Source organism: Muntiacus reevesi, chromosome 3 (assembly GCF_963930625.1).
Source record: "Muntiacus reevesi chromosome 3, mMunRee1.1, whole genome shotgun sequence".
NCBI lineage: Eukaryota > Metazoa > Chordata > Mammalia > Artiodactyla > Cervidae > Muntiacus > Muntiacus reevesi.
Window position 1 is genome coordinate 203,984,241 of NC_089251.1, and position 72,089 is coordinate 204,056,329.

The following is a 72,089-nucleotide window of genomic DNA, read 5'->3' on the forward strand; positions in this document are numbered from 1 at the left end:
CTTGTGCTTCCTCCAGTCCAGCGTTTCTCATGATGTACTCTGTATACAAGTTAAATAAGCAGGGTGACAATATACAGCCTTGATGTACTCTTCCTATTTGGAACCAGTCTGTTGTTCCATATCCAGTTCTAACTGTTGCTTCCTGACCTGCATACAGGTTTCTCAAGAGGCAGGTCAGGTGGTCTGGTATGCTCATCTCTTTCAGAATTTTCCACCATTTATTGTGATCTACACAGTCAAAGGCTTTGGCATAGTCAATAAAGCAGAAATAAATGTTTTCTGGAACTTTCTGCGTTTTCGATGATCCAGCGGATGTTGGCAATTTGATCTCTGGCTCCTCTGCCTTTTCTAAAACCAGCTTGAACATCTGGAAGTTCACGGTTCATGTATTGCTGAAGCCTGGCTTGGAGAATTTTAAGCATTACTTACTAGCGTGTAGGGCTTCCCTGGTAGCTCAGATGGTAAAGTGTCTGCCTACAATGAGGGTGACCCGGGTTCGATCCCTGGGTTGGGAAGATCTCCTGGAGAAGTAAATGGCAATCCACTCCAGTATTCATGCCTGGAAAATCCCATGGACTGAGGAGCCTGGCGGGCTACAGTCCATGGGGTCACAAAGAGTCGGACGTGACTGAGGCCTTCACTTCACTTTTCTAGCATGTGAAATGAGTGCAATTGTGTGGTCGTTTGAGCATTCTTTGGCATTGCCTTTCTTTGGGATTGGAATGAAAACTGAGCTTGTGGCCCCTGCTGAGTTTTCCAAATTTGTTGACATATTGAGTGCAGCACTTTCACAGTTTCATCTTTCAGGATTTGAAATAGCTCAACTGGAATTCCATCACCTCCATTAGCTTTGCTCATAGTGATGCTTCCTAAGGCCCACTTGACTTCACATTCCAGGATGCCTGGCTCTAGGCGAGTGATCACACCATCTTGATCATCTGGGTTGTGAAGATCTTTTTTGTACAGTTCTTTGTGTTCTTGCCACCTCTTTTTAATATGTTTTCCTTCTGTTAGGTCCATACATTTTCTGTCCCTTATTGAGCCTATCTTTGCGTGAAATATTCCCTTGATATCTCTAATTTTCTTGAAGAGATCTCTAGTCTTTCCCATTCTGTTGTTTTCCTCTATTTCTTTGCATTGATCACAGAAAAAAGCTTTCTTATCTCTCCTGGCTATTCTTTGGAACTCTGCATTCAAATGGGTCTGTCTTTCCTTTTCTCTTTTGCTTTTTGCTTCCCTTCTTGTCACAGCTATTTGTAAGGCCTCCTTAGACAGCCATTTTGCTTTTCTGCATTTCTTTTTTTGGGGATTGTCTTGATTCCTGTCTCTTGTACAATGTCATGAACCTCCATCCATAGTTCATCAGGCACTCTGTCTTTCAGATCTAGTCCCTTAAATCTATTTCTCACTTTCACTATATAGTCATTAGGGTTCAGTTTCAGAGTTGTCTCTAAAATATAGGTTTATCACTGTTCATGCATAGGGCTGCTTTGCTGCCTTCCATTAGTCTGATTGCCCTCTCCCAAGACCCATAACCATCTGTCAGTTCCACAGACCCACTCAAATGTAGACTTGAAATGAAGGGCTTTTCTGAAACACACCTGCTGTGTGGTAAGGCTACGTCTTCACTTATTGCAGGCTGTTCCTCCTAACAGACTCTAAAGGACAGAGTTGCTTATATATCCAGCTACTTTTTCTCCCTTAGCCTCTGCAGATACTTCACTATATTTGGAAGTATTTTACAAGATATTGCAACCTGAGCTAGGCAAGAAGTCCATCCCCAGAATGGTTCTATCATTAGACAGTTGTGTACCGGATCCTAAGAATGGAGACAATTCTTAACTTCCCTCCTTTCACCTCCTGTAAATCCACACTTGGTTCACCTCAGAGAGGCATAAAAAGCTGTATTCTCTGATTTCTCTCACTTTTCTCACATCTTCTTGGTTTTCTAATCCCGTAACTTCCTCACAATGTCTGCTTCTTCTTCCTGTTACGCTCTAAGCTGACTAAAGTTAGATGGTTACACATAGCTTTTTGCTTTTTGTTTTTCAGAGAAGGTAGTTTTGTTGAGAGGGATGGTGGATAAGATCAGGTTTTACCCCTGGTCTGAGGGGTTGAAGAAATTTTCCCTTTCAGACTCAGCTTTATGGTTAAATGTTAAAAAGTTGAACTGGTGGAGTTGACCAGCACTTGACAGAATTTCTGTGTATTTTTATGTGCACAGAGTCCTGTCACTTTCCTCATTTTGCTTTGTTTTCCTAATCATACCTATTCTAGATTGATAGAGGCAGAATCCAGTCAGAGAGGTGGTATTCATCCCAACCAGAAAAAGTAAGGTGGGTATAAAAACTTTCATGCCACATTACTATTACTCAGAAATAGTAGCACTTCATTTAACTTCATAGAAATACAGAGTTTTCTAAATATTTCAGTTTTAAAATTTAAAACAAATACACATGTCTTCCAGCCACTTTTGATGTATGCAATTTCATACTCAAGCAGAATGTTCAAAATATGTCAGAGTTTCTTGCCAAATGCAATGATTAAACTGTACCATAATGGTGCAGGAGTTATTACTAAACTTGGCTCCTGCACTGACTGTCCACAATTACTATGAGCTTATCATGATGACATCTTCATTTAGACTTGTCTTCTTCTGATGTGTGAAACAATCAACTGTCAGTGAGATTGATTTAATATATGGAAGCCCTAGTGCATGTTGATAATCCATCAGTATTCGTTCACTTCATTCATGATATTATTAATAGTGTGCTTTTTCTTATTCTCTTTTCTATCATCTTATTTTCTGCTTCTAATTTCTCTGAATTGGTAAAATAGATAATTCCCAATCAATTGACAATTAGTACATAACCTACCTTCTTTCAAATAGGATCCCCAAAAGCAAGTAAAAAGATCAATAAATTCAACTGCATTGAAACTTAAAATCTCTGTATTGCAATAATGAAAGTATACAAAGTTAAAAATCAAGTGCTAAATCTGTGAAAAATATTTGTAATATATGAAACAAAGGTTATTAAGCAAAACAGTTGAAGTATCACACACCAGTAAGAAAAAGAGAAACAAAAAAGTAGAAATTGGCAAAAGATATGAACAGAAAAGTCACAGAACAGGAAATATGAATCACAAAAAAAAACATGAAAAAAATTTCAAACTCTAATAGAAATGTGCAAATCACAATAAAAATGAAATACTATTTATCCTCCATAAGGTTAGAAACAGTATTAGAATATGATATGAAAATGCTGATAAGTACATTAGGAACTAACTATATACTATTAGTGATAGTATAAATTGCTATACTTCTCTGGGAAGAGATTTTGCATCATCTCTTCAAATTAAAAACATGCATCTCTTATAAAATCCAGCTATATAACTGCTCAGTTTCTACCCTGGAGAAACACTTGCACACATGCCTATAGAGATATCATTTATTGACAAATTTCTTCCACCCTTTTAAGTGCTTTGCATACTTAAATGCCTTTAATGCTCATTAGTTCCCATTATTATCCCCATTTTACAAATTTAAAATTTGAACCCAGGTAGTCCAGTTCCATAAACTGTCTTTTCCCATTATGCCATATTATCAATATTACTCAAGAAGATTGTTCTCTTATAAACAAGATATTCATTGCAACCTTGTAATAGGAAAACTTTGCTAATTAATTTGGAATGTAAGGAAGTATGACAAAGGAACCAATTTATATATTTATATTTATGTTATATAGACCAATTACATATTGGTTCTTAACTTGGAGAAATTTTCTTCCTAGGGAATATTTGGCAGTGTATGGAGGTAGTTTTGACTGTCACAGTTGCAAGAGGATGTGGAGAAATACTGATGTTATCTGGTCGGTAGAGAGGCCAGGGATGCTGCTAAACATTGTGTAATAAACAGGGAAGCCTCTCACCACACAGAACTATCTGGCCCAAAATTTCAATAAAGGGACCAGTTTGAGAAACTGATTTACACCTCTTACATGAATTGTTCTCTAAGAGATATTGGCCATTTCACAAGGCTTATAGATTATATCATTTATTAGCACATACACATACACACACATAAAGGGCAGGATATATCCTAAGTGTGTGTACTTAGCTGTTTGCAAATGCAAGTTTGGGGAAAGGTCTAAAGCAATGCATACAAATCCTTAAGTGGTGTTCCTCCTGAAGTGTACTAATTCCCACTTTTCAACTTGACATAAATGAATGGATGCCGATGGGCCATGATGGCAGGATGGAATGAAAGACTGCTCTGATGTACAAAGCCATGTCTTTTGGGAACTATTTCCTATGAAACGTGATTTCAGGAGACCTGTGGTGTGCTCCAAAAAACCCTGGAACCGTTTACTACGTACATCTGTGTATCAAAGTAGAAAAGTCTTGAAGGAAGCATTTCAGTTGAAAGGAGTCTAGGGAGAGAAGTGGGATTCAGAACCAAAGGAAATGTCTGTTTACTAGCTTTAGATAAAGATATTAATAGTTTAAAAATAGCATTCTGTGTCACTAAAGTAACTGGGAAAAAATAAGTTAAAAATGCACACAGACACAAATATGAAGTATGTTATTCACTGTGATATTACTTAAACTCATAAAACAAACAAAAATGAAACAACGTAAATGTCCAAGAACCAGAGGTAGAACCTATGAATTAGCCTTTACTCATTTAAACAAATATCCTATACTAATTATGAGTAGCATTTGTAAGTATGGCTGAGTGCTAAGTTGCTTTAGTTGTGTCTGACTCTTTGTGACCCTATGGACTGAGCTTGCCAGGCTCCTAAGGCCATGGGATTCTTCAGGCAAGAATACTGGAGTGCATTTCCATGTCCTCTTTCAGGGGATCTTCCTGATCCAGGGATCGAACCTGGGTCTCTGATGTCTCCTGAACTGGCAGGTGTGTTCTTTACCACTAGCACCACCTGTGAAGCCCTGTAAATATAGCTAGATTATTAATTTATCAGTAAATGAAGAAAGGTAATTACAAAGCATATACATGGAATCCTATTTCATTATTTCAAGAAAGAAGGTAAGCAAATTTTAGCAGAGAAAGCCTGGAAAGAGAGTCACTAAGATTTTAAGAATTATCTCTGAGAGTTGGAAGTAGAACTTTTGTGTTTTCCCATTTATGACTTGCCCTGCATTGCAATTTTTTGTACTTGAATTATTTAATAAAGGAGCTTAAAGAATAAGAAAAACAGAACTGTGTTTTAGATAGCATAAAGAGTCCATGCAGTAATACAGTAATAAGTAATACAGTAATAAGGATATATTTAAAGTAACTAAGAAAAACAATAGAAAAGGGAACTAAGAGTAAGAAAACAAAATGAAATCAGAAGTAAAAGACCAAATAAATCATAGTTAACTTGGGTCTTAATTTGGCTCTGTCATTTAAGAGTTGAGTGGCTGTGAGTAATTTTCTGAAATTATTTGAACTTCAGGTTCCCATCTATAAATGCAGTAACTGTAGCTATTTCTTAACTCTGTTTGAGGGTTAAACAAGAAATCATATTAACATGCACTGAAGTATTATTTAGTGGTTTACTGAAACCCTCAAAAGTTCAACTGAGATGAATAATATTTACTGAGGATTTTCCAAAGTATACATAATTTATTCATTTGTCTAGATCCTCAAAAATGGTTGAGTAGCCATGTGTTAGAAATTACTCTCTGATAAGGACACAGACCACAGTCTTTCACCTTGCTTCTCAGTGCGGTCAAAGAGTCAGCAGTGTTTCTAAGAGATTGCTAGAAAGACTGAATCTTGACCCACCCCAGACCTGTGAAATCAGAATATGCATGGGAATCCTCCTAGGAGATTCAGATGACATTGAGCTATTATACCAGTTAAGAATAAAAATATGTGCTTTAATAGTTAGGTAGACTAGTTTTAGGCTGTAAATCACTTGTGAAAATTGAGGCATCTAATAAGGGCATGTGACTAGTGACAAAGTCATCCCATCTCTAGTCAGAAGGACCAGTATTACCCGCTTTGATCTCAAGGTTAACTGCAAACTAAGTGATGAGACAGAGTTCAACATAACCACACAATACAGTCACACACGGCCACTGCACCTACACTTTGAGTAAATATCACTAAAGGTGAAGCTGAAGGTGAAGTTGCTCAGTCGTGTCCGACTTTTTGCGACCTCGTGGACTGTGGCCTACCAGGCTCTTCCATCCATGGGATTTTCCAGGCAAGTGTACTGGACTGGGTTGCTCCAATATTACTAAACCTGTGAGCTATTTCAGAAGCTGGATCAAACCAAAGTGCATTCCCATGTGTTCTCATGAAGTGAAATTTGATCAATAATCAAGACACATAAGATATGTCCAAAGATAAAGAGGCTCACTTCGGCTGATCAATAACTAGTCAAAAGCTCTGGTCTCTGGTTAGCTAGTACTGGGTCAGAGTTTCTGTCCTCTCGGCTTCTACCTGATTGGGGGGTTGTTCAGTTTCTCGGTCATGTCTGACTCTTTGGGACCTTATGGACTGCAGCACGCCAGGCCTCCCTGTCCTTCACTATCTCTGAGTTTGCTCAAACTCATGTCCATTGAGTCAATGATGCCATCCAACCATCTCACCCTCTGTCGTCCCTTTTATCTCCTGCCTCGATCTTTCCCAGCATCAGGCTCTTTTCCAGTGAGGTTGCTCTTTGCAACCTCATGGTGACCAAAGTATTGGAGATTAGGAGGGGGGGGGGCGGTTACTGTATTTAGTGTACCTGTTGCAGACTGCTAATGTCCTAGGTCATTTTATTTTTCAGAAATGGTCCATGTGCCTTTGTAAGGCTGTGACCAAATCAGTAGAGATATTCTTTTAGTAAACTGAGATGAATATAGAGCTCTCCAAAAAATGCACAAATCATGGTTTGATACCTGCCTGCCCTGACCATGAACATGGCAAAACCATTTAGACTGTAGAGGAAACTGGAAACCCATCAAACATTTTTAGAAGTTTTTGTTGGGATTTTCAATTTTTCGTTTGTTCTTACAGGAATCTGCATTTTTGAGTTTTGTCTTAGGGTGTCTGCTATTCATTTTGAAGAAGTGAATAAGGGAATGCAGTGTAAGTCATAATCAGGTGACTGAGAAGGCAGACTAAAACATCATGATACTGAGTCTTTTCTGCAGGAAAGAGGTGAAGGAACAGATGGAAAACTTGGTGGCAGTAACTCTACCTCTCTGCCTGAGTACACACCTCTGTCACTTCTGCTTATCCAAAAGCAGTGTTGTATTGAGCAAGGAGTGCAGGTTTTGAAGTCAGAAATAATACTAAATTTGTGTCTGCTTTTTGACCCTTCCTGGCTGGGTATGCCTCAGTTCATTACCTCTTTCAGTTCCTTTTCTTAGCTGTACCTTGAGATTCACAGTATGTAATGCATGGAGTTGTTATATTTACTTTGTTAAATTAAATTGCCTAATTTAAAACCTGGCACATTTGGGGTGCTCCATAAACAGTAGCTATTTGTTGATTTATTGTTGCTGTTGTTTAGTCACTCAGTAGTGTCCAACTCTTTAGCAACCCCATGGATTGTAGCACTCAGGCGCCTCTGTCCATGGGATTTCCCAGGCAAGAGTGAGTACTGGAGTGGGTTGCCATTTCCTTCTCCAGGAGATCTTCTCAACTCAGGGATTGAACCTGCATCTCCTGCGTTGGCAGGTAGATTCTTTACCCCTGAGCCACTGAGGAAGCCTTTGTTGGTTACCTTTATCTCAAAGAGCAGCTGGTGACTCTCCCCAGGTCTTCCTGGACAGCTCTTACCAACAAATCCAGGTATCCTCATAACCTTTTGGGAGGTTGCCCTGGTTATTGCACATTATTTTATAATGATCTCTCTCTCTCTCTCTTTTTAAAAAAGATTTAGTTATTTATTTAATTTTGGCTGTGCTGGGTCTTTGTTGCTATGCATGAGCTTTCTCTAGCTGTGTGGCCAGTGGAGGTTTCTCCCTGTTGTGTTACACAGACTTCCCACTGCAGTGGCTTCTCTTATTGCAGGGCATGGGCTCTAGGTGCACCAGCTTCAGTAGTTGTGGTACATGGGCTTAGTTGCCACATGGCATGTGGGACATTCCTGAAGCAGGGATCAAACTTGTGTCCCTTGTGTTGGCAAGCAGATTCTTAACCACTGAATTGACAGAGAAGCCCATAATGGTGTACGTAATGTCTATCTTCTGCCCCTCCTATGAACTCCTTAAATTTAGTGACTGTCGTATTTATCTTTGCAACCTCTGTATGGGGCTTGTATAAAAAATTCACCTACAGAGCTTGTGCAAAAGATTCCCCAACACACGCTGGTGGGCTCGGTGTATCAGTGGGTTTTAAAGATGGTGACAGAGGTGCAGGATGACTTTCCAGTACGATTGAAGACACATTAGGATGGAAACAACTTCAAACTAATGAAGCACCCAGGACATCGCTGGCGAGACCCCTAGAGTGCTATGGGACAGATACAGGCCAGTTCCTGAAAGGTGAGGATTAAAAAAGCCACAGACATACAGTATTATTCAGCCACATAAAAGAATGAAATAATGCCATTTTGAACAACATGGATGGACCTAGAAATGATCATACCAAGTGAAGTAGGTCAGAGAAACACAAGGAACAAAGTGAAAGTGAAAGTCGCTCAGTCATGTCTGACTCTTTGTGAACCTATAGACTATACCGTCCATAGAATTCTCCAGGCCAGAATACTGGAGTGGGTAGCCTTTCCCTTTTCCAGTGGATCTTCCCAACCCAGGAACTGGAATTGCAACTCCTGGAATGCAGGCAGATTCTTTACCAAGTAAGCTATCAGTAACATATGATAATACTTATATGTGGAATCTAAAATATGATATAAAGGAACATATTTGTAAAATGGAAATAAACTCACAAAGAAAACAAACATGGTTGCCACAGGGAATAGCAGAGAGAGAGAAGGGAAGAGAGGTAATTAGGAGTTTGAGATTAACATACACACACTGCTATATATAAAATAAACAGCAAGATCTTACTGTATAGAACAAGAAACTATATTCAGTATCTTGTAATAATCTGTAATTGAAAATAATCTGAAAAAATATATAACTGAATCACTTTGCTATTACATGAAACTAATACACATTGTGCATCAACTGCAATTTTTTTTAAAAAGGCCATAAATAGTGAGGCAAGTTTCCTTGCCATATATGATCAGAGAGACAAAATTTAATATTCTCTCCAGATGGTGCTGAAACAAATTCAAATCTGGTTGAGGACAAAAAGACTGTTTTTACCCCCCACAAATTATTTTGCAGGTTTTTCAACTTGATACATAACTGCATTCCCTCAAAATCACCCCCCAAAATTCAAGGTAAAAGTTGTTTTCCTGTCTGGAGTCTTCTGAGGCCTTACCCTTCACTAGAATGTCATCTGAGTGCTTTTATTTAACAAAACCCCAGAATTGTTACGCCTAGAGCAGTCCCAGAGCTCCAGGATGCCTCATTCTCAGATAACAAAAGCAGCTGTTGCATACCCACCAGCCTAACACGGATCAAAAATCTGGCAGGGTTCCCTCACGCCCTATCTAAGCCAAACAAAGACCCTTAGCATCCCCAAACTTTCCACCACTTCACCCACCCGTATTGAGTTGGCCCTGGGCCACAGCGGTGGCTGCTCCAGCCAATCAGAGGAAATGCTGCCCCGTGTGTTGACAGGTTGGATGATCCTCATCACCAATATGCTTACCTGATTCCCTTTCAAATGCAGAGCACTTTCCTTTTTCCCATCAGGCTTGGGCTTTTGTGTACTTTTTCATTATTGGAACTGGCAACATGAAGCTATTTAAACACAGCTCCATCTGTCAGCGTTGGGTCCTGCAGGTAGAGTGTCGTGTTTGATTTCAGATTATCATTTGTTGTGTTGTCAAGAAGGGCTTGGGGAAGTGAGAAAAAAGCACTGGCGTGCAAACTGTTCTTTGATTAAAATGCACAAAGAACTTATTTGCACCTTTGATGGTGACTCTGATCCGGGTGCCTCACATTTCGCTGCAATTATAGCAAGAGCTTCTATGACACTCATAGATGGTCCCCAAAGACTGACTCACAGTGTAAAGAAGCCCTTAACCCTGAGCTTGGAGCCCACTTTGGGTCATTTTTCATCCACAAAGCAACCCCAAAGAGTAGAGCTTGTCTTTAGTGGGCAGAGTAGGAGCATAAACAGAACCAGTCGACTATTGTTTAACCTCCTGATATGCAGAGTACTTACAGGAAGTACTATCAGAAATTCTGCCACTGGGTATCTGTGCCAAGGAGATGATCTAAATACAGAATCTACCTTAAGCACCATTTTTTGCAACATATTCATAATTGCAAAATATGGAAAACAAGGTAAACATTTGACATTAGTAACAGATCAGCAGGATATTGAACATTTTTGAAGCTGAAGGATGGACACATGGTGATACATATGCTCTTTTCTGTTAAAAGTTATAATTATCAAGATTATGTTCATCCAAAAACCACACACAAATTGAATATATGGTGTGACTCGTGTGTATTAAAAATACAAAGTGATGAAAGTTACGGGCAGCACATATGACCCAAATGGCATGTGGCTTCATGTTTAGATCTATAGCGTGGCCACGCTGTTGAGAACGCAATTGTGCCTCATAGAAAACAGGCACTGTGGGCAAATGTTGCATTTAACTTGTTTCCTTGACAATTCGGTGGTATCAAAGTGACAGTCTTGAAAGACAGACTTCAGGAGCTGAGGGTATAGCAGTGTGGACAGGTAAAGTTGGCCATAGCGTGGAAAGCGGTGTCACAGCAGCTGCAGAGGGAAACTGGAGAAGGCTGGGCCGAAAGGTGGAGGTGCTGGGCTGCCAGAAATGTGGGGAGAATGGGAAACTGACCTTCATGGGATCTGGAGTGGGAAAAGGGTCTCCTGTCTCAGTCAGACACAGATTTGAGAAAAGAGTTTTGACTTTAGAAGCAAGTTTTCTGCCTCCCAACCCTGTAGTCGCCTGGACCCATGCACCATAAGCTGGCACCAAATGAAAACAGGTCTGAGCTCTCTTTCTGGTGACAGTGGGGTAAACAGTCCTGATCGATTTCTCTTCCATACCCCATTTTGTTTTTGGATCATGATGCTCAAGCTCTCATTTTCAGACCACATAGCCGTGCAAACAAGACCGGGTGTGCGAACAAGACCGGGTGTGCGATCTCCTGTTGCGGTTCTCTTCCTCCGGGACTTAGGTTCTCTCTGTGTTGTGAGCCTAGCTGTTCAGTAGTGTATGACTCTTTGTGACTCCATGGAGTAGCCCGCCAGGCTTCACTGCCATGGTGATTCTCCAGGCAAGAATACTGGAGTGGGTTGCCATTCCCTTCTCCAGGGGATCTTCCCAACCCAGGGATCGAAGCCAAGTCTCCTCCATTGCAGGCAGATTCTTTACCATCTGAGCCACCAGGGAAGCCCAAGAATACTGGAGTGGGTAGCTTATCCCTTTTCCAGAGGATCTTACCAACTCAGGAATTGATCTGGGGTCTCCTGCGGTGCAAGCAGATTCCTTACCAGCTGAGCTACCAGGAAAGCCCTTACCTTACGACATCTTGGGGCAAAACACCTTCTTACTTAGGCTCACTCCTCAGTACAGCATCATGGCTACTCAAATAGCTCCAATACGACAAACAAAAATCATCCAGGCAGAGAAAGGAGTTGAGTGATCTGAATTTATTCAGGGCACTAGACAATCCTCCTAGCCTGCTCTTAATCCCATGATGAGAGTTTGGGGACAGTGTTTCAGAGAAACCCCAGATGTCTGTCTATGTCATTTCTTTATTTCCATCAGAATATTTGATGGAATCATTAATACTGTCAAACAGAGCAACTGAGTTCAAGGAAAAAAGGTAGAATCTGCCAGGAAAAAATGAGTGCTTTTTTGTCACTGAAATTGAATTTTGATTGACAAAGTTTCAGAATTGTGGCAGAGTACCTGCTGCATCAGGAAATGAGTGGTGTCATAAGAAAATGATCTCAAAGACCAGTCTGTAGGGAATTCACTTGAAGATGCATACCATTCTTTGAATTCAAAAAATATTGCCACTAGCTTTGAAAATTACTTTTGATATATATGTTCAACTAGTTTTGAGTTACTCGTACTCATTGAAGGGAACAAAATCCTAAAATTCAGATAATAATGAGTAATTCAAAACACTGTATTTCAGTAGCTTTTGGCAAAGCTGTGTCATTCTGCTCACCACCTCACCCCAGTGTTTAGATTGTCACTGCAGGGACTTCCCTGGGGGTCCAGTGGTTGAAAATCCACCTTGCAATGCAAAGGACATGGGTTCAATCCCTTTGAACTGGGGAACTTCGAGCTGGGGAACTAAGATCCTACATACTGCAGAACAGCTAAGCCCTCACACCCCAGCTAGAGGGTCCATGTGCCACAACGTGCAATGAAGATTCTTTGTACTGCAGTGAAGACCTACATAGCTAAATAAAAGAATATTTTTTAAAAAAAGAAAGAAAAAAAATCTGCTTAAAAAAAAAAAAAAAGATTGTAACTGCAGGTTGCTTTTGGCACTTTTGTGCTTGGATTATTGACATGGGATTTAGCCAAAACCACATAACAAAGAATTTCATTTTCACAGGTTTCAACTGTCATTTAAATTTTACCCTGAAAAGTACTCAGGATTGCAAATATGATTATACATCTTCTGGCCTCTGCCATATCCAGATTTATTTTTCCCTTGAAAGTCCTTTTGTTTAGTTTGGGGTACAAGTGTGATAGGGATGCGAAGCAGGCAACATAATTTGTCAAAAACGTCTAGAATTAAGTAGGAGTGAGAAAACTCAAGTTCTCATCTTTGTTTGCCAATTGTGTCATGTTCATATGCCTGTTCCCATGTCTACTAAAGTATATCTGAGAATATGACAGCTACTTTAAGTTTAATGCTTGCAATGTACCATGAACTATTCCAAGGTCACAATGTTATTAACTTATTTATTCCTTACAAAAACCCCATGTGGTAAATACTATTATTGTCTCTATTTTACAGACAAGGAAACTGAGACAAATCATCTGAAAATCAGAGAGCTGGTAAAATGACCAGGGATTCGAATGGTGTCCTGAACTCTTCCCCTGGGACCCTCTGCTTCATGGGCCTTCTGTGTGGGGCTGTGTGGCAGGCATGACGAACTCTCACAGGAGCCCCGTCTACTCCCAGAGAACACACCACTAGATTGTTCATGAAAATTGGCAAACGCCACATCAAGGCTATTTTAAAATTTAATTTAATTTTAGAGCTGATTTACTAGCATAAACCTGGCTGTGTGTGTGCCAAATCACTTCAGTCCTGTCCAACTCTTTGTGACCTTATGAACTGTAGCCCACCAGGCTCCTCTGTCCATGGGATTCTCCACTCCAAGAATACTGGAGTGGGTTACCATGCCCTTCTCCTGGGGATCTTCCCAACCTAGGGATCAAACTCGCATCACTATATGTCTCCTGGATTGGCAGGCAGGTTCTTTACCACTGTGCCACCTGGGAAGTCCTGGGTATGAGGTTTTAGTGAAATAATTCATATAAATGTGTGAGAAAGATGAGTATCTAGTAAATGCTCAATAAATAATTATTGTCAATAGATAAATTAAAATGGAGATTAATTCATTAATTCTTCATATGCAAAGAAAAACCATTAATATCTTATGTTCTTTCCTCAAATCACACAGATCTTCTTTGTAGAAAACAAATGATGAGGATGCCATATTCTCTTTCACTCATCCTGTGTATAATGAGCAAGTGATTCCCATAGCAAGTGAGTCCCATGCCAAACTTTTACTTCCTTTGTAATTTTCAAAACTGATTAACAACTTATTAAACAGTCATTTTTCTTTTCTCATAATTAAGATTTAAAAATACGTAGTAGAAGGAATTTTATACCAAAATGATCTTTAAATATCGACAAGCAGAGAGAAAAAAATTTTTCCCCAGATTTTTGAACTTTTTTCGCTTAAGTATTTTCAAGTCTTGAAGAGCTTTCAATGAAATTCAGTGAAACTTTCAATGAAGTTTTAGGTACAATTGCCTTAGCCTATCAAGTTGTAGGAAGTCTTAGAATTTCTAGAGTCAAATTAATTCTAAAATCGTTAAGCTACTAATAAAAGTAGACCTTGAAATTTGTGATCACTGATCTATAAGATCTTGTTCTATAACATCAAGATCTTTGAACATGTCCAAGGATGTGATCCATTCACTTTCTGCTAAAACAGATGAATGGGATTGTACATTACTAATCAACTGTGGCACTCCTGCTCATCTTGGAGAGTGCATTAGCATCTTCTTCAACAAGGCATTCCAGGCAGTTACCATTAGAGGTGAAAATTCTTACACAATTCACTATAACCCAACCTCCCACTATTACAGGAACCCAAAGACCGAAGTCTTAATCAAGTGTCTAGTTTCCACAGCAAGGTTCCTGATACCAGCTGAGACCTCCTGACCCCAAACACTTCCCCGAACTGCTGGTTGACCCTAACATTTTGATTTCCACATTCTTTAACATGGTCTAAGCCCCAGACTACATTCCATCCTCAACCTGCACCACTCTTTCCCTTGTGCTGGTTATTCATTCGACCCTCTAGATGCATTCTCCATCTGTATCTACATAGTACTGTGCTCTGAGATACTGTCCTCCACAGACTATTTCACTTGGATTCTGTTAGGTGTTGAGTGGTTGTGTTCCCCTACTTGCAATAATAGCTCCATCAAGTAAGGCTTCTCCCACATCAAGTAAGGTGTCTCCCTGGGTTACAGGAGCAGCCTCTGTCTTGGCCTGCAGACTCCCTCCGCTGCTGTGTGCTTGCCTCTTATTGTTTAGCCTGCCTGAGCATGCGTGCTTACTGTTGCTCGGTCTGTCTGACTCTTTGTGACCCCATGGATGGCAGCCTGCAAGGCTCCTCTGTCCGTGAAAGAATACTGGGGTGGTTTGCCATTTCCTCTTCCAGGGGATCTTCCTGACCCAGGGATCAAACCTGCATCTCCTGCATTGCAGGCAGATTCCTTACCGCTGAGTTACTGGGAAAGCCTGTTCAGCCTGCCCACACCGCTGTAAATATTTTCTTCAATAAACTGTCTTTGATTCAATATTTTGCATATCCTGTATCCTTCCATCCATGACTTTGTAGGATACACCCCCTTGACTTCAACACACACACGCGCGCACACACACACACATGCCTTGTCAACCTCTCTCACTTGATAGCTTAGATGTCATATGTTCAGGGAAATTATCTCTGATCCTTTTTGTCTAGATCACTTAAAATATCTTTTCTTCATTGTCTTCACTTTAGTTTATAAGTATTCATTCATTTTATAATTATGTCATTAATGTTTGTCTCCTTCTACTAGTGTATTTCATCCTTGAAAGCAGATGAATATGGCTAACCATGATATCCCTAGTGTTAAAGAAAAAAACAGATCAGGACAGAAGATAAAGCAGTAAAAAGATACTTTACTCAGGAACTAATGCAATAGAAAAAAGACACCTCATTGTGTCTAAAACTGGATTCAATTTGGAATATGGTTTGGGAAAATGGGGTTTGTAGCCAAGGATCAGGGTGGAAGTCAGGAGACAGGAAATTATTGAGAGAAAGAATTAGGGGTCAGGGAGAATTCTGGCTAAATCAACTTGATAGGATTCTTGCTGAAGAGAGGCTGAGGTGATCATATATTCCTTGGGGAGTTGTGGGGATGAAAATTTGGTGAGCTATTAAGCATCATCAGATATTCAGGGTGGGGATTGCTGCCAAACTGACTTAGCAGAATTTTTGCTGAAATCACGTGGTGCAAAGACAAATAGACACAGAAGTCCAAAGATCGAGCCCTAATTGAGAAGAGAGTTTAGAGGAACCTGATAAAGTTTGGTCACCAGCATCTGTTATGATGTCATAGCTAGACCTGGGAAATAATGACTGACCAAACTCCTCCTAATGCCAGGACCTTGGATCTCACTTCAGCAGCTTATACGTTCCCTGAGACCTGTCTGGTTTCTGGTATCAGTCAATGACATTTAATCTGATCGTATCCTCAATCAAGTTCCCAACACAACAATCCTCCCATGGATCCCCCCAGCAATGAAAAACTCTCTCTCATAAGCCATATAATGGTAGGATGGCTTCACTGCAAAAAATATTTTCCTTCTATTGAAATGTGATATGTTTTCCATTAGAGACATTGTCTTGTTCTCCAAAGCAACACAGACAACACATGTGTCTAAAGACAGACATCAAGCGCATGTTTTGATTTTTCCTTTATTTAAGGAAAGTGATCTTTCCCCACAGCCATTCTCCTCCTTTTCCAGTACTGTTCAGATCTTAAGTTTAGTATTTACCCTGCTGGAATACTTATTCTTCCTTCCAACTCTCAGATGCATTTCCTAGCCTTTCTGCCCTGCTCCTTGCCCCAGGAGGCTGATTTTATGAACTTCATCACCCAAGCTCCATTATCTGCCTTAGAAATGACAAGTCCTTGTAACATGACTGTGCTCACTTGTTGTTGGGGGACCTGCCCAGACAGTATATGGCTTCAGTTCGGAAGCCTAGACAGATCCTGAAGACATCTCAGAGGGAATCTATCAGCGAGACATGTTCCTCCAGGCAAGCTCAGTTCTGAATCAGGATCTGAGTAGTTCCTCATCCTGGCTGCCACACAGTGATAATCATTGAGGTGTAAACAGGAAACCCAGCAATTTTGGTTGAAAGGCAAATGTAATCTTCAGATCAGAGTATCAACATCATTTGTTTGATATGCAAACTCTCAGACCCCACACAAACTACTGGATCAGAATGAGTATATAGCAAGGCCTCCAGGGTGATTCATAGGTATATTACAGCTAGTGAAGCACTGATACACAGGATTCTCCGTTAACTCCTGAAGACATGAAGACTTTTTCCTGGAGACTGTACCCATCCACCTGCAGGGTTTTTCTCCTCTCATTCTCTTACGTGCCTTGTCCATCTTTTGTGGATCCCTCTGTAGCTGTAGCTATAGTTATTTGGGCTTGGGGTAGGTCCTCGATCAGAGGTAGAACAATCAAGTTCTCCAATTTCAGTATTTAGAAATCCTAACTCTGGCCCTAATTTCTTTTTTTTTTTGAAATGTGGATGAGAGATTTTAGTTTTTCATATACTGAGCTTGAATTGAAATGATGCAACCTTAGGCATTAGGGAGACACCACATTCAACTATGAAGCTTCTCCAATGTCTCGAGTGTAAAAGAATTGACCTGCAATGCAGGAGACGTGAGAGATGTGAATTCAATTCCTGAGTCAGGAAGAACCTCTGGAGGAGGAAATGGCAACCCATTCCAGTATTCTTGCCTGGAAATCCCATGGACAGAGGAGCCTGGCTGTTTATAGACCATAGGGTCCCAAAGAGTTGGAGACAACTGAGTGTGCAAATATGTTAGCACATATTCTACCATATGTGCCTAGAAGTAGAGAAAGCCAGTTATATGACCTTACTTTTCCTCACTTGTTTCTTTTAATTATTTGACCAACTCAGTTTTTATTATTTGTAACCAAAGAGTCTAAGAGGGCTTAGATAGCTGATAGCTCCCTGATAGCTCAGTTGGTAAAGAATCTGCCTGCAATGCAAGAGACCCCGGCCCAATTCCTGAGTTAGGAAGATCCCCTGGAGAAGGGAAAGGCAACCCACTTCAGTATTATGGCCTGGAGAATTCCGTGGACTTTAGTCCACGGGGTCGCAAAGAGTTGGACACAACTGAGCGACTTTTGTAAAGTGTCTAAGACAGATAGATGGCATATAGTTTTGGGATAATATGAATAAGGCTGGGGTGTCATGGTGAAATATTAGTAAAAATTGGCAGATATTTTATGTTAAGTTTGTGTAGCATTTTTACCCCATTGAGTTGTTTAGTTTCAGGGTTTGCCAGCATATTGTACACAAAATAAAACTTTTTTTTTTAGTTCTTTGAGTATGGTGGGTCAAGGAATTGAGCTAAACTTCAACTGATCATAATCATGAGATACTGATTGACCAATAAGAACACTATACATTTCTATAGAAAAATATAATTGACAAGCAGACTTTCATTAAGCCAGGAAAATCATGGAAAATAGTACTTTATATTTGAACACAGCTGACATTTGCACAACAGCCATTGTCATATTTTGCATATAAGGTGCTCTGTTCCTGACCTATTGGAAAAAGTCTCATCTGAGGAGTGCAGGTAAATTTGTACTCCTTGATCACATTTCTTCTAGGATCTGTGAGATGAGCTCTATGTTACTCCCTCTTTCTATGTGTCATTATGTGCTTGCTTCCAATTCAAGTTAATTTTTCTTTTATTTTATTGAAGTATAGTCAATTTACCATGTTTTGTTAATTTCTGCTATACAGCAAAGATAACACAATATGATAAATTGACTATACTTCAATAAAAATATATAGGATAAAGTATACATTATATAGTAACTTATAATACTATACTTATTATATGATTATAAAAATATTTAGTAATATATAATAAAAGTATATAGTATAAAATATATATTTCAATATAAGTGTATAGTATAAAATATATAATATATACTTTCATTTTCATATTCTTTTCCATTATGGTTTATTACAGGATATTGAGTATGGTTCCCTGGCTATATACAGGTCCTCAGGCTATATACAAATTAAGTATTAAATTCCTGTTATCCCAATGGATTTTATGGGAAACTGTATTCATTTAAAGGTCATGGCATAGGATTAGTTACCATGGAGAAATTTCTCACCTATTGAATGTAAATTATTATAATTTTCATTATTATTACTCAAATAGAAAGATAATTACCAAGCTAACCTTCAATTTTGGGAACATGCTCTGAGTCCTATAGTGCCTCCCTTGAAAATACATTCTTAAATTTTGGTATTAGGTTCAGGTAATTTGGTTACATTCCATGAAGTGATAACAAAAATAAGACACACAATTAGAGGAGACCCTTTATCTGCTATTCTCTGCAGAAGTCTTCCCCTCGATGTGATTCCCCCCAGTGGGTTAGTAGGACACCATTTTCCTGAATGTGGCATTCCTTTTGGCCTCAGATTTCTATTTTCCTTCTGCTTCAATGATGAGAATGATACTTTCCACACCGTTGAAGGGTTGTGACTTCCAGATGAAAAGAACTCTTTCTGCCCATCCTGAAATTACACTCTCCTTATGGCGGCTCATTCTATCATCTTTTTCCATGTGACAGAATGATAGATGCCATTTGAGAAGTGAGCAGTCTGATTTCATCTATACCATACATTGGCCTTACTCCAAAGGCTCCAACACACTTATTTATGATTTCTTTGACCGTTTTCTACTAGGAATGTGACATTTGGTTGTGTTTAACCTTATACCCTCAATTTGAGATTCCCCCTTGGACACTGTATTTATTGATCATGTTATGCTCTCCTATTGATTTCTAGTTATGTGATCTCATTTCCTCCTTTTGTACATTCATTGCCTTTTAACCTCAGGGCCCATTGGAGAGTTACCTGTGCACACACATTAATTTTTGATCAACTGTTGGAATCATTCCTCATTTGAACTAAATAAGAGACCGATTCAAATGTGAAAACCCTGGGATATTGCTTATTCTTCTCAAAGATAATAGATTATAAGTATTTAGATAGAGAGGCACAGCCCATACCATTCCATTTATATAAGACTGTCTCACTGAAATAACCCATTGATTACTATATGTCTCTAGTATCACCCCCTCCCCATAATTATCTTTTATTTTTCTTAACTACTGAGAAATTTAAGATGAGGTTCAAAAGTCCACATGGGTTAAACTTGCAAAGCCAGATCTAAAATCCAGTTCTTTGATGTCCACTTTATTCCGCAGCCCTTCCACTCAGAGAGGGTTCAGTTATCTGTTTCAGGTCTCAAACAATTTGTCTTATTTTTCCAATCAAGAAAGCACTCTGTCAAGTGGCTCACTATGCCAGACAGATTTCAGATCCCTCAAGAGAGAGAATCTGGAGACTAAACTGACAAGATATCTTCCTATTGATTCAGAACAGGACCAAGGTCCTCAGCTTTATCTTCAAAAGTCACTTTCCTCTGTTTTCCTACTCACATACTGCTCTTCTCTCAAGAGCCTCTATTTTTTCATAAACTCCATACATTCTGCTGTTTTCCCCCAGCCATCCAGGTGTGTATTATTGACTTCCCAAGTCAATATGCTAACCCTTTACAGAGTGGCTCCTCAAATCACTGTCTTCCAGGATTAGGTAGGGATTCCTCCTACCAATTCCCTGTCTACCTGTCTTCTCTACATTTCCTTTTCAGTGTAGGGAAGCAGAACTTTTCACCCCAAAATGTCTCTGCTATGTAGATTGCTTTGAGCTGAAAACAATCATGGCCCGAAGTTTCAGGAAGACACTTTGACCTTTCCCCTTATTGCCTAAAATAATTTATCAATAGATAGAAAGCCTATTCTTAGAATCAACCAGAGATATCTGGAAAAAATGTTGATTTTTGACAGAAAGCAACAAAATTCCATAAAGCAACTATCTTTCAATTAAAAAATAGACTAAATTTTTAAAAAATGAGCTAGGCATGGTGGAGGAAACTCTTAGAGATCAGAATCTACCTATTCTGTGTTCCACTGTCTCTGAGCGGCCCAGCAACATTTATTTACTAAACATTTGCTTTTCAATCTTCATGTCAATCACCTTCCCATTTTGAATTCCCAACTCCCTACCCCTCAACATTCTTTTTGCTTAGCTGAAGATAGTGTTTAAGGTGAAGTTTTTGGCCATTTTGGTGAGTTATTTGATATTCTTGGGTCTCTCCCATATGTACATGTTATGAAACTTTTGTTTGATTTTCTTCTGTTAATCTGTCTACTGTCAATTTATTTCTTAAAACGGTCAGAAGAGCCTAGAAGGATAGAGGAAATTTCTTCCTCCCCAACACCAGTTACTTAGCCAAAACACTTTTTTAAAACTGAGCAGTAATAGGAAGTAAGGCCATGCATTTTATCTATTTAATTGGGGTTTAGCAATGCATTTCTATGGCAACTGCATTAGGTTTAAAAGCCTTCCTAGATATTCAAGGTCAGTTTGTATATACCCAATTGATAATCCATTTTACTTTCTGGACTTTTTGTCCTCCTTTAAAAAATGAATTTACACACACATATATCTCTTCTTTTCTAGATTTCTTTCTCATTTAGGTCACCACAGAGTATTGAGGAGAGCTCCCTGTGCTATATGGTATGTTCTCATTAGTTATCTACTTTATACACAATAGTGTATATATGTCAATCTAACTGATTCACTTCATTGTACAGCAGAAACTAACAACACTGTAAGGCAGTAATGCTCTAATAAATATAATTATACATACATTTATTGAACAATGATATTGAACAATGATGATTAATGATTGTCTAGTTTTCTGTCTCCTTTGATGGCAAATCAAGCATTACTGTATAATGTCTGAAATATTATTATAATAAGCTATTTTTATTCAAGTATGTTTTACCTACAATAAAATTTATCATTTTGAAGCATGGAATTTGGTGAGATTTGACAGATGTGTGTAGTTATGTAACCAACATCACAATTGGAATATAGAACATTTTAATTATTCCCAGAATATACCTCAGGTCCCTTTACAATCCTTTCCCCACAAGGCAGCCCATTGAGCTACTGGCATTGCAACCACTGATCTATATTCTGTCCCTATGTATTTCCATTTTTTAGAATATTATAAAATGGAATCATATAGTATGCAGAGTTCCACGTCTAGCTTCTTTCACTTAGCACAATGCTTTTGAGATACATCCATATTGTTGCATGTGTTGGTAATCTGCGTCTTTCCATTGCTGAGCATGAATTCATTATATGAATATACTACAATTTTTGATCTATTCACAAGCTGATGGACATTTAGGTAGGTAGTTTCTAGTTTTTGGTGATTATAAATAAAGCAACAGTAAATATTCATGGGCAGGTCTTTGCATAGGCATATATTTCTTAGAAAATACCTGGGAATGAAATACTGGTAAAAGTATGTTTAGCTGTGTAAGAAATTGCCAAACTGATTTCGAAAGTGGCTAGTTGGACAGTACTGAGCGACTAACACACACAGTGAATAATCATGTTAGCTATCTTTATTTGCTTATTTGCCATGCATATGTCTTCTTTGGTGAAGTATACATTCAGGTATTTTGCCTTTTATTTTCAAATCAAATTATTGCTGTCCTGTGCCAACACCTCACTGTCTTGATTAATGTGGTTTCATCGTAATTCTTTCAACTAGGTAGTGCATGTTTTCCAACTTTGTTCTACATTTTTTGAAATCATTTTCCTCTGTTTCCCACTATTGTAATAAAGCAACTAACTTTATACTGAGTGCCAGACATTCTGCTAAGTACATTGCATAGATTTGTTCATTTAGTCCTCAAAACAACACTATAAAATACATTATAAAATACTATAAAATGATTATCATTCCCATTTTCCAGATGAAGAATTTGAGGCTTAAAGAGATTAGTAAATTGAGTAAGGTCACATTTAATGAGTAATTAGTTAATCCAGGATATGAATGCAAGTCCATAGCTGTCCAGAGGCTGAGCATTCACCTATAAAATTGCACATTTCTCCTCCCTCTTATTTACTTTGATCACATTTCTGTTTTTTTCCCATCCACCATTAGACTTCTGACTCAGGAAACTGAAATTCCAATACATTGGCCATCTGATGTGAAGAACTGACTGATTTGAAAAGACCCTGATGCTGGGAAAGATTGAAGGCAGGAGGAGAAAGGGACAACAGAAGATGAGATGGTTCGATGGCATCACCTACTCAATGAACATGAGTTTGGGTAAACTCCAGGAGTTGGTGATGGACAGGGAGCCCTGGTATGTTGCAGTCCATGGGGTCACAAAGAGTCGGACACAACTGAGCGACTGAACTGAATTGAAATAAATGTTTTGCTTTGTGTGTGTGTGTTAGTCACTCAGTCGCGTCTGACTCTTTGTGACCCCATGGACTGTAACCCTCTTCTGTCCATGGGATTCTCCAGGTAAGGATACTGGAGTGGGTTGCCATTCCCTTCTCCAGGGTATCTTTCCAACCCAGGGACTGAACCCATGTCTCCTGCATTGCAGACAGATTCTTTACTATTTGAACCACAAGGGATGATTGTTTAATTCTCCCACAGTGTTTGGAACAAACTTCGGTGCCCAGTTACAACAACTTTGGATTGAGTTAATTGAGGTGTGGTCCCAGCTGTGGTGTTTTGGGGTAGGACCAGGCATATTTTCAATACTCTCATCCTTTTGTAATCCTTGATTCTCCAAAGCCTAGATTCCAACAAGCGGCTCTGAAACAGATTTGAAAGGATAGTGATGAAACTCTAATGCTAATAAAGTCCTGGGCCAGGGGCATTTTTGCCCTAGTAGAGTATGATCTATATTTTCAATAGCCTCTGATGCCCTTTTCAGCATTCTCTTTACAGCTCATTGGTGGGTAATAAGTCTTGACCAGTATTGGTCTTTGACATAGGTAGTAAAATACAATCTAAAAAGCACCCAATGGAGTATAAAAGTCAGCATCAGGGCAGTGCAGATGATTTCTGATGGAATATCTTTCTCATCTTGGATCACCAAGTACAGGATCCAAGGGACAGGTATTTTGTTCATCAGGCTAAGTTATTAGTTGGAAAAAATTACATACTAATTCTTGGGCATGAAAACTTACAAATAATTTTTCATAAAGATTTTTTAAAGTGGTTATCCTTGAAATAAATAAAATTACCTGTTAACCATTTACAATATCATTTTATGGATGCCTTTGAGTGTAATTGAAATAAGTAGGCCTAAATGGTAAAGGTCTGGGGCAAAATCATTTAAGGATGCTTGAAGGTACACAGATTTTAGGTTAAAGAGGATAATACCAAAGTGGGAGCATAGTATCTCTGTTCCAGTATTAGAAGTGGTCTTTTCAGTGGTTGAATAATGTCCCCTCAAAATTCATGTGTACCTGGAACATCAGAATATGACTTTCTTTGGAAACAGAGTCTTTCCAGATGCAATTAAATTAAGATGAATAATACTGGTTAAGATGAGATTTAAATCCAGTGACTGGTGTCCTTAGAAGAAGAGAAGAGTACACATAAATACACAAGGGAAGAAGGTCATTTGAAGACAGAAACAGAGATTGGAGTAATTTAGCTATAAGCTGAGGAATGCTATAAGCTGAGGAATGCTAAAGGATGGCCACGAACCACCTGATGCTAGGTGCTACCAGAAGCAGGAAGGATTCTTTGCTAGAAAGAACATAATCTTATTCAGAGAGAAACTCTTTGGAGAAAGCATATTCCTGCCAATATCTTGATTTTTAGGCTTCTACTCTCCAAAACTCTCAGATAATAAATTTCTGTTATTTTAAGATATTCAGTTTGTGGTAATTTACTATGACAGCCTTAGCAATTATTTTGGAATAAAACTGGCAATTCATTTTTTAGGTTTGAAGAGTTAAGGGCAAGGAAGAAAGATTCTATAACTTTGCCAACTAGGCTCATAGAATGAGCTGTCTTCTCAAAAGGTGACCATCCCACCACTGGAAGTATGGTATAAATAGATAGCATATCGATAAAGACTATGGCAAAATAATTCTTAGACTTGATTGGATTTTGGAATAAGCAGTTTCATAGAATTCTTCCAGGAGTAACATTCTATGGCATAAACATATTATCTCTAAATTTATCTTTAAAAAAATATAAACCACAACTTTTCAAAAGTATTTGCAAATAGGTAGAATTCCTTGATTGATATTTTTATTAGTCTGAAGTTCTCTGACATAAACTAAGGAGCAATTTTCCCTTCTTGTAAGAAGCACATAAGATTAAGCAGCTATTACCATAATTGTCTCTTATAAAAAGTGAAAAATGATGTCAAGAATTCTTACAAACAAATCTTTTTGTCCAGAAATTATGTTTTTTGTTTTTTTTTATATTCCTATTATAGAATATATAAAAATTGTCCCTCCTGCCTTAAATGGGAAATGAGTGCTTCATTAGATATTATCACTGTTCCAGCTTCTAGTAGATTTGATTATTAGCCTCAATTCTTTATCCTTCTCTGTATCTACACATTTTGCTATGTGTCTTTGGAGTTTCTGCTTGAGGAAGCAGAATGAGTTTAGGCTTTGTGATTTGTCTATAGGACTTTAGCAGATATAATACTGGTAGAAGCTTGAAATATGCTTGAATGGATGGGTGTGCACTTTAGTGCCTCTGCCTCTTTGATGGGAAGAACAGATGTCACTATTCCAGTGATTCCAGGAGGATGACAAGAATGTGGGACTCACAAGGTCCTTTCAGACTGGAACCAAGACTAACTGAGCCCAACCTAGATCATCCAAGTCCCAGAGAATCCACAGATATAAGAAGAAAACAAATGATGGTTATTTAATGCCATGGAGTTGTATTATACAGTATTACACTGGAAATAGGTGAATTCATTAAAATATTAATAGAATAAACTAGATGTCATCATAGTTCCATATTTTTTCTACCAAGGTATATAGTAAATGGTATCAGATGAACTTTTCCCATCATACTTCACTTGAACTCAAATGCTCCTACAGGAGTTGGCTGTAGTCCAAAAGACAAACTCTCTCCATCCACCTTACCAACTTGGTGTTCAGAATCTGTGGCAAACACAGCTGTTTGTCTAATAAATATTCATTTTCCCTTCTTTCTTTCAAAGAGAACTCCAACATTGTTTAGATGTGAAAATGTCCCGTTTAAAAATACTTCCCTACATTCCTTAAGACACAGTTCTATAAAACTGCACTGGGAAGATCCAGAGGAATCGGGTGGAGAGGGAGGTGGGAGGGGGGATCGGGATGGGGAATACGTGTAACTCTGTGGCTGATTCATGTCAATGTATGACAAAATCCACTGAAATGTTGTGAAGTAATTAGCCTCCAACTAATAAAAAAAAAAAAACAAAAACAAAAACAAAAAACAGCCAGCTTTGGATCACGAGGATGAGAGTCACTAGCTGAAGATAGCTGAGCAGAACAACAGAAGAAGCTTGATTCCTGATGGCATCATGAATGTTCTATATTGCTCTGTTGTCTCATGAGAGACATTTTGATTAAAACACTGTTACCAATGTTCTGGCATAGGCAGCTATATGCCATTTAACTAATAGAGAATTTGATTAGATAGGGGTCCAATAGTTATAGAATATAGAATGGAATTGACTGAGTGAAGGAGGTAGGCTATAAGCAGTCTAGATAGTGCAAGCTGGTGATCCTTACTATATAGTCAAAAAACCTCTGGTCAAGCTGTCACATGAAGTTAATGGGATATAATACCACATGTTGACCAAAGTTATAGCCTTGAAGGATATTGAGAGAAAAAATAAGATCATTGGCATATATTGGTTACATCTTTTCTATTGTAGCAAAACTCTTCAAAAGTGGAGTAAATTAGGGTAAAGCTAGCCAGTCTGCAAGTAGATATGAAGAAAATATAGCTTTGCTAATGGAGGTGCTTTCTGCTTGTGCCTTGCAGTATAAATTGACCAAAGTCCTATAATATGAAGCCTTGCAACATTATAAATATTTACTGCTGTGCATCAAACCTAAACTAACATAAGCACTGCTATGAAGTAGTGGGCCTTAGCAGATGACGATGTGGCCCCTAGACTTTCTCATACATCTTCCATTAAATATTTTCTGCTAAGAGGTGAGTTGACAGACAAAAGGATTGTTTCTGAATGAAGCTTACTTTGGATTGCCTCAAGGTAACTACTGGTTTCTAAGTCAAGGGTTAGGGAGATAAGCAGAATCCCCAAGTCAGTTGATAAGATATGTTTTCCGGTTAAAAGAGAGTTCACAATGTTATGCTGCAGATAGCATGAAATTTACTAAGCTTTAGAGAGAACCAAAGAAAATCCAGACTATGTCAGACATTGCTACATTCTTACCCAACACTGGAATTTGTATTCGCTAACAAAAATTCCCTGATATTGTTGGGGATGGCGATGTCTCAAGTTTAAAATAAAAAACTTACCATTTTGGACCCCTTGGAGCTAGGCACGGCCTTGTGTTCTAGTTTTAGCAACTAAGATGTAATGACTTAGTGGAGATTGTGAACTGAAAGTCACTCAGTTGTGTCCGACTCTTTGTGACCCCACGGACTATAGAGTCCATGGACTTCTCCAGATCAGAATCCTGGAGTGGGTAGCCTTTCCTTTCTCCAGGGGATTTTCCCAACCCAGGGACTGAACCCAGGTGTACCGCATTGCTGGCAGATTCTTTACCAGCTGAGCCACAAAGGAAACCCAAGAATACTGGAGTGGGTAGCCTATCCCTTCTCCAGTGGATCTTCCCGACCCGGGAATTGAACCGGGGTCTCCTGCAATGCAGACAGATTCTTTACTACCTGAGCTATCAGGGAAGCCCCTAATGGAGATTGCAGGAGATCTATTATTTTCTGAGGGATGAAAAGAATGATTTGGATATCAACTTTCATTCTTACTCCTAGCCTCTTTCCTGGAATGCAGATGCAGATTACTATCTTGTCACAGTAGGATGAGGGGCATAGCAAAATGAAGGCTGTAGAAAAGAAAGATAGAAGAACATGAATTCCTGGAAAAGTGGTAAAGTCACTGCACTTGTGTTAATTGCTTACTTCTTGACTACTTGTCACATAGAAATAGAAACCCCTATTTGTTTGAGACAGTCTTGTTAGTTTTCTCTTACACAGAGGTAGATATAATCCTGGGGCTTTCCTGGTGGCTCAGATGGTAAAAAATCTGTCTGCAGCGCAGGAGACCCAGGTTAGACCACTGGGTCAGGAAGATCCCCTGGAGGAGGAAGATCCCCTGGAGGTAACTCACTCCAGCATTCTTACCTGGAGAATCCTGTGGACCAAGGAGCCGGGTGGCCTACAGCGCATGGGGTCATAAAGAGTCGGACACAAGTGAGGGGCTAACACTTTCACTTCACTTTCAGATATACTCCTGATAGAAGAACTTTTTGGATACTTAAATAGATACCTTTTCCAGGCATAATGAAAGTTTAAATACTGTTTAGCAATGTTAATTTATGGGGAATATCTGGACAGTGAAAAATAAAACAAGAAACAATACACAATACCTTTCAACTGTATTTCTCTCATGATGTTCTGAAATATCCACTATTTGCCACTCAGTGAGTTTGAGTATGATTTCCTTCAAGAAGGAATGGGTTTGAGTATGATTTCCCTTCTCCTCCTTTTGACAGGTCTTAAGATGCTCATATAACCACTCTCATATTTGTTCAGTCCCATCAAGTCTCCTTGTCTTTTAAGTGAAGCTAATGGAAATGGCCCTAAGGCAACAATTTGGAGCAATTCCAAATTGACAGGTTTTCCCTCATTACCCTGTACACGGGGTGTGTCTGCTTCTGGTCCACAGACCAGAGAACCGCTTGCTTTCCAGAGGCATATAAACCACATATGCATGTAAACTAGATAACATTATCAGCACAACAGGAAAAAGAACGTTCCTACATTTGTGCTTTCTGAAGTCCAGATCTGTATTTTATACCATTTCCCATTTTCAGATCTCTTTCTAATCTATTTAGGCTTTCTCTGGGGACAAGTGGGTGATGATAATGTAGTGACTGATGTTCTGGCATGGTCTAAACTGTTGCTCTACTACCTTTATTAAAAAATACTTAAGGGGTAATGGGGTAATCTACAAACCACTGCTTTTTTGCAAAACTATAAAAATTACCTTCCAATGTCCATGACAAATGATAGAATTAGAACTCTCAGAAAGGAGACTCTTTCTCATGGAATGTGGCTATAGAAACTGGAGAAGTTCTACACAAACTGTCAGTCAGAGACACTTGGCTGACATTATCACTGGGAATTTTTTCTTCTTAATGGGGTTTCCTAAAAATTGGGCAAGTGAAGAATCAGGTAAAGGCAGGTCAAATTCAACAGATGAGGATGACTGTGGTTGGCCACAGAGACCTTTAGCAAGTAATTGCTCCATGAGTTCACTTGACGGGATAAATGTAGGAGTCAGACACAATGTCACAGCTCCTTATGTTTTTACATTTTCTTCCAATAGCCTTTGGCTCCTGATTGTGTTGTAAGTGAAAGCAGGGCAATACTCATACTTTTCTCTCACCTTGATTCACTACTCTAAAGAAATGCATTGGATAATCTTCTGCGACACAATTTTTATTCAAATAAACTTGGCAGTGTCTATGAAGTAAACATACTACAGTTAAAAGTATTATGCTGTACAGTGGGATTGGCATGGAAACTTGGAGATATGGTAAAGATAGGAATCAAGATGCTACGCAGATTTATAGATGTTATATGTCTGTTATAGTAGATTTTAACAGCACAGAGCTCCTTCCTACATCCAGGACACACGGAGAGCAATTAGTCTAGATTTGTCTGCAAATCTGTCCCATCTGCTAAACAATGGAAGCTAGAGGGAATATACTCCATTCATTAAGTGAGGCTTATATACATTATTTGCATAGAGCAAAACTTCTCGGGTTCAAAGAGAAAACTCGGAAATTAAGAGGACAAGAGTCCTTGGACCCCTACCGACTTAACCACGCTTGACCTCTGAAGCAGGTGCAAGGCACTTCAAGAAACACCAATGTCCCAAGCATCACAGTTTATAAAACCACTGGCTTAAAACATCCCATTTGACTGAGGAGATGCCTAAGACACCCAGAGATCCTAGAGGTTGTCACACTGTGCGACGTTAGTCAGCCAGAGAAAGAAAAATATCATATGACATTCCTTATAAGCAGAAACTAAACAGAAACGACATGCATAAACTTATTTATAAAACAGAAACTGACTCGCAAACCTAGAGAACGAACTTACCAGTGGGCAAGGATGGGAGGAAGGAACAGTTAGGGAGTTTGGGATGGACAGTACACACTACCATATTTAAAATGGATAACCAGCAAAGACTTACTGTGTAGCACAGAGATGTTATGTGTTATGTGCTCAGTGTTATGTGGCAGCCTGACTGGGAAACGAGCTTTGCAGAGAATGGTTACATGTGTATTTGTGGCTGAGTTATTTTGCTGTGCCCCTGAAACTATTAATATCACAACATTGTTAATCGGCTATATCCAATACAAAATAAAAATTTAAGAAAAAGAAACACTAGTGTCCCAAGCATCACAAGTTATAAACCACTTTATTTAAAGCATTCAGTTTTACTGAGGAAGCTCCTAAGACATCCAGAGGACCAACACTGGCATTGTGCTTCTAACTTTGCCATGTGCTTGCTGCTTCAGAACCCACACTAGAATTTGCCAGGCATTCACTATAACCATCCCTGTTTACCACCCTTTGTTTAAGTAGTGGAGACCTAAACTTTGAGGAAAAAAAGAGAATCAGGTGATAGAAGTGCCACAATATGGGATGGATAGAGAGCATTTCCTGGGACTGTGGTTTTAGGGTTTCTGATCAGAAATGGAATGACTGCATGGTGTACATGTGTGATAGAGGACCGTGGACCTCTGGGTGGTCTGGTCTGAAGTCAGTAGAAAGACCATTATGAGGCCATCTCTGTGTTGGCCAAGAGCATCAGGGCCCACCATGCAGTGCGATGTTCCGGGAGCAGGACCCCCAAGTGGCAGAAAGACCACTAATGAGGCCAAGAGCCAAGGATTAAGAACTAGATCCTCCTCACCCCATCTAAGCCCCATCTAAGTCCCCTGGGTACTTATGTGAACCGAGAGGTGAGGACCCTTAACGTGACAAAGACGGATTTTCTGTTATCTTGACTAGTGAGCTCTCAGTGTTGAATTGATTTTTAAATGTTATAATCATTCCGAGCCCTGCTTTTAGGGGCTTGAAATTTTGTATTTCCATGTGCAGATCCTCAGGAGTGGGCCTTTGATCCTGCTTGTATAACTTGTTTCATCCAGTGGGTATTTTCTGAGCTGTCTTGAGGATAACATCAGATTACATCCTAGTTTGCCTCAGGGGCCTTGCTTGGGTTGTTTTATACCTGAAGGGCAGAGACACTTCGTGTCTAGAAGAGGTTCACACAGGGATGACTGTGAGAAGACAATTTCGTGTCTTCATGACAGATAATCACGGAGACAAAATGGATTTAGCCACAGGATTTCTATTAACTGATGGGAGATAAGGGACTGTACTCCATCTTCTCCAAATATTTGGAAACTCCTAGGATTTAATGACACAGACAAGTTCTAGGGACAGGAAGAATGACAACAATGTAAAATGAGAGAAGCAAAAAACATGCAATGGAAGTCCTCTGTTTTCCAAGCAATGAAGTCATTTGTCTCCATCCAGCAATATATCTATTGATCTCTTGTTTTCCCCTGAGGAAAAAAGAAAAGCAGTAACCTATGACCAGAGGTGAAAGGACCCCAGAGGCATGGAAGACCTCACTTGCTCTGGCAGCTGTACTGGCCTGTGGGTTTCGTCAGCAGCCTTGGAAGATAAATTACAGGCAGAAGTAGAGACACCTCTGTACTTAAAAAAAAAAAAAAAAAAATTATAGCGGTAGAAGAGTTGATTTATAGTGCTGTGCTAGCTTCAGTTGTACAAGTAAAGAGAATCAGTTATACATATATATATACACACGCGGAGAAGGCAACGGCACCCACTCCACTGCTCTTGCCTGGAAAATCCCATGGACGGAGGCGCCTGGTGGGCTGCAGTCCATGGGGTCGCACAGAGTCGGACACGACTGAAGCGACTTAGCAGCAGCAGCAGTTGCTAAGTCCTGTCTGACTCTTTTGCAACCCATGGACTATAGCCTGCCAGGCTCCTCTGTCGATGTGATATCCCAAGCAAGAATACTGGAATGAGTTGCCATTTCCTTCTTCAGGGGATCTTCTCCACCCAGGGTTCGAACATGTGTCTCTCGCATTGCAGGCAGATTCTTTACCACTGAGCCACCAGGGAAGCCAAATTTATCCTTCCCTCTACTCCCTTAATCTTCGGTAACAATAAGTTTATTTTCTACCTCTGAAACTCTATTTCTGTTTTGTAAATAAATTCATTTGTATCCCCTCCCCCACTTTTTAAGATTCTAGACATAAGTGATATTATATGATATTTCTCTTTCTCTGCCTGACTTACTTCACTCCATATGATGATTTCTAAGTCCATTCACATTGCTGCAAATGACATTTTTCACCAGTTTCTAAAGCCACAAGTTGTTATTGTCCAGACAAAGCTAGATATGAAGACCCCTCCTTCTAGCAGGGGCTTTCACTAGCCCCATTTGTGTAGAGAGGCTAATGGTATTTAAAAGTCTGTTAACACATCTTTTCCCTTATTTCACTGTTTTCTTTTCTTTTTCTCTTTTTTGGGTGGAGGAGGAACGGTAAAAGCATCCTGAAATATTACAAATATATGAGAAATATAGAGATCAATAAAATGCACTCAGTTTTGCCCCCAGCGCTATTAAATCTTAGCATTTTTGTCCCACTTGCTTAATTTGTTCAAATAATATTTTATAGAAGCATTGGCCCTCATAGTCCCCTCCCCACTCTCATTTTTTCCCTCTTCTTTCCTACAGCCCGTGTTTGCCTGATTTGTTGGTCGGTCAAATTAATGAAGCTTTTATACTTTTATCTACTTATCTACACTCCCAAATGGTACACATATTTTTAATTTTTTAAATAATAAAATATTATACATACCACTCTGTAACTTAAGATTTTGTTTAATATTGTGTTTTTGATAGCTGTTTATTGTCAATTACATATCATTGATTATATTTGATCGGAGTTGGTATGTGCTGTGCGCGGGCGCTTAGTTGCTCAGTCAAGTCCGATTCTTTGCAGAGTCTGGCCAGTCCGTCTGACCCCACGGACTGTAGCCCGCCAGGCTCCTCTGTCCATGGGATTCTCCAGGCAAGAATACTGGAGTGGGTTGCCATGCCCTCCTCGCGGATCTTCCCAACCCAGGAATCGAACCCAGGTGTCCTGCATTGTAGGTGGATTCTTTACTGTCTGAGCCACCACGGAAGCTGGAGTGGGTAGCCTATCCCTTCTTCGGGGGAGCTGTCCAATCCAGGAATCAAACTGGGGTCTCCTGCATTGTAGACAAATTCTTTACCAGCTGAGCTACCAGGGTCCAAAGATATAACTGGTTTGTACAGCCAGCAATCTTGCTAATTACTATTAATGTCAATATATCTAAATGTTCTCTTGGACTTGTTATAGCAATAATCATAAATTTGAAAAAGTTGCAACTTTTGCTCTTTTTTAATTCTTATGCCTTCGTTTTTCTTTCTATTGACTCAGAGCATTTTCTTTCTATTGACTCGGCATCACATTGCTGGTGTGATACTGATTCTCAGTGGGGAAAGAGGGCACATTAAATTCTTTCCTAAATTTAATGGGGGTGTTTTGATATTCCATTTCACTATTATGTGTCTATCTCCTAAAGGATGTTGATGTCCTATGTCAGGCTAAAGAATTTCTTTTCTGTTCTTAGTTGCTTAGAATTTTACCAAGAACATCTGTTGCATTCTATCAAATACTTTTTCCTCTACCTATTGAGAAGATTATATGTTCTTCTCCTTTACTCTTTTAACGTGGTGCTAGTAGATTTTTCTGATGAAAACATAAATACATTTTAATTTTAGTATGTTTACTTATATTTAACAGTGTTTTACTGTTAGGGTTTTAATCTTTGATTTTATTCAAATATAGCATTAAAATACATAGTTCTTTAAAATAAGTTTTACAGAATTTTTTTAAGCCATCTATGAAGAAAACACAAAATATTTTTGAAGAACATAAAAGAATACCTGAATAGATAGCATGAAAGCTAATGTTGTAAGTGATGAGTATATTTACATGGGGCTTCCCTAGTAGCCCAGCTGGTAAAGAATCTGCCTGCAATGCAGGAGACTCCGGTTTGATTCCTGGAGAAGGGATAGGCTACCCACTCTAGTATTCTGGCCTCGAGAATCCTATGAACATAGAAGCCTGGTGGGCTACAGTCCATGGGGTCACAAAGAGTAGGACATGACTGAGTGACTTTCACTTCATATATTTACATGAGATTTATGAACACTTCTCATTTTCTACCCTTTAATTCATTTTGATTGATCTTTTTACAATTTTTGCAATTTTTTTTTCTTTTAAACTCAAGAGAGATCATTTTATTCTCTTACAGCTTGGTTTAAAAAAGTATCTATAAAGCTGCCTGTCTTGGTGCCCTGGACCTTTTACAAGGCGTTTTAAGATCTGTCTCTCAGTTTAGATGCATGAAGATGGAGAGAGAGTTTTGTTATTCTCTGTGATATGTCAGACCATTTAAGAAAATCATACGGGTTCCAGAGTTCAATACATAGAATAAATGATGACAGATGACATGGTAGGATGGAGGAATCAAGTTGGTTTAAGGGTGTGTCTGTTGTAATAACTCCCTGGGCTTTTCTTGCTTATTGAAATTCTGTTTTATACATTAGATTTCTTTATTTTAACATATAGAATTAACAGCTTAAACATCATAGGGAGTCTGCATATGGTATATGTACATGTAAAATGCACATATATACATCTCTCTCTCCATATATATGTGTGTGTGTGTATATATATATATATATATATCATGGTTTGAAATGTAATATGAAAAAAATTGAAAATAACACAGGGATAAAGAAATGAAATGTGGAGGGTAATTCTCTACATGATATAACTTGATCATTTTTATTGTCTTTCCTTTGTAAATCAGGTGTCATATTTTTAGAGCAATTTTTAAGACATTTTTCTTTATCTTTAGGGTTATGCATTGTTAATGTGAGTCTAATTTGGATTTTCCTTACTCCTAAAGCAAATTTGTTTTAGTTATGATATGTCTTTAAGGTGTGGACCTTACAAGGTTTTGGTGGGACACTTGGGGGTACCAAGACTCTCTGTCATAGCAGGGCTGGAACTCTGAATTCTGTGTCCATCTGCTGACACTTCTACTCAGCTATCTTAGCTTTTTAGCTGTTTTTTTTTTTTTTTTTTTTCCTTGATCTTTTTGGTCTCTTCCAAAGACATAAGTTAAGAGGTCAAGCCAAGTATTTAATGAGAGTTTATATGTAGATTTTGGGATTGCTTGAGTTTTTCTTCTTTCTAGTATTTCCCCCTCAATTTTGTGCAATTCTGATATTCCTCAGACCAATGATACTGAGGTTCTCTTTTTGAATTCAAGATGTGCAATGTCCTATGCTCTGGGATGCCCTCTGGGAAAAGTTGGATACATTTGGGTCTTAGTATTATTCTTGCTCTTCAAGGTGCAGATTCCTTCTAAATTCTACCTTCAGGAATTTCAAACAATGGTTATTGTATTTCCCATTGTTTATGGTTGCTATTTCTGGAAGGGTTAGACAAAATAAGTTATTTCTCCTTTACTAAAACCAGAACTTGAGTTGTAACATATCAGATAAAGATAGCTTTATGAGTTCTTATTAATAGTCAAGATATATATGTATATATGTGTATACACATATATATCAATGCACATGTATAAGAAAGAGAGAAAGAAAGCAAAAAATTTTTCAAAAGCCTTTTATTTTAAATAGAAGGAATGAACAATTTAGAAAATTGCTACTTTGCGATTTCCCAGTATGAAAATTATTTCAGGCATAGGTCATCAAAGGTAAAATTCTATTGGAGAATGGAATATATCCATAACGTTAAAGTCTGCAAATAGCTTACTCATTATAATTTTTCAAAGAAGGAAAAGAAAGACTATTAATTTTTCCTGAATCTAATCATGATGAATCAGTCATACACATTTTGACTATTCATAATTTTAATAAGTGGAGGATAAAGAGAAAGTTTATGTTAATCACAAAGAATTAAGAATCAGATCCATAACAGACTGCATACTAGAACATAATATTTCAATATCTTTAAAATCTGATATAAAAAGTTGAACCTAGAATTCTATTTCTAGGAAAGTTCTCAAACAAGCTTAAGTGTGTGTGCTTCATTGCTTGGTCATGTCCAACTCTTTGTAACCCCATAGACTGTAACCCACCACGTTCCTCCCTCCATGGGATTCTCTAGGCAAGAATAAAGGAGTGGGTTGCCATTTCCTTCTCCAGGGGATCTTCCTGACCCAGGGATCAAACCTGGGTCTCCTCCATTGCAGGCAGATTCTTTACAGTCTGAGCTACCAGGGAAGCCCAAAGCCATAAAGGTTAACAGAAAATAGAAAGTCTTGCAGAGTTATCTCTGGGAACTGGGAACAAGATTGAGGAAAAGGAAGGTTATTTTATCCCTTCATTCAAATTATTTTTGTTTAATAAGATCCTGCATTATTTCTCTTATTAGAAAAAGACTAGTTAAAAAAGAGATATATTAATTATGGCTATGTAAGCACTGAAATACTACACAGCAAAAAAAAAAAAGTAGTAGATCTAGATATGCAGACTGGTAGGAACAGATAGCATCTGTATACTGTGTTGTGAAAGAAGCAGGTGCAGAAGAGAACAGCACATTTCCAGTGTGTGAAAGCAATGTCTATGACAATATGTGTGTATTAGCACACTTCATACCTATAAAAATATGTTGGATAAGAAAAAAATTAAGCTCAAAGGTGAAGACTTGGAACCAAGTGGCTCTCAAAAAGTCTACCAGTTCTCATTAAATTATTAACAGCCTTCTTGTCAGTCTGGTTCTGCTCAGAACCCAGGCTAGGTCCAACTGAGATGCCAATAGCACTTCCCGTGCGAATCTCTCTTCCTTACCTCTGTGCATGTGCCTCTGCTATTTCTATTAATGCATACTGAGTTGCTCTGATGGCTAAGCAAGAGTCCTGCAACTCTGCCAGCTTCATATAAATTTTAACCTTATTTTGTTAACACTTTACTGAGTTAGATCAACTATGAAACATTTCTTTTTGGCTTAATGCCTACTGAGGGTGGGGGGAAGTATTGATTGAGGTGGTGCCTTTGGCTAAGTAAGCTCTCTTCTGTGCACCTTGGTTTCCTTCTGATAAACCAAGTGTCTGGGCTGGAATTCCTCAGGTCTCCTCTGGTTCCTCTATCCTCTTAACTCTAGGCTCTGTTGTGTGAATATCTTAGAAAGACATTGAGATTTTGAGGAGACAGTTTAGAAATGATAGGAAGGTGGGTTGAGAACAACTTTCAGGAGTGTTAAGAAATTCCCCAAGGAGCTCTTCAAATGTCCTACAAGAAAGATAAAAAAAGGCTAGGATGCAGCATGTTACCTCCATACGAGAACACCACCACAGGAGGGAAGACTCGGCCCCCCTTGTGCCGGTTCAGCCACATTAATTTGACAGCATGCATGAGCTGCTGGCTGCCAGCTCATCGAGTGCACAACTGCTCTGATCGAGAGCAATTCTGGGCCAGGCAGCTATGGAATGAACCAGTTAACACACTTTCAGTGGGACCTGAAGCTTCATCAAATCATCAGTGAGAGCCGTGGGAGAGAAATTAAAGTGGAGGAAGGTGCAGAGAGAAACAGGAAAGAAACTGATATTAAGAGGTAGTGAAAGTCACAGGGAAATATGTGCTTTCAAGTTAGGAACAAATGAAACATATTTGTATACAACTGCTGAGTCAAAGGCACAGATAGGAACATGATTTTAGTAAGGGAAGGCGATGAAAAGCTTCTGGAAGGTGAGAGAGAGTTAATGAATTTGTTGGTGAATGCTTGATGGATATGATGATTATAAATTCTGTTCCAGGGATGGCTTGTGGATTTTCATGGCATAGTTGGCTTTCCACACAGGCAGCAGTAGCAATGTCTTTTGGGGACTTGCCTTAGAAGTCACAATGTTACTTTTGCTATATTTTGTTGGTTACGTAGACCATTTCAGAAATGATGTAAGAGGGGACCACAAAAAGGTTCCAGATGATGAAGATTACTGGAAACCATTTTGGAGTCTGGCTACCACACTGGTATATACTGAAGGCCAAAAGACTCTTGCTGTTAACATCTGTTAAGACCCTGATTTGACTGTGAAGAGGAGGGAAGTTACCTCCAAAATGAATGAGATTAGCTTTTCTACTCACCTGGTAACTTTGAGGGGTATACAGGCCAACAAATATTTTGTATCATACATTGTTCTAAGCAATAGAGAATATTCATTGGCAGATGAGTCAGAAAAGCCTTTGCCCTCAAAGAACTTGTATTCTGGTGTAAAGAAATAAACAACATATTATTTAATATGTAAGATAATTTCAGATGGAAATAAATTCTGAATGGAAAATAAAAGACATTAATATGATATTAAAAAATAAAGTAAAATACATGAGACTCCAGAGGAAACAAATCTAGGCTGGGCAGATTGTGCATTTAACACCCATTTGCTGGCTGTTCATTGAGACAAGCAGCGACAGCATTGGCTCTGAAGATACGGGTTTGGTTTATATTTGAAAGAGGCTGTTTTCTTTTTTTTTTCCAGCAAAAAATCTTAGGTAAGCTGTAGTTGGGTGATATAGCCAAATGTCAGTATTTCAAACTGTAATCAGGCTTGTGTGAGAATTCTAACTCTTGGAATCAGTCTCTCCGGGGAAGGTAATGCCTCGGAAGAAAAAGCTCTGTTGAGCGTCAATTTACTCTCTTGTTTTGGGAAACATCCTTGCTCAGTTTGGGCCACCTGTAGGCCGTACACATGTTATTCCTTCTTCCCCTCACGAAATCCCTAAGTAAGAATGTGACAGCAATAAAAGGCGTATAAGGGATTGCCTAGTCCATCTCTTCATTAATCAAGTTAGGGAATTAAGCTCAAGAGAAATTTGCCCCAAAGAATTCAGCTAATCAGTGGTAGGGCTTGAGCTGGTTTCAGTTTCATTTCTCTCCATCTAGTGATCTTCCCTATCTATGCTGCCTCAGTTAAAAAACATCATTCCTCTTCCTTTAATAATCCTTTATAAATCTTTGGGATTCACATTTTCATTTATTCATTCATTTGGTCAACAAAGCGATTGAGTGACTACTATCTGTCCTCATAAAGCTTATATTCTAGAGTGGGAAATAGATGATGAAAATGAAATGCAAACTATAAATCCAGGGAGGGACAGAAACTACAGAAAAAAATGAATGCAGATTGAGGAGGTAGAGGGCATAATTTTAGGCAGGATATTAAGTTTCATGGGGGTGGTGTTTGAGCACAAACTTGAAGGAAGAGAGGGAGAAAATTATATGACTATCTCTCAGGGTTAGAACCACTCTAGGCTTTCTTTCATCACCTAATTATTTCTTTTAAGGAAATAAGAGATGTGAGGGCCAAAATACAGTTTAATGAGCTACGATCAGCAAATCCCTGTTTTCTCTATTCAGAACATTTCCTTTTCCTTTTCAATAAGTTTTGATTTCAAAATGTATTTCCTCTCACATTCAGCACTGATAGACTAAGAGTGGAAATGACTGAAGTTTCCTGTGAGTTTTGGTTTTAGGCAACATCCTCCAACGTATTGAGGGAATCATTTACTTGGATATTTATAAACTGGTAGGGCCAGCATGCAATCCATTATCTTATTAACTTACTACATTTCCTCCTTTAGTCCTCTCAAGAACCTTACATGAGAGACTTTATTATATTCGTTGTACAGGTTAGGAATCTAAGGCTTATACAAGTTAAATGACTCAAGGTATCACAGATGGAAGAACTGGGGCAGGATTCCAGTCCACTGGAAATCAAAACCCATGCTTGTCCTGTGGTTCGTATACCCTCATGTCCTTCAGAAAAGCATTTTGAGTTCTCAAACCTGAGTCAGCTGTCCCTCCTCTGAATTTCTATAACTATTTTCTAGCCTGTTTTTTGAAGTAAGAATAATTTTTTAGTTATTAAGATCACTTCTTGGCTTTAAAAAGTCCTTAAACCCTAAATGTTATGTTGAAATTGGGAAATATTATAGCAGATTCACAACTGGCTTAGTTGGTTTGCTTCTCACCATGGGAATGAGGCAGGAGAGAGATGAGCTCCAGGGTAGACACTTACAATCAGCCTCTGATTATACTTTGAGATATAAATAATAATAGGAACAAGGTAAATAACTGGACTTTGTCTCTGGTGGAAACTCCAAGATGACAGTAATGGCAGAGGCAGAGGGGGGCTGAGCCCTGCTTGGGTGAAAGGTAAAGGGGTCACATGTTCCTCATCTTTGGGGTCAGGAAGACCTTAACTTCATGTGGACAGAACAGCTCCTCAGGGGTCAAAAGAGGAGGGGACACCAAACCATAATAAGTCATACTAACGCCCCAAAGGCCCTGCACTGAAATCCGTCTCCATTAAGGATGTGTGTGCATGTTGAGCGGGCTTCCCAGCTGGCATTATTGGTAATGAACCTGGCTGCCTATGCAGGAGATGTAAGAGACACGGGTTTGATCACTGGGTCAGGAAGATTCCCTAGAGAACGGCATGGCAACCCACTCCAGTATTCTTGCCTGGGGAATCCCAGGTACAGAGAAGCCAGGCAGGCTACAGTCCATGGGGTCGCAAAGAGTAAGACCCAACTGAAGCTGCAGCAAGCTCACACACATGCACGTGCATATTGAGAGATCGAGTCCAAGAACAAAGCAAGAGGAAAACAAAAACCAGGAAGAACCACTCTCATGTAAGTGATTTAATCCACCCCTAAAACTTGTGTCTCTTTCTTACTGAATCCATCTATGTGTCTGTCTGTACCAATTTCTCTCTTAATAAACTTACTTAATTATTTTCTACTTCTAGGTGGAATTCCTTTCCAGAGGGAAGAAAAGTCAGGCAGCACTGGGGCCCCGGGTTTAAACTCTGATCAGAGTTTAAACCAAGATCTCCTGTCAAACCACTGCAACTACAACCACCCCATAGAAACTCCTGAAGATGGGAATATGACTTTTAACTCACTCCAAATGCCATTACCAGTTATGTATTATGCCTGTTTCAGTTTCAATTCCCATCACCCTGTCCACTGTCTAAATGTCTTCTTTCTGTGTTTCATTTGGGCACCATTCTTATGAGTCTAGATGTAACTAGTCTTTAAAGCCAAACTAGGTTCTTCATTTTTGTTTTTATTTTTGTAAACAGGAGTTAAGAGAAATACTATTACCAAATGAACATTGCTCCTTTGCAAACTGAGATTTCCTGGCTGTGTACTTACAGCAAGCTGTTCCCAGCATTTTGGAGGACTCTGATTTTGGAGTTGCCCTCAGTGTTTAAGTAGCTACAATGGTAGTCACTTTTTCTTCTTTGTGATCTTAGAAGTAGTGCTATGTGGATAAACAAACTTAGGTCCAAAGAGTGTGGCTGAAAATAGTAAGGGCATTTTCTTGTGGGGCTTAGAAGTACTTCTAAATCCAATTCTGAAAGAGTCTTCTTATAACATTTGATGGATTAAAAACACTGCTTATTCCCTCGCTATGAATCTTGAATGTGTAAATTCTAGTGTTTTTGGATTAAAGAGAAATCAATTATTATTTTATTCTATTACCTCAAGTACATTTTTAATCATTAATAAAACAATGATTAGGAAGGAAACTCCTATAGAGATATAGTCTGTAGTCTCCCATAGGGGAGGCACTCATTGATAACAGTAGATTCTTGCTGGGTCAGACCTGAAGATAAGAGATTGTGGGATGGAGCTACAGAAATGGCTGATAGGTGCAATGATTTCTGGGTGAATGTTTGGTATCAATTTATCATGTAAATGAAGAGCTAACATATAATTTCTTTTGGGATAAATAAAACAATATACCATGAATTTCATTAACATATAAGGAAATCAGGCCTATAAACAATGACATTCAAAACTGCTGACTTGGTTAATTCTAATCAGGTCCATAGAACTTGACCTGTTTTAAAATACAATTTGCCTCCCTTGATGTGCTTCTTCTTTATTGGTTCATGTGTGGACTTTACTTTTCAGATTGCAGAAAAGAGCATGCATTTTAATGTCAATCTTCTTTGTTACAGAAGCAAACTTTCTTTTCCCACATACTACCTCAGTTCAGTTCAGGTCAGCCTAGGGAGTAACTTTTCTTTATTCCTCTTCTTTAAGAAAATACACAAATCAAAAGGAAAAGTATCTAAGTATCTGTCATGTTGAAATTCAGTGGTTGAGCCCGACACACCAAATTATTAAGGTAATTGTTTAGGAGATTCTTGGACCCTTTGGTTTAAAAGTCTCTTTACATCTTTCTTAATCTATTAGTTCAGGAAAGCTTCATCCTAATTGACATGAATTTTCAAATATAGAATGGACATTCATGATTATAACAGGTAAGAAAAATCATGTTCTAGAGATGAGGTGGTCATGAAAGGAAGAACATCCAGGAGCGGAAGAGTTTTAATTGACCTGTGTTCTGGTTCTTAATACACAAAGATTCTATAAAATTGTTAGAGGTTTTCCTTTTTTTCTTCCCCTCCCTTCCTTTTCCTCCCTCTCTCCCTTCTTTTCTTCCATCTTTTCTTTATTTTAAATTTGAGTCTGACTCCCTAGATGATATAAGAAGAGGATATATAAGATGTTGGAACTGTGTTTGAATAGTGTTCCAGTTATTAAATGTATGGTGTGATACTAGGCATGCTCTTAAACTATATGAAGGTCTGTTTTCTCATGTATAAAGAGAGAAGTAATGTTATACATACCATAGGGTTCTTGTGAGAAATCATGAAGGATGAAAGTCTTAGCATAGTCCTTGCATTTATCAGTTATTTAATACATTTAGCTTTCATTGTCTGATCAGTTACTTCTAACACTTTTAGCTGGGAATAATATCTTAGATGTAAATATTAACTAAGTCTTCAAGCAAAAATAAACAAAAATAACTTGATAACTCACTTTGCTTTAGATGGGAAAGGCTATCTCCTTTCAGGTCAGAGTGTGCTAAAGTTGTCTACCAGTTGGACAAATATGGGCAATCACTAATTAAATAGAATGCTCAGCAGTGGTTCTCACACTTCTGTATGTACCACAATCACTTGATGTGCTTTTGAAATATAAAAGCCTGCTCTCCTGCTCTCTGGGAAATATCATGCAGGAGTTTTACTATCCAAGAGCCACAGGTTTGATCCCTGAGTCAGGAAGATCCTCTGGAGTAGGAAGTGACAACCCATTCCAGTATTTTTGCCTGGGAAATCCCATGGACAGAGGGTTTTGGCCACTATGGAGTCCAGGAATCTACATTTCCCCTAAGTGTCTCAGGAGATTCTATTGAAGAAAATCCACAGAGCTTGTTTTCAGAGGAGGAGAAGACAGAATATTGAATTTTATGGATAAAAAGCATAAGCAGATCCCTTAAAATTTTTTTTTAATTTATTTTTATTAGTTGGAGACTAGTTACTTTACAATATTGCAGTGATTTTTGCCATACATTGACATGAATTAGCCATGGATTTACATGTGTTCCCCATCCCGATCCTCCCTCCCCATCAGATCCCTCTGGGTCTTCCCAGTGCACCAGCCCTGAGCACTTGTTTCATGCATCCAACCTGGGCTGGTGAAGCAGATCCCTTTTAAATCACCTTTAAAGGAAAAACATTTGATATATTTGAATTTGCTTTCCTGAATTAGTGAGTAGAGTCTTATCATCATTAAAGCTTAGACTGAAAATCATGGAATTTTACTTAAAAAATGGGCAGTTGGTTTTCTTTAGGATAAGTTGCACTGATTTAATACTTGCATTGAAACTTTTTTTGGTTTTATGTCTGTGCATTCAGTAAGTATTTAATGGCTGGTTATCAGCTTGAATCTAGATGCTTTGTTGCTGTTCAGTCACTCAGCGGTGTCCAGCTCTTTGCAACCCTGTGGACTGCAGCACGCCAGGCTTCTCTGGGCCTCGCTGTCTCCTTGAGTGTGCTCAGATTTGTGCCTGTGAGTTGGTGATGCTATCTAACCACCTCATCCTCTGCTACCCTCTTCTCCTTTTGCTAGGAAAGAGTGAGGTGTAACTTTACAGAAGCTGCAATTTGATTACAGAGAATAAGACTAACACTTGAGTATATAGGTGTAAAATTCCACCCCAAAAATGTCCAGACTGCATCACAGGTGTCGACACACTGGTTTCCCCACAGGTCCCTTGAAAGCAAGGTGTCTACCTAGGACTATATTCCTTCTTTCTCTTCAGTCACTGGTGCCAAAAAATGATTGAATTTAGCATTTAGCCCAAAGACATAGAATTGCCATAAGGCATATCTGGACCTGATTCAGGCTGAGTTAGAGCAAGTGTGGACATTACATGGAGAGGATGGGTTTGGAGCTGGCTCTTGCTATATCCTACAGGACATACACCCATGCATGAATTTAGTTGTCTTTGTTAAAAATAATAAATGCATACATATCTATACTGTTCAGTGGGTTATGTAAATCAGGAGACAGTTTTGGAATTGTATTCTTGGTGATATATTATTTTCCCTTTTCAGTGACCTGAAATATCTCTATTAAAACAAAACTAAGCTCATTAAAACTTTCAATCAAGATTTTTTTTTCAGTAATTTTTAAAAACATTATCATTCCATGTTTTCTTTCAACCAATGTATTCTTTGTTTGAGTCATAATCCTTTTTTTTTTCTTCTGTTTTTCTGTTCATCTCATCACTATTTATAAAGCCCTTTTCTCATTTCTCCTTTTGTTTCCCTTTCTGCTTCTCTCCACCTGTCCATTCTAATCCCACTTCACCTTTGAGCCTTCCTCAACCACTGCCTTACCTTCCCCACTTGATATACTCCTGTTTATAATTCAAGACACAGTCAAGCTATCACTTCTTGTTGGGAGTGAAAGTTTTGGGCTCCTGGTATCCTATGCAGCAGGAGGAATGGGGCCAGAGTGGTGGAAAGATGCAACTGACAGGTGAGTTATTTCCATCTGTGTCTGTAAGTACTGTTCAAGTAATCTCCAGGGTTTTTCTGGTGGTACAGTGGTAAAGAATCTACCTGCCAAAGCAGAAGACACTAGAGACACAGGTTCAATCTCTGGGTCAGGAAAATCCCCTGGAGTAGGAACTGGCAACCCACTCCAGTATTCTTGCCTGGGAAATTTCATGGACACAAGAGCCTGGTAGGTTGCAGTCCGTAGGGATGCAAAGAGTTGAACACTACTGAGTACACTTGCACACAAAAAGAAATCTCCACTTCTCAAGATCCTTAACTTAGTCACATATGCAAAACCCCTTTTCCATGCAAGGTAGTCCACTATATAGGGCCTGAGAACTAAGGAGTAGAAATCTTTGGGGGACTATATTCATTCTACCACACTTACTCACTGGAACATAGGTATATCAAGCAAATAATGATGTAAATGCAGTTCCAGATAATCACATGCATAGTGAAGGTGCACAGGGCACAGTGGGCAACAAGATCCATAGCTTGGCTGTGATCCTGGATCCTCCAGATGTTTAGTTTCTTTACCTTTTCCCCAGCCTATGGGACCCCTGTTTTCTACTCCTTTTCTATAGTCAGTTCAGTTCAGTTCTGCTCAGTTGCTCAGTCTTGTCCAACTCTTTGCAACCCTATGGAATGCAGCATGCTAGTCTTCCCTGTTCATCACAGCTTCCGGGGCTTGCTCAAACTCATGTACATTGAGTTGGTGATGCCATCTAACCACTTTATCTTCTGTCATCCCCTTCTTCTCCTGCCTTCAATCTTTCCCAACATCAGGGTCCTTTCCAATGAGCCAGGTCTTCGCATCAAGTGGCCAAAGAATTGGAGTTTCAGCTTTGGTAACAGTTCTTCCAATGAATATTCAGGACTGATTTCCTTTAGGATTGACTTGTTGGATCTTTTTGCAGTCCAAGGGACTTTCAAGAGTCGTCTCCAACACCACAGTTAAAAGCATCAATTCCCAGATAGGAATAGAAGAAGTGAAACTCTCACTGTTTGCAGATGACATGATCCTCTACATAGAAAACCCTAAAGACTCTTCCAGAAAATTACTAGAGCTAATCAATGAATATAGTAAAGTTGCAGGATATATAATTAACACACAGAAATCCCATGCATTCCTATATACTAACAATGAAAAAACAGAAAGAGAAATTAAGGAAACAATACCATTCACCATTGCAACAAAAATAATAAAATACATAGGAGTACATCTACCTAAAGAAACAAAAGACCTATACATAGAAAACTATAAAACACTGATGAAAGAAATCAAAGAGGACACAAACAGATGGAGAAACATACCGTGTTCATGGATTGGAAGAATCAATATTGTCAAAATGGCTATTCTACCCAAAGCAATCTATAGATTCAATGCAATCCCTATCAAGCTACCAACGGTATTTTTCACAGAACTAGAACAAATAATTTCACAATTTGTATGGAAATACAAAAAACCTCGAATAGCCAAAGTAATCTTGAGAAAGAAGAATGGAACTGGAGGAATCAACCTGCCTGACTTCAGACTCTACTACAAAGCCACAGTCATCAAGACAGTATGGTACTGGCACAAAGACAGAAATATAGATCAATGGAACAGAATAGAAAGCCCAGAGATAAATCCATGAACCTATGCACACCTTATCTTTGACAAAGGAGGCAAGGATATACAATGGAAAAAAGACAACCTCTTTACCAAGTGGTGCTGGGAAAACTGGTGAACCACTTGTAAAAGAATGAAACTAGAACACTTTCTAACACCATACACAAAAATAAACTCAAAATGGATTAAAGATCTAAATGTAAGACCAGAAACTATGAAACTCCTAGAGGAGAACATAGGCAAAACACTCTCCGACATAAATCACAGCAAGATCCTCTATGATCCACCTCCCAGAATATTGGAAATAAAAGCAAAACTAAACAAATGGGACCTAATGAAACTTAAAAGCTTTTGCGCTACAAAGGAAACTATAAGTAAGGTGAAAAGACAGCCCTCAGATTGGGAGAAAATAATAGCAAATGAAGAAACAGACAAAGGATTAATCTCAAAAATACACAAGCAACACCTGCAGCTCAATTCCAAAGAAATAAATGACCCAATCAAAAAATGGGCCAAAGAACTAAACAGACATTTCTCCAAAGAAGACATACAGATGGCTAACAAACACATGAAAAGATGCTCAACATCACTCATCATCAGAGAAATGCAAATCAAAACCACATTGAGGTACCATTACACGCCAGTCAGGATGGCTGCTATCCAAAAGTCTACAAGCAATAAATGCTGGAGAGGGTGTGGAGGAAAGGGAACCCTCTTACACTGTTGGTGGGAATGCAAACTAGTACAGCCACTATGGAAAACAGTGTGGAGATTTCTTAAAAAACTGGAATTAGAACTGCCATATGACCCAGCAATCCCACTTCTGGGCATACACACTGAGGAAACCAGATCTGAAAGAGACACGTGCACCCCAAAATTCATCACAGCACTCTTTATAATAGCCAGGACATGGAAGCAACCTAGATGCCCATCAGCAGATGAATGGATAAGGAAGCTGTGGTACATATACACCATGGAATATTAATTCAGCCATTAAAAAGAATTCATTTGAATCAGTTCTAATGAGATGGATGAAACTGGAACCCATTATACAGAGTGAAGTAAGCCAGAAAGATAAAGAACATTACAGCATACTAACACATATATATGGAATTTAGAAAGATGGTAACGATAACCCTATATGCAAAACAGAAAAAGAGACAGAAGTACAGAACAGACTTTTGAACTCTGTGGGAGAAGGTGAGGGTGGGATGTTTCGAAAGGACAGCATGTATATTATCTAGGGTGAAACAGATCACCAGCCCAGGTGGGATGCATGAGACAAGTGCTTGGGCCTGGTGCACTGGGAAGACCCAGAGGAATCGGGTGGAGAGGGAGGTGGTAGGGGGAATCGGGATGGGGAATACGTGTAACTCTATGGCTGATTCAAATCAATGTATGACAAAACCCACTGAAATGTTGTGAAGTAATTAGCCTCCAACTAATAAAAAAAAGAAAAGAAAAAAAAAAAACCCACATCAATTCTTCGGCACTCACCTTTCTTTATAGTCCAACTCTCATATTGATACATGACTACTGGAAAAACCACAGCTTTGACTAGATGGACCTTTTTTGGCAAAGAAATGTCTCTGCTTTTTAACATGTTCTCTAGCTTGGTCATAGCTTTTTTTTCCAAGGAGCAAGTGTCTTTTAATTTCCTGACTGCAGTCACCATCTGTAGTAGTTTTGGAGCCCCCCAAACAAAGTCTGTCACTGTTTCCATTGTTTCCCCATCTATTTGCATGAAGTGTTGAGTTCTAAGCCAACTTTTTCACTCTCTTCTTTCACTTTCATCAAGAGACTTTTTAGTTCTTCTTCATTTCTGCCATAAGGGTGGTGTCATTTGCATATCTGAGGTTATTCATATTTCTCCTGGCAATCTTAATTTCAGCTTGTGCTTCATCCAGCTTAGCATTTCACATGATGAACTCTGATAAATTAAATAAGCAGGATGACAATATACTGCCTCAATATACTCCTTTCCCAATTTGGAACCAGTCTGTTGTTCCATTTCCGGTTCTAACTGTTGCTTCTTGACCTGCAAACGGATTTCTCAAGAGGCAGGTCTGGTATTCCCATCTCTTTTAGAATTTTCCACATTTTGGTGTGATCCACACAGTCAAAGGCTTTGGCATAGTCAACAAAGCAGAAGTCGATGTTTTTCTGGAACTCTCTTGAATTTTGATGATCCAACTGATGTTTGCAATTTGATCTCTGGTTCCTCTGCCTTTTCTAAATCCAGCTTGAACATCTGGAATTTCATGGTTCACGGATTATTGAAGCCTGGCTTGGAGAATTTTGAGCATTAGTTTGCTAGTGTGTGAGATGAGTGCAAGTGTGCAGTAGTTTGAACATTCTTTGGTATTGCTTTTCTTTGGGATTGGAATGAAAACTGACCTTTTCCAGTCCTGGGCCCATCATCTTTTAAGATTTGAAATAGCTCAATTGGAATTCCATCACCTCCACTAGCTTTGCTTGTAACTATGTTTCCTAAGGCTGGCTCAACTTTGCATTCCAGGATGTCTGGCTCTGGGGGAATGATCACACCATCGTGGTTATCTGGGTTGTGAAGATTGTTTTTGCATAGTTCTTCTATATATTCTTGCCACCTATTCTTAGTATCTTCTGCTTCTGTTAGGTCCATACCATTTCTGTCCTTTATTGAGCTCATCTTTGCATGAAATGTTCCCTTGGTATCTCTAATTTTCTTGAAGAAATCTCTAGTCTTTCCCATTCTATTGTCTTCCTCTATTTCTTTGCATTGATCTCTGAGGAAGGCTTTCTTATCTCTCCGTGCTGTTATTTGGAACTCTGCATTCAAATGGGTATATCTTTCCTTTTCTCCTTTGCCTTTAGCCTTTCTTCTTTTCTCAGCTATTATAAGGCCTCCTCAGACAACCATTTTGTCTTTGTGAATTTCTTTTTCTTGGAGATGGGCTCGATCCCTGCCTCCTGTACAATGTCACAAACCTCTGTCCATAGTTCTTCAGGCACTCTATCAGATCTAATCCCTTGAATCTACACTTCCACTGTAAAATCATAAGGGATGTGATTTAGGCCATACCTGAATGGTCTAGTGGTTTTCCCTACTTTCTTCAATTCAAGTCTGAATTTTGCAGTAAGGAGTTCATGATCTGAGCCACAGTTAGCTCCTGGTCTTGTTTTTGCTGACTGTATAGAGCTTCTCCATCTTTGACTGCAAAGAATATAACCAATCTGATTTTGGTATTGACCATCTGGTGATGTCCATGTGTAGAGTTTATTTGTTTAGTGACTTCATTATTTGTAGACTGACTCTACTGAGGTGGTGCATGTTACAAGCATCTGGGGGATTTTGTAAAGTCGAGATACCTCAGCCAACCTCCTATCATTCTGATTTAATTTGTAGTGTGTAACTGATGCAAAATTCAATGTTAAAGCCCAGTGACAGTGATATGCTGTTGAAGTGGAGAATTACCGGTTTTTGCCAAACTTTAAAGAGCTTAGAGTCTCTTTTTTAAAATAGAAAAGAGTCTACTCTCTGCAGTAAGCTGCCTGACTTCCAGAATTGTAGAAGAATAAGTGTGTGCATGCTCAGTCACTTTAGTCATGTCCGGCTCTTTGTGACCCAATGGACACAAAGCCTGCCAGTCTCCTCTGTCCATGGGCTTCTTCAGGCAAGAATACTAGGGTGGGTTGCCATTTCCTCCTCCAAGGTATCCTCCCAACCCAGGGACTGAACCTGTGTCTCCTTGACTCCTTCATTAGCATGCAGGTTCTTTATCACTAGTGCCACCTGGGAAGCCCAAGAAGAATAAGTAAGTGTTTTCATAAGCCATCAAGTTTATGGCAACTTGTTATAGTGCAATAGGAAACTAACACATTGTTAGTTTGGGGATCACCTGAGCCACCGGGGAAGCCCAAGAATACTGGATTGGGTGGCCTATCCCTTCTCCAGGGGATCTTCCCGACCCAGGAATCCAACCGGAATCTCCTGCATTGCCGGCAGATTCTTTACCAGCTGAGCTATCAGGGAAGCCAATACGTTGATAAATACATAAATAGGGAACTGTGAACAAAATTGTAAAAATATATCTCTCTGGTGTTCTTAGTCTCTATAGATTTAGATGTTTTTTTCACTTTGTTACTAACTTTGCTTTGATCTCAGAAAAGGGTTACCTTTTCCTGACCCCTTTGAACGGTCCATTCCCCCTGTTGAAGGGGGGGAAATGGCATCATGATCCTCTCACTGAAAGCGCTATAGGAGTGCCGACACTACCTTTGTTAATGTGATTATTTCTCGCCAGACTTTGGACCCCATGAGGGTCAGGACCCTGTGCATCTTGTTCATCATTTTATCTTCAGGATTTAGCAAAGAGTTAGGGGAATAGTAAACCTGCAACAAATATTTCTTAAAATTAACTGACAAATAAGGACAAACTCGGAGGGCAAATTCAACTAAGATCAAGTGTATGGGAACAAGGCAGGAAATTATGGACTAAGAATTCTATAAAATGAGAGATTACAGTCTCAGGGTGAGTATCAGCGTAAGAATGGAGAGGAGGAGCCTGAGCAACCCGGGGTGTACCTGCCAATGTCAGGAGGCTCTCAATCCACCTTCATGTTTGGTGGTGCATGTGGAGTCCCTGGAAGAATGAAGTCAGGATGAGAACTCTCTTTTACTTCCTTCCTGGTATTTTCTCTGAGGAATTTTAAATTTTATACCTTTCAATAGTGTACAATTTTACAGTTTTTTTTTATTTTTTGAATTGTCATTAAGTCAACTTTATAGCAGATAGGGAATATTACAATAAAATTATTTTGTCAAAGTCTTTAAAAGCTGCCTTCTTGACATTCTCTTATAATTTTTGAAGCCTGATACTTTAGAACTCATTATGGTCTTTCCTAGACTCTTTCCTAAATTTATAATTTCAAATTGAAGTAGAATATATAACATATATCTTAAAAAACACTTAGAACCAAATCATTATCATAAGAATGATTCTGAAAGAACATTGCTTCCTCATTTTTAGAGATAGTGAAAATGTTTGTTATTTTTTTGTGAAATGCTGCCTTTCTTGTTTATGAATTTCCTTGCCAGAATGAAGGCTTGGTAGATCTCAGTATTCCTGAATATATGTAATGGCACTGTTCTATTTTCAAGATTCAGTTAATGAACTTGTATTGGGTATCTTTGTCAGGCCAAGGATGGAGTTTGCCATGAAATTGGACATTGATTTTACCACACAGGTATTTCCAGTGGTTATAAAAGCAGCTTACATTAACATTTTTTCAGTTTGTAAATCTCTTTTTCTTATATGATTTCAATGAGATTTTTCCAGCAATTTCGGCAGACTAGAAGCAAGACTTAAATGTTGCTAATTAGTAGTGCATGGCCTTAGGCAAGCTACTTAAATCTGAATCTGTTTCCTCACTTGTCAGAGGAGGGTAGCTATACTTATCTTGCAGGGGTTGTGTGATGAGTAGAATTTAACTACATAAAGTGCCCAGTTCCCTGCTTGATGTATAGTAGGTAGTCAATAGATGGTTACAATTATTATTACTCCATTATTCTTTGGGGGGAAACTAAATCTCACATTGGTAGAATGTGCCTTAAAACAGAATTTTTTAACACTTAGAATTGGGTCCCTTAAGTAGCATTGAATTTCTTATCATAAGACATATTCAATAATAAGTTTAGTCACAAATGGGGCTTCTCAAGTGGCACTAGCAGTAAAGAACCTACCTGTCAATGAAAGTGACTTAAGAGATGTGGGTTCAATCCCTGAATGAGGTAGATCCCCTGGAGGAGGGCATGGCAGCCCATTCCAGTGTTCTTGCCTGGAGAATCCCATGGACAGAGGAGCCTGGAGGGCTACAGTCCATAGGGTAGCAAAGAGTTGGACACAACTGAAGCGACTTGGCATGCATGCAACCACACATGAGATTGTAGTAGGGAGGATTAGATTGTTTACTAATGAATAACTTGTTTATTAATGAATATTTGAGCCCTAAATATGACCTTATCATCTTTTCCAATCCTGAGATTCTCTTACTTGACTTAGGGTATTTTTCTGGCAAGTGGGAAAGCATGCCCTAGAAGCAGTCTCTCAAATCCATATCTAATCTACAACATAGATTAGATGTATGAAACAGCAATAGTAGAAGGTTCTGTGTGAGTGATGGCTGACAAACCCAGAACACTTAAAATATATATATATATATATATATATATATATATATAAATCTCAACTTACTCTCCTCTCTGACTTCCTTTATTTTCTTCCAAGGTTTCAGGCAACCATTCTCTGCCCATATAAAACTAATTTTACTAATTTTTTCCAGTAAAATTTTATTAGCCATGACAAGCAAATATTTTACTAAGATCCCAATATGCAGTCCATGATGCATTTTCTTCATTAGTTTGGAAATGATAGTTATATAGTGATAAAGTTTATTGAATATAATTTTTTAGAGTAATTCTATGTGATTTATATCTAATGATTCCTCAGTCTTTTCTGGATTTGTTGATTTATTTATTTCCTTTTTAATTATGATGTAAAAGAACAAACCATCTTGGTATTTTTAAGTAATGATCTCTTGAATACTTGCTTTATTTTGGAAAAGCTTTGATTGTTATCATTATTTTTCTATTTTGTCTTAGTTAAATAATCCCACACATTTTAGCATAAAGATGAGCTAATTCCCATAGCATTCTTTGCACTGTTTCTTATTCTTATTTGTTTTTAATTATTCCCTATTTCTAGTCAAATCAACACTTCTATTGCTTAGACTAAAGTTAACTCAAAATATTAAGTTCAAATTATGAGTTTAATATCTTAGACTCTTTCAAGATTGTGTCTAAGGTATTAAAATTACTCTATACTATATTATCATCAATGTTTCCATGCATTTTCTCAGAACTTTTCATATCTTACAACAATAATATGGTGACATAGGGCAGATAACATTATATCCATAGAAAAGATAAAGTTATTGTGGGTCAGGGAGATTAAATAAATTTGAGATCATATATGGAGGAAGAATTTTGGACTTGAGTCTAGTTCAGAGTTCTGTCTGGAATCATTGCCATGAATCGGTGTCCCCAGGTTGACTTTACAAAGGAAAGGTCCTCTAACTTATTGGCAGCAAAAAGTCTGCTTAAGGATTTCTTTTGTATAATAAATGAAAGATGTTGCTTTTCATCCTTATAATAGGAAGTATGTATTTTAGGGAAGGGCTTTCTTGGTATCTCAGTTGGTAAAGAATCCGCCTGCAGTGCAGGAGACCCCAGTTTGATTCCTGGGTCAGGAAGATCCTACTCTAGTTTTCTTGGTTTTCCCTGGTGGCTCAGATGGTAAAGAATCTGTCTGCAATGTGGCAGACCTGGGCTCAATCCCTTATTTGGGAAGATCCCCTGGAGAAAGGCATGGCAACCCACTCCAGTGTTCTTGCTTGGAGAATCCCCATGGACAGAGGAGCTCAATGGGCTACAGTTCAAGGGGTCTCAAAGGGTCAGACACAATGAGTGACTAAGAACAGCACAGCATATAGCATTATAGGGAAGCCAAGAAAGAAAGGAAACGATATGTGACTGAGTAGCTAAGAGAGAGAGTTCTCTGAGAAAGATGATTGTCTCAAGTGTGACATCATCCTGGAGTGTAAAAATCAACTCTAATTCAGCTCATTAAAATAAAGAAATCACACATGCCACTGAATGCCATTAAATGAATTCACAATATTTTTTCCACACAAGATGCCACACTCTGAAAATTCTGACGTGATAGGACCAACATATGAGGTCACTTTTAGGCTTGTTCCATGATAATAGTGTTAAAGCAGGAAGACCATTGCTTAATAAATGCTTTGTTCTTTGCCTTTGGAAATATCCAGGTGGCACAACTTTGATTCTTAGAAGAGGCTAGGATAGATTCTGTTTTTCTTGTCAGAGCTGTCCTTTAACAAGCAAAAATGGCTGAGAATTAACTTCTATTTTGCTCTGTTACCAGATGTGGACTTTCCTGGCAAGGCCTTGACCTTGGGTGACGTAGCTTGGGTCTGCATTTGAGGCAGACTCTAAAGGAGTTGGGGCTTCCCAAGTGGTGCAGTGGTAAAGAATCCACCTGCCAATGAAGGAGATGCAAGAGACACAGGTTTGATCCCTGCATCAGGAAGATACCCTGGAGTAGGAAATGTCAATCCACTCTAGAATTCTTGTCTCAAAAATTCCACAGAGAGAGGAGTCTGGCAGTCTATAGTTTGTAGTTGCAAAGAGTTGAACATGACTAAGCATGTATGCACACATCTGGGTTCTTAAAGGGGCTAGCGTTGGGGAATAAATGGAGATATAATAGGTACCTCCTCATCACTCTTTGGATTCCTCAGTTCAGCTTAGTTCAGTTGCTCAGTCGTGCCTGACTCTTTATGATCCCATGGACTGCAGCACACCAGGCCTCCCTGTCCATCACCAACTCCTGGAGTTTACTCAAACTCATGTCCATTGAGTTGGTGATGCCATCCAACCATCTCATCCTCTGTCATCACCTTCTCCTCCTGCCCTCAATCTTTCCAAGCATCAGGGTCTTTTCAAATGAGTCAGTTCTTCACATCAGGTGGCCAAAATATTGGAATTTCAGCTTCAACATCAGTCCTTCCAGTGAACACTCAGGACTGATCTCCTTTAGGATGGACTCGGATCTCCTTGCAGTCCAAGGGACTCTCAAGAATCTTCTCCAACACCACAGTTCAAAAGAATCAATTCTTTGTCACTCAGATTTCTTTATGGTCCAAATCTCACAACAGTACATGACTACTGGAAAAACCATAGCCTTGACAAGATGGACCTTTGTTGACAAAGTAATGTCTCTGCTTTTTAATATGCTGTCTAGGTTGGTCATAACTTTCCTTCCAAGGAGTAAACGTCTTTTAATTCCATGGCTCCAATCATCATCTGCAGTGATTTTGGAGCCTCCCCTCCCCCAAATAAAGTCAGTCACTGTTTCCACTGTTTCCCCATCTACCGGCCATGAAGTGATGGGACTGGATGCCTTGATCTTAGTTTTCTGAATGTTGAGCTTTAAGTCAATTTTTTCACTCTCCTCTTTCACTTTCATCAAGAGGCTCTTTAGTTCCTCTTCATTTTCTGCCATAAGGGTGGCGTTATCTGCATATCTGAGGTTGATATTTCTCCCAGCAATCTTGATTCCAGCTTGTGCTTCTTCCAGTCCAGCGTTTCTCATGATGTACTCTGCATATAAGTTAAATAAGAAGGGTGACAATATACAGCCTTGATGTACTCCTTTTCCTATTTGGAACAAGTCTGTTGTTCCATGTCCAGTTCTAACTGTTGCTTCCTGACCTGCATACAGATTTCTCAAGATTCCTAAGATGACACTAATTTATTTTTATCAGTGAAATACTTATAGTCTTGATAAATGTGGGAACTTGATCCTTCCTAGAACATGATCATCTGGTGGGTCTTCCAGCCATGCATACATAATGTACTCTCTTCATGCCAACCTACTTGAACCCGTTACTGCCTTTCTCTAGCGTCTGCCAGAACAGTTTTGGCATTTCAGCTTCGCTTAGAATGAGCTATCACTTTTCCATGCTTTGAGGAGTCTTGCTAAATTACTCTTTAAGGTATGTTTATTGAAAATAGCAAATAAATAGGTTTTCCTTTGTAAGTCAATTTTAAAATATTTTTTCTTTTAAAAGATTAAGTGTGGGGGGGTGGTCCTAAGATGGTGGAAGAATAGGACAGGGAGACCACTTTCTCCCCCACAAATTCATTGAAAGAACATTTGAACGCCGAGCAAATTCCACAAAACAACCTCTGAATGCTGGCAGAAGAGGACATCAGGCACCCAGAAAGGCAGCCCATTGTCTTCAAAAGGAGGTAGGACAAAATATAAAAGATAAAAAGAGACAAAAGAGGTAGGGACAGAGATCTGTCCTGGGAAGGGAGTCTTAAAAAAGAGAGAAGTTTCCAAACACCAGGAAAAGTTCTCTCCAGCAGGTATGTGGCAAGCCTTGGAATCTCAGAGGGCAAAATAACCAGGAGGAAAAATAAATAAACAATTAAACCCCACAGATTACGTGCCTGACAGCAACTCCCAGCGGAGCAGCAGTCCAGACGCTCGCATCCCCCACTAGCAAGCAGGGGCTGGACAGGGAGGCGCGAACTGCATTGCTTAGGGTAAGGACCGGGCCTGAATGCCCTGACGGTTATCTGAGGGAACTAGCTTGAGATAGCAACCCAGACTGTGGGATAGCTATCCCACGAAAAGTCGTAACCTAAGACCCCGCCAGGCCCACTCGCAGAACCAAGGACTGAGCAGAGCGAGTGGGCTGTGGACCGGCCCATCCCCCGCTGGAGACAGGCAGGCGAGGGCAGCCAGAGCTGGAAGGGGGCAATTGCGGCCTCCGAGAGGCATCCTCTCCCAAATTGCAAGCAGGCTTTGTTGCTAATCAAGACTTTGGATTCTAGATGGTCAACATCCTCCGGGAGGTTTGCAGCCAGAGACCAGCTCCTCAGAAGAGACACACCTGAGAAGGCGTGACAGTTGTGCACCCAGAAAACCGAGAGGCTGGCACAGGGGAGGTGATAAGACGGAGCCTTCAACTGGGGGCGACTGTGCTCACCAAGCGCCTGGTCACCTGAGCTGCTCAGACCATGGGACGGGCACACAACGCAGGCCCAACCAAGTCTGCGCCTTTGTGGAGTACCTGAGAACCCGAACCTGAGCGGCTTAGACCTGGGGAGTGCGTGCAACCCAGGACCCGCATCAGACAGTTCCCGGCAGAGCGACCTGGAGCCTGAGCAGTGTAGACGGTGAAAGCACACACGCCGTGAGTGGGGCGAACCCAGTGTGGCTGAATCACTGCGAGCGCTCCCCACACAGGCCAGTGAGGTCTGTTTGCAGTGCTCCTCCCTCCCCACAGCACGACTGAACTAGTGAGCCTAAAAAAGTGACCACCACCGCCCCCCTTGTGTCAGGGTGGAAATTAGACACTGAAGAGGCCAGCACACAGAAGCTAAAATAAACAGAGGGAACCACTTCGGAAGTAACAGGTGCAATAGATTAAAACCCTGTAGTTAGCACTGACCACATAGGAAGGGGCCTAAAGACCTTGAGAAGTACAAGCCAGACCAAGGAACTATCTGCAAATGAACTGACCCCACACTGTCAGCAACAGCTCCAGAGAAAGTCCTAGATATATATTTACTACTACCCTTTTTTAAATTAAAAAAATTAAAAAAATTTTACATCCCCTATTACTCCTTTAATTTTCATTTTTATAACCTACTATTACCTTGCAAAAAAAAAAGACCATATTTTTAAAGCAAACTTCGTATATATTTTTTATAATTTTTGTGACTTTTTCTTTTTAATATTGTATTTTTGAGAATCAAACCTCTACTCTAGATTTTTAATCCTTGCTTTTTGGTATTTGTTATCAACTTTGTATCTTTAAGAACCCAATCTTCAGTACCCATTGTTACTTGGGAGTGAGATCACTGGTCTGATTGCTCTCTCTCCCCCTTTTGGCTCTCCTTTCTCCCCACCAAGTCGCCTCTATCCCCCTGTCCCCCTTTTCTTCTCTACCCAACTCTGTGAATCTGTTTGTGTGGTCTGAGCTGTGGACAACACTTAGGGAACTGATTACTGGCTGGATCTGTCTCTTTCTTTTTGATTCCCCCTTTTATCCTCCTGGCCACCTCTGTCTCCTTCCTCCCTCTTCTCTTCTCCGTGTAACTCTGTGAACATCTCTGAGGGATCCAGACTGTGGAGAGCACACAGGGAAGTGATTACTGGCTAGCTTGCTCTCTCCCCTTTTGATTCCCCCTCTTCCCCTCCTGGTCACCTCTATCTCCCTCCTCCCTTCTCTCTACTCCATGTAACTCTGTGTACCCTCCAGGTGTCCCTCACTGTGGAGAAACTTTTCATCATTAACCTAGATGTTTTATCATCAGTGCTGTATAGATGAAGAAGTCTTGAGGCTACTGTAAGAATAAGACTGAAAACCAGAGGCACTGGGCTTAAGTCCAAATCCCGAGAACACCTGAGAACTCTTGAATCCAGGGAACATTAATTGATAGGAGCTCATCCAATGCCTCCATACCTACACCAAAACCAAGCACCAGGGGCCAGCAAGCTCCAGAGCAAGACATACCAGGCAAATTCTCCAGAAACACAGGAACATAGCCCTGAACGTCAATATACAGGCTACTCAGTCACACCAAACCCACTGGCACCTCAAAACTTATTACTGGACACTTCATTGCACTCCAGAGAGAAGAATTCCAGCTCCACCCACCAGAACACCGACACAAGCTTCCCTAACCAGGAAACCTTGACAAGCCACCCGTCCAACCCCACCCACAGTGAGGAACTGCCACAATAAAGAGGAAACACCAACTGCCAGAATACAGAAAGGCCACCCCAAACACAGCTATATAAACAAGATGAAAAGGGTGAGAAATACCCAGCAGGCAAAGGAACAGGATAAATGCCCACCAAACCAAACAAAAGGGAATCTACCTGATAAAGAATTCCAACTAATGATAGTGAAAATGATCCAAAATCTTAAAAACAAATTGGAATCACAGATAAATAGCCTGCAGACAAGGACCGAGAAGATGCAAGAAAGGTTTAACAAAGACCTAGAAGAAATAAAACAGAGTCAATATATAATGACTAATGCAATAAATGAGATAAAAAACATTCTGGAGGGAACCAACAGTAGAATAACGGAGGCAGAAGATAAGATATGTGACGTAGAAGATAGAATGGTAGAAATAAATGAAACAGAGAAGAAAAAAGAAAAGAGAATTAAAAGAAATGAGGAAAACCTCAGAGACAACTGGGACAATGTTAAATGCCCCAACATTCGAATCATAGGAGTCCCAGAAGAAGGAGACAAAAAGAAAGACCATGAGAAAATACTTGAGGGGATAATAGTTGAAAATGTCCCTAAAATGTGGAAGGAAATAATCACCCAAGTCCAAGAAACCCAGAGAGTCCCAAACAGGATAAACCCAAGGTGAAACACCCAAAGACACATATTAATCAAATTAACAAAAATCAAACACAAAGAACAAATATTAAAAACAGCAAGGAAAAAACAACAAATAACACACAAGGGGATTCCCATAAGGATAACAGCTGATCTTTCAATAGAAATTCTTTAGGCCAGAAAGGAATGGCAGGACTTACTTAAAGTGATGAAAGAAAATAACCTACAGTCCAGATTACTGTACCCAGCAAGGATCTCATTCAAATATGAAGGAGAAATCAAAAGCTTTACAGACAAGCAAAAGCTGAGAGAATTCAGCACCAACAAACCAGCTCTCCAACAAATGCTAAAGGATCTTCTCTAGACAGGAAACACAGAAAGGTTGTATAAACTCAAACCCAAAACAATAAAGCAAATGGCAATGGGATCATACTTATCAATAATTACCTTAAATATAAATAGGTTGAATGCCCCAACCAAAAGACAAAGACTGGCTGAATGGATACAAAAACAAGACCCCTATATATGTTGCCTACAAGAGACCCACCTCAAAACAAGGGACACATACAGACTGAAAGTGAAGGGCTGGAGAAAGATATTCCGTGCAAATAGAGACCAAAAGAAAGCAGGAGTAGCAATACTCATATCAGATAAAATGACATTGAAACAAAGGCTGGGAAAAGAGACAAAGAAGGACACTACATAATGATCAAAGGATCAATCCAAGAAGAAGATATAACAATCATAAATATATATACACCCAGCATAGGAGTACCACAATATGTAAGCCAAATGCTAACAAGTATGAAAGGGGAATTTAACAGTAACACAATAATAGCGGGAGACTTTAATACCCTCACTCACTCCTATGGATAGATCAACTAAACAGAAAATTAACAAGGAAACACAAACTTTAAATGATACAATAGACCAGTTAGACCTAATTGATATCCATAGGATTTTTCACCCCAAAACAATGAATTTCACCTTTTTCTCAAGTGCACACAGAACCTTCTCCAGGATAGATCACATCCTAGGCCATAAAGCTAGCCTTGGTAAAGTAAAAAAAAAAAAAAATCAAAATCTTTCCAAGCATCTTTTCTGACCACAATGAAGTAAGATTGGATGTCAGTTACAGGAGAAAAACTATTAAAAATTCCAACATATGGAGGCTGACCAACACACTGCTGAATAACCAACAAAATCACAGAAGAAATTTTGAAAAAAGAACTTAAAATATGTATAGAAATGAATGAAAATGAAAACACAACAACCCGAAATCTATGGGACACTGCAAAAGCAGTGCTAAGGGGAAGGTTCATTGCAATACAGGCTTACTTCAAGAAACAAGAAAAAAGTAAAATAAATAACCCAACTCTACACCTAAAGCAACTAGAAAAGGAAGAAATGAAAACCTCAGGGTTAGTAGAAGGAAAGAAATCTTAAAAATTAGGGCAGTCAGTTCAGTTCAGTTGCTCAGTCATGTCCGACTCTTTGCGACCCCATGAACTGCAGCACGCCAGGCCTCCCTGTCCATCACCAACTCCCAGAGTCCACCCAAACCCATGTCCATTGAGTCAGTGATGCCATCCAACCATCTCATCCTCTGTCGTCCCCTTTTCCTCCTGACCTCAATCTTTCCCAGTCAGCTCTTCGCGTCAGGTGGCCAAAGTATTGGAGTTTCAGTTTCAGCGTCAGTCTTTCCAATAAACACCCAGGACTGATCTCCTTTAGGATAGGCTGGTTGGATTTCCTTGCAGTCCAAGGGGCTCTTAAGAGTCTTCTCCAACACCACAGCTCAGAAATTAGGGCAGAAATAAGTGGAAAAGAAACAAGAGATCATATCAAAAATCAACAAAGCCAAAAGCTGGTTCTTTGAGAAGATAAATAAAATTGACAAACCATTAGCCAGACTCATCAAGAAACAAAGGGATAAAAATCAAATCAACAAAATTAGAAATGAAAATGGAGAGATCATAACAGACAACACAGAAACACAAAGGATCATAAGAAACTATTATCAGCAACTATATGCCAATAAAATCGACAACTTGGAAGAAATGGACAAATTCTTAGAAAAGTATTACTTTCCAAAACTGAATCAGGAAGAAATAGAAAATCTTAACAGACCCATCACAAGCACAGAAATTGAAACTATACTCAAAAATCTTCCAGCAAGCAAAAGCCTAGGACTAGATGGCTTCACAGCTGAATTCTACCAAAAATTTACAGAACTAACACGTATCCTACTCAAACTCTTCCAGATGATTGCAAAGGAAGGTAAACTTCCAAACCATTCTATGAGGTCACCATCACCCTAATACCAAAACCTGACAAAGATGTCACAAAAAAAGAAAACTACAGGCCAATATCACTGATGGACATAGATGCAAAAACCCTTAACAAAATTCTAGCAAACAGAATCCAACAACATTTTAAAAATATCATACATCATGACCAAGCGGGCTTTATTCCAAGGATTCAAGGATTCTTCAATATCTGCGTATCAATCAATGTAATACACCACATTAACAAATTGAAAAATAAAAACCATATGATTATCTCAATAGATGCAGAGAAAGTCTTTGACAAAATTCAACATTCATTTATGATAAAAACACTCTAGAAAGCAGGAATAGAAGGATAATCAGTTCAGTTTAGTTCAGTCGCTCAGTCGTGTCCGACTGTTGGCGACCCCATGAATTGCAGCATGCCAGGCCTCCCTGTCCATCACCAACTCCCAGAGTTTATTCAAGCTCATGTCCATGAGTCGGTGATGTCATCCAACCATCTCATACTCTGTTGTCCCCTTCTCCTCATGCCCCCAATCCCTCCCAGCCTCAGGGTCTTTTCCAATGAGTCAACTCTTCACATGAGGTGGCCAAAGTATTGGAGCTTCAGCTTCAGCATCAGTGCTTCCAATGAAAACCCAGGACTGATCTTCTTTAGGATGGACTGGTTGGATCTCCTTGCAGTCCAAGGGACTCTCAAGAGTCTTCTCCAACACCACAGTTCAAAAACATCAATTTTTTGTTGCTCAGTTTTCTTCACAGTCCAACTCTCACATCCATACATGACCACTGGAAAAACCATAGCCTTGACTAGATGGACCTTTGTTGGTAAAGTAATGTTTCTGCTTTTGAACATGCTATCTATGTTGGTCATAACTTTCCTTCCAAGGAGTAAGCGTCTTTTAATTTCATGGCTGCAATCACCATCTGCAGTGATTTTAGAGCCCCCCAAAATAAAGTCAGCCACTGTTTCCACTGTTTCCCCATCTATTTTCCATGAAGTGATGGAACCAGATGCCATGATCTTAGTTTTCTGAATGTTAAGCTTTAAGCCAACTTTTCCACTCTCCTCTTTCACTTTCATCAAGAGGCTTTTTAGTTCCTCTTCACTTTCTGCCATAAGGGTGGTGTCATCTGCATATCTGAGGTCATTGATATTTCTTCTGGCAACCTTGATTCCAGCTTGTGCTTCATCTAGCCCAACATTGTTCATAATGTACTCTGCATATAAGTTAAATAAGCAGGGTGACAATATACAGCCTTGATGTACTCCTTTTCCTATTTGGAACAAGTCTGTTGTTCCATGTCCAGTTCTAACTGTTACTTCCTGACCTGCATATAGCTTTCTCAAGAGGTAGGTCAGGTGGTCTGGCATTCCCATCTCCTTCAGAATTTTCCACAGTTTATTGTGATCCACACAGTCAAAGGGTTTGTTATAGTCAATAAAGCAGAAACAGATATTTTTCTGGAACTCTTGCTTTTTTGGTGATCCAGCAGATGTTGGCAATTTGATATCTTATTCCTCTGCCTTTCCTAAAACCAGCTTGAACATCTGGAAGTTGTCGGTTCACATATTGCTGAAACCTGGATTGGAGAATTTTGAGCATTACTTTACTAATGTGTGAAATGAGTGCAATCATTCTGTAGTTTGAACATTCTTTGGCATTGCCTTTCTTTGGGACTGGAATGAAAACTGACCTTTTCCAGTCCTGTGGCTATGGCTGAGTTTTCCAAATTTGCCGGTATATTGAGTGCAGCACTTTCACAGCATCATCTCTCAGGATTTGAAATAGCTCAACTGGAATTCCATCACCTCCACTAACTTTGTTCGTAGTGATGCTCCCTAAGGCCAACCTGACTTCACATTCCAGGATGTCTGACTCTAGGTGAGTGGTCACACCATCGTGATTATCTAGGTCATGAAGATATTTTTTGTACAGTTCTTCTGTGTATTCTTGCCACCTCTTCTTAATATCTTCTGCTTCTGTTAGGTCCCTACCATTCCTGTCCCTTATTGAGCCCATCTTTACATGAAATATTTCTTTGGTATCTCTAATTTTCTTGAAGACATCTCTAGTCTTTATACCTCAACATAATAAAAGCTATATATGACAAACTCACAGCAAACATTATCCTCAATGGTGAAAAATTGAAAGCATTTCCCCTAAAGTCAGGAACAAGGCAAGTGTGCCCACTCTCATCACTACTATTCAACATAGTTTTGCAAGCTTTGATCATAGCAATCAGAGCAGAAAAAGAAATAAAAGGAATCCAGATTGGAAAAGAAGAAGTAAAACTCTCACTGTTTGCAGATGACATCATCCTCTACATAGAAAACCTTAAAGACTTCACCAGTAAATTACTAGAGCTAATCAATTAATATAGCAATGTTGCAGGATATAAAATCAACACAAAGAAATCCCTTGCATTCCTATACACTCTCAATGAGAAAACAGAAAGAGAAATTAAGAGAACAATTCCATTCACCATTGTAATGAAAAGAATAAAATACTTAGGACTATATCTACTTAAAGAAACAAAAGACCTATATTAGAAAACTATAAAACACTGGTGAAAGAAATCAAAGAGGACACAAATAGATGAAGAAATATACCGTGTTCATGGATTGAAATAATCAATATAGTGAAAATGAGTATACTACCCAAAGTAATCTATAGATTCAATGCAATCCCTATCAAGCTACCAATGGTATTTTTCAGAGAACTAGAACAAATAATTTCACAATTTGTATGGAAATACAAAAAACCTCAATAGCCAAAGCAATCTTGAGAAAGAAGAATGGAACTGGAGGAATCAACCTGCCTGACTTCAGTCTCTACTACAAAGCCACAGTCATCAAGACAGTATGGTACTGGCACAAAGACAGAAATATAGAGTAATGGAACAAAATAGAAAGCCCAGAGATAAATCTATGCACCTATAGATAACTTATCTTTGACAAAGGAGGCAAGAATATACAATGGAAAAAAGACAACCTCTTTAACAAATGGTGCTGGGAAAACTGGCCAACCACTTGTAGAAGAATGAAACTAGAACACTTTCTAACACCATACACAAAAATAAACACAAAATGGATTAAAGATCTAAACATAAGACCAGAAACTATAGAACTCCTAAAGGAAAACATGGGCAAAACACTCTCCGTCGTAAACCACAGCAGGATCCTCTATGACCCACCTCCCAGAATACTGGAATTAAAAGCAAAATAAACAAATCCCCTAAATGAAATTAAAAGCTTCTGCACAACAAAGAAACTATAAGCAAGGTGAAAAGACAGCCTTCAGAATGGGAGCAAATAATAGCAAATAAAGTGACAGACAAAGAATTAATCTAAAAAATATACAAGCAATTCCAGCAGCTCAATTCCAGAAAAATGAAAGACCCAATCAAATAGTGGGCCAAAGAGCTAAACAGATGTTTCTCCAAAGAAGACATACAGATGGCTAACAAAAATATGAAAAGATGCTCAGCATCACTCATTATCAGAGGATTGCAAATCAAAACCACAATGAGATACCATTTCATGTCAGTCAGAATGGCTGCTATCCAAAAGTCTACAAGCAATTAATGCTGGAGAGGGTGTGGAGAAAAGGGAACCCTCTTACACTGTTGGTGGGAATGCAAACTAGTACAGCCACTATGGAGAACAGTGTGGAGATTCCCTAAAAACCTGGAAACAGAATTGCCATATGACCCAACAATCCCACTGCTGGGCATACACACCGAGGAAACCAGCATTGAAAGAGACACGTGTACCCCAGTCTTCATCGCATCACTGTTTATAGTAGCCAGGACATGGAAACAACCTAGATATCCATCAACAGAGGAATGGATAAGAAAGCTGTGGTACATATACACAATGGAATATTACTCAGCCATTAAAAATACATTTGAATCAGTTCTAATGAGGTGGATGAAACTGGAGCCTATTGTACAGAGTGAAGTAAGCCAGAAAGAAAAATACCAATACAGCATACTAATGCATATATATGTAATTTAGAAAGATGGTAATGATAATCCTGTATGTGAGACAGTAAAAGAGAGACAGATGTATAGAACAGTTTTTTGGACTCTGTGGGAGAAGGTGAGGGCGGGATGATATGGGAGAATAGCATTGAAACATGTAAATTATCACATGTGAAACGAATCGCCAGTCCAGGTTCAATGCATGATACAGGGTGCTCAGGGCTGGTGCACTGGGATGATCCAGAGGGATGGGATGGGGAGGGAGGTGGGAGGGGGGTTCAGGTTGGGGAACACATGTACACCCATGGCAGTACACCCATGTCAATGTATGGCAAAACCAATACAATGTTGTAAAGTAAAAAAATAAATATATAAATAAATTTTAAAAAATAAAAAAAATAAAAGATTAAGTGTAATCACATCTTTGAATATGATTGATATGGTTGGTGCCAGCTCTAATTTTATAATTAATGTGTTAATTACACTAAATTTGCTATACTTCTTTTTCTATTTGATGCATCTTTTATTATTGTCTAGAACTTTGTTTTGCAAGTTGGCATTTTTGGTTCTCACGTATACTTTTACACCTGTTACACTGTTCTCTATTCCCTTTTTTCTCACTTGATATTTTGTGATATACTGTGCCAGTTTTAAATGGTAATATTTGATGCCACTTATTTCCTCCACAACAATCAGTTAATTTATTCTACTCTTCTTCTTTCTGTTCCTCCTATTTTGACTTGTAGTCTTTCTACTTTCAGAATATCGACTTTAGATACCATCCTTTTCCTCTCATGTCTTCATCTTTATTTAATGTTATATCTAAAATTAAGTATATTAAATTCTCAGCATCAATTTGTTTCCTAAAATTTCTCAGTTACTTTTTGGATAAATGAAGTCTACCCTCTAGTAGATTCTTCAGAAATATGACATTTTGCAATTAAAATCTGGCTTTTAAAATAGTCTTGCCAGTTGAGAGACAGTTTCTCAACTGTTTGGCTAGATATAAAATCCTTATCTTGTGTTTTATCTTCCAAGATTTTTGAAAGTTATGCTCCATTATTGCTTTTATGAAGTGACATGACAGCCTACTTTTCTTACACTTATAACTAATTAGATCTATTTTTGTCTGGTGGCACTGAGAATTATTTTGTTTGACTAAATGGCTGAGAATTGATCCTTTCAGGTCAGTATTGACAGGTACATGGTGGAACATTTCAATATAAAGAGTTATATTTTCTCTTATTTCTGTAACATCTACTTGAGTTATGTTTTTTCTTTTTTTAATCTTCTTTTGCTATTGTGCACTTTTAAAGAAACTATAATTATATGTATATTGGACATTTTTTATTGTCTTTCATTTTAACAACTTTCTCTGTGATCCTCATTATTTCTTTTTCTTATTTTCATTTTCTTGTGTGTGTTGCTTTTCTTTAATCCACTATTAAGTTTTAACTCAGATTTATTATTCTTGCCAGTTTGTAATTTATTCTTTATTTCTCAGATGTGTTTGTCTTTTTCTCAGTTTCTCTTCTGAGTTTAACAAATTTCATTACAATTTTTTTTTGCTTTTTGTATGGATCATTTTTGTCCTCAGTTTTTGAATTTCTGATTCTAGTTCTATCTTTCTTTTAAAATAAACATATCTCTCCAAATGTTTTAGGATATTTAATTCAGTTTGGAGTACCATTTTACAATGTTGGTTTTCTTCAGAGTTGTTTTTTAAGGCAGAATATTCATTAAATGATATGTTCTAATTTGAATTTTTTTCTTACATTAGATTATGAAAGTTAGGAGTAGAGTGTTCATCCATCTTATTTATACTTTTGGGTATAGATAAGGGCTTATTTAATTTTTTAAAAATTTACATTATCTAATTAGTTTGGAATTTATGATTTACTGAGTAGATGAGGTAGAATATCTTCAGTCAGAATTTCTCTCTTAATCAGAATTGGCATTTTTCTCCAAAGGAGAAAGGTTTCAAATCAATAACCCACTTTCCACCTTAAGGAACTAGGAAAAACAGAGCAAAGTAGGGCTAAATCTAGCAGAAGGAAGAATATGATAAAAGATTAGAGCTGAGATAAATAATATACACAATAAAAATACAATAGAGAAAACCAATAAAACCAAAAGAAAGAAAGAAGATTCAAATAACTAAAGTTAGAGATGTTCACTTCCATTGTTTGACTCATCTTTCATTTAGAGATAAGAATATGACCAATTGTGCAATGTTCCTATGAAAAAATTATTGACACTAAAACAAAACAGACAAAACAATTCATACTAGCCAGAGGAGCAAGATTTTAATGAGGACTCAGGACATTCAACAAGGGCACCAGAAGTGTCATGCCTTATTAGTAGTGCTAAATAAGCCATTGAGTGAGGTCTGCTATAGATCTTACCTACCAAGGCTTAAAAAACAAGATGTGAAAAGATTAAACTGATACACTAGTAACTTGTTTACCAAAAAAAAATCTGATAAAATATAAAAGCACACAACAAGATGCAGAAAGCTCAATTTGTAATATTCACAATTTTCAATATCCAATAAAAAAAATTGAGACATGTGCAACAAGTAGAAAATTGTGACCCATAATCAGGAAAAAAGTTGAACAATGGAAACAAACCCAGAAATAATAGATATGATGGAACTAGCAGACAAAGACTTTAAAACAGGTATTATGAATATACACAAAGACTTAGAAAGTTGAAAGATAATATATATTTTATCCTATTATGTGGGTTGTCTTTTCACTTTCTTGTTAGTATCCCTTGATACATAATAGTTTTCAATTTCAATGGAATCAGATTTATCTTTTTTCTTGTTTTATTGTTGTTTTCAATTCTGTTAAGAATCCATTTCCAAATCCACAGTTGTGAAGATTTTATCCTATACTTTTCTAAGAGTTTTCTGGCTTTAGCTTTTATGTTTAGGTCATTGATTATTTACAGGTCATGTTTGTATATGATGTTAAGTAGGGACCAAACTTTATTTTGTTGTTTGTGAGAATCCAGCTGTCACAGAGACATCTTTTTAAGAGTCTATTCTTTTCCTATTGAATGGACTTGGAACCCTGGTAAAAAGTTAATTAGGTCCAGATTTATTTCTGAATTCTCAGTTTTATTCTGTTGGTGTATGTGCCTATCATGAAAGTGAAAGTCACTCAGTCTGTCCCACTCTTTGCGACCCCATGGACTACACAGTCCATGAAACTCTCCAGGCCAGAATACTGGAGTGGGTAGCCTTTCCCGTCTCCAGGGGACCTTCCCAATCCAGGGATCAGGGATCGAACCCACGTCTCCCACACTGCAGGTAGATTCTTTACCTGCTGGGCCACATGGGAAGCCCAAGAATACTGGAATGGGTAGCCTATCCCTTCTCCAGAGGATCTTCCCAACCCAGGAATTGAACCGAGGTCTTCTTCGTTCCAGGTCTCCTTCGTTGGATTCTTTACCAACTGAGCTATCAGGGATGCCCATGTGCCTATCATAACCACACTGTTTTGATCACTCTCAGTTCACTTCAGTCGCTCAGTCGTGTCTAACTCTGCGACCCCATGGACTGCAGCACGTCAGGCTTCCCTGTCCATCACCAACTCCGGAGCTTAGTAAAACTCATGTCCATCGAGTAGGTGATGCCATCCAACCATCTCATCTTCTGTCCTCCCCTTCTCCTCCTGCCATCAATCTTTCCCAGCATCAGGGTCTTTTCTAGTGAGTCAGTTGTCCTCTGACTCAGGTGGCCAAAGTATTGGAGTTTGAGCGTCAACATCAGTCCTTCCAATGAATATTCAGAGCTGATTTCCTTCAGGATTGACTGGTTGGATCTCCTTGCTATCCAAGGGACTCTCAAGAATCTTCTCCAACACCGCAGTTCAAAAGAATCAATTCAGCTATTCAGGACCCTTTGCAGTTCCACACGAATTTGAAGACTCTCTTTCCTATTTCTCTACAAAAGACCTTTGGAATTTTGATTGAGATTGCATGGGAATCTATAGATCTCTAGAAATGTTTTTTTAGCTTATTGATCTCTAGCAGTTTCTCCATCCTCAGACTTAAAGATTCAGAATAAACCCTATGGATATTCCTGTCCTTTTTGAGATGTTTGTCCTATATATTTATCTATTTTACTTATATTTATCTATTATCAGCTGGTTCCACCTCCCTGAACTTGACATCTGTTGCCAGTGTATATTTTATTTTCCATCCTACGCTGTGGTCCAGAAAGTATCTCCTGGCAGAAAGATGGAGCCATCACTGTAGGGTTCACCTCATTTGTTTTGCTTGTTTCAGGGATCACAGCCTTATATCAGCTGTGTTCTAATGTTAAAACAAACAAACAAACAAACGGCTGCTTTGTACATTCTGTACAATTTTCTATGCATTTTTATGACCATAGGGCAAATCTGATTACTTCATTAAGGCTACAAATGTGTTTATTTTTAAAATGTTACTATAAAATTATGCTGTTTTGTTTTCTAATTTGTGGTTTATTCTGACTTTCATAATAGAAATGGCCTGAAGATTCCTGAGGATGTAGATTGCTTTTTATTCATCATTTTATTCCTGATACCTAGCATAGGAATTGACACATATTATATTCCCAATGAATATTTGTTGAATTGTTTGTCTGCCACATGTATGCAATATTTTATTGTCTATAATAGTATTGCTTTGTGCTTGTCTGTTTGAACTCAATTTTGGTAGTCTATGGGTTTAATCTGATGTATAAAAAACAGGTGTTTGTTTTTTTTTTTTTTTTTTAACAAAAAACCTTGTGAGTTAATGCTGATTTTTCCCCAAGTTTTAAGCATCTTGGGAAAGTCATAATCATCTAGTTTTTTTATGTTTATGGAAAGAGGGAATCCCTGCCCTTATCATGAAAGATCCAAAGGACCTTTAGGACCACAGGACCAAAATAGATGATGTATATGGCTTACTTTTGAGAGTAAAGTGCAGAAAGTCACAATTGCATTGAAATTTGAATCCTATACATTGATTTTTGCTATCCTCCACATCATTCTATTCCAGAATTTCTCTGTGAGATCCTTATACATATAAAAGAGTGTTAGTTGCAAATGAAGTGCTTAATAAGTAGTGAATTAATCTGAATGGACACATAGACCTGAAGGAGGTTCAGATGGTGTTTACTGTCTTTTATGTTATTAGGGATAATAATGATTGCACAATACTTACAATAATACTTATATGCCTTTTCAGGGCTATAGGGAGTGACACTGGAAACCTAAATATCTACCTAGATTCAGTTTCTGAAACAATCTCAACAACAGCAAATGCTAAAAGAATCTGGAATGCATTAGTATTTTTGCTTTGTTTTATTTTTTTATAAAGAGTTAGTAACAACACTGAATATTTGGCCATACTATCCCCATCTCTAAATGAAGGATGAGTCCAGTCAAAATGAACATTGTGAGGGTAGACCATACTTTGCATTTAAACTTTGTAGCCAAATCAGAGGAACTTAGGGTATTCAAAGTGAAGAACAATTAGATCTAATGTGGGAGGTATATGCTTCAGAGACAAACATGAATGGCAAAGACCTTCGAGGTGACTGCTCAGAAATGTCTGATGGAGGATAATTGTTTCTTATTTTACCCAAAGGGGTATTTCCACATTGCTGACTTGACACTTTTCTTTGTTGGAACATTTCAGTGACTCTTAGTTTTCAAAGTTTGCACAATTATCTGGAAACCTGGTTCCTTTTGACTTTTATCAACCTTCCAGCTGGTACTTTGAGAACATTTATCAAATGCCTGCTGTTGCAGAAATTACTTTAAACTCATAGGGGGTCAACAATAGGAGGAGACTTAGAGTAGAAGTAGTCTTGCTTGCACCTTTTCAGTTAAGGAAACTGATACCTAGAAAAGGTTATTGACTTTCACAATGTCTTAGAGGTACTTAGTGGCTTAAGGAAGCCTAGTGCTTTCACTATATTTCACTATCCTTTATTTAATGTAGAATGACATTGAGTCAGCTATGCAAACACAAATATTACTTTTTTCCTTTCCTTCTTTCCCTCTTTTCTTTTTTCCCTCTGTTCCTTTCTTCTCCCATTTTTCTCTTCCCTCAGATATATATATGTATGCATATATACATATATATATAAGAATATAATATAATATAATATATAACATTATTTTATATAATATAAACCCGTTACTGAATTTTTGTGGTGTCATTATAAGCAGCGGTGCTTTTGGAATGGGAAAAGAAGAAACTGTCATCCAATTTAGTGTCCGGTTTTCATTTTTTGCATGGAATGAGCCTGTGAAACAAAAATTCATAATGGATGTCTAAAGGACCAGTTTGCTTGAAAAGTGAAGTGCT